A 72,089-nucleotide genomic window follows, 5' to 3' on the forward strand; every position below is an offset into this window, starting at 1 on the left:
ATTAAAAGAAGAGTTAGGCTCTCTGGATTAGTGCCTACAAGACACTCATGCACCCAATGGAAGGCCATGGTGTATGTGCAGAAAGACTTAGCCCAGATCTACAATACAGACTTGTATCGTATAACTACATCGCTCTGGGGTCTGAAAAATCCACACCCCGAGTGGCGTAGTTATACCAACCTAACCCCCCATGTAGACAGCACTATGTCAGCTTGAGAGCTTCTCCTGCCAACACAGCTACCACCTCCTGGGGAGGTGGATTAACTACACCGATGACAGAAACTCTCCTGTCAGCATATTAGTGTCTTCACTAAAGAGCTACAGTGGCCCGGCTGCATCAGTGTAGCTGCACCACTGTAGTGCTGTACATGAAAACGAGCCCTTGGTAAGGGGCTTGCCAGACTTACTGGCTTCACATGAGCTTGGAAGCCTCAGGGGACATGCTGTGCCCGTTGAACCTGAGCTACATCCATGCACTAGAAGTTCACAACCAACCCTTAGAAGAACTCTGAGAATGATCTTTAGCTATGCGGCTGCTGTCCAACTCTGTCAAGGGGATTGCTTACTTTTGCAAAATGCTTAGTGTACAGCTTGGCCTTCATAACCAAGGAAGTGTGACACACTCTAGTAAGCTGAAGCCTGTGATATGTGTGTGCAAGACCAGAGTGTGCTGCACTACGAGAAGCATGTATTTATGTGCTAACAGTTTCTAAAGTGCTAATGGATTAATAGGATGGGAAGGGTTAGCTGGACATGTACCAAGGGGCTACATATTGTGGAGGAGGGTGGTTGAAGGGGATGAAGAAGGAGGGAGACACACCAGTTTTCTCGCGTTTGTATAAAGTTACTGTAAAAAACATGGAATAAAACTGTCAAGATTTTAGGACACGTCTTTAATTTCTCTCCCTGCCCTGTCAGCAGCGCCACACTCCAAACATTTCAAAGCATGATCATAATCCCCATTTCACTGTAATAAAGTATATGGTATAGACTAGGAACCACTTAGGAATCACATAGCATCCTTCACTATTAGTGGCCTCAATGATTCTCCAAAAAACCTCTTTCAATATAAAACAAAAATAAAAAATACATGAACACTCGAAGTAATTACCTGACCAAAAAATACTTGTTAACACAGAACTAAGATTGCTCGGTGATGTCTCATGGCCTACCAGAATGTTGTGTTCAGCAAAAATCAAACCTCTGAAAACCAGGAAATAAAGAGTTAAGGTAATTAAAATTTAAACTTCTGAAAATCAGAAAATGCAGAGTTAAAATATATACCATTGCAGCCCTTCATTCTGCCCTCACTGCGGAGGGACAAACTTCCCAACATTAGTTTGCATCATTCTTACCCTAATATTTCTGTTCCCAAGCAGTTTGCACTTGCTGGCCAAAGTCACTGGAAATTTGTATCCAGTTTTTAGCAACAATTATACTAGTTGCTTGTTATTTTCACAAACCTCAGCAGAATACCATCTTGTCCTTGACTATTTTTGAATATACCAAGAACAAAAGCTGACACACCATTTTAAATGTATTTCACTGTAGAAGATGATAGGAAGCTTATTTTATCATAAGTATAGATCCTCCTTGAAATACATAATATTGGCTAAATATTTTTGAGTAGCAATAGTAACTGCAGAAGGGTATTATAGGCCTGATTTTCAAATTGCACCTTTTATGGATAAAATTTTGCCTCCTCAATGTACAGTAGCATAGATACAATTCACTGTTGAGTGCAAGATTATGTCTGCAAAAATAGAGGTGGCTTTGAAAATCTGGCTACATATATATCACTGCTCCTAAATGTCCTTCATTTGGTAGATAAAACCTGTAATTTCAGCTGACAACAGACTAGCCTGAAGTAGTTCAAAACCTGCACACTAGTCATGTATCGAAGAGGTGGCATCTTCTTTTTCAACCTAATAGTTGTGCTCCTTTTGTGTGTCCTGAATTATAAAAGGTAGAGCAGGCCAGAGAACCACAATTTGTTTCATGACAACTTTTCTTTCATTCCACACTGGAACAAAACCAAAACCTTTCAAATGTTTTTGGGGAAAGGAATGATGTCAAAATGTCTGTTTTCAGACTGAAAATCAGGCTTTTGATTCATCTCTCTCTCTCTCTCTCTCTCTCTCTCTCTCTTAGAGTGACTGCAGAGTCCACCCTGAACCTCAGAAACCTTCCTATTGAAAATCTTTGTCAAAATAGTTTCCACCAAATGTTTTTGATGAAACAACATCTTTCTGGAGAAAAATGTTTCATGGAAAATGTGCTGACCAGCTTTAATAAGCAGTCCTACTCACTATTTTGTGGCTGACTTGCAAAAGCAGCAGATCTGTTTATCGTAGGTATCGTCACTGCAGTATTGGAGGTCCTTGTGATCTTTAATGTTTTGAGCCTCACAATATCCCAGGAAGTAATATCATCCCCATTTTGTAGATTGGCATCTGAGGAGAGAGACTAAGGGATTTGTGTACGTTCACAAACCAAGTCTGGGGTAAGAAATTGAACCCAGGGCTCCCAAATCCTACACTGGTGTCTTAATCACTGGACTAACCTGGCTCTCTCCTTCAACCTAGATCAGCTGGGTCTCATGCTGGAAAGAAAGGGGAGTGACTTGACATGCTCCCCACACATGAGAAATCCAGGGGTGCAGATGGAGTGTGGGAGGGCTGAGTCCACCGGGTGCACCATCTGTTGTCCAACTGCACAAAAAGACAGCATCTATTTCCCCACTTCCTGTATTGAATGTTTTTATTACTTTAAAGACATGCAATAAGAAACCTGATTGTTGTGTTCTTGTACTCTCATTCCCTATTGCCCCTCTTTATTTCTTGCTCTCTCTTGTTTTGTCATGTTGTCTGCAAGCACCTTAGGGCAGGGAATGAGTCTCCTTTATTTACATGTGAGGCACTTAGCCTCCTGGGGGCATGATATGAGTAATAACCTAAGGTTTAAAGAGAGAGAGAGAGAAAATGAGACACAAAGACCATATTTGGAGGAATGGAGAAAAGACCACAATTTCTCTCCCCTCAGGAGGAGAGAGTAATGTCATTGTATAGCAAAGGATCGCTGATTATACATATCAAGAAATGAAAACAATATCTTCTCAAACTGTTTGTATGGCTTGAACCTTACATATGTTACCCTGTCCAGAGCTGTTAGTCCACATAGTTACTTGCACCAGCCTCTTACGTGTAGGGATGTTGATACTTTCCAGCAGTCCCGGCTTCCAGAGTAGAGGCTGAGTGTAAAAGAGAGAGAAGCAAATAGAATGTGGCGGCCAGGAACAGAGATTACAATAGGCACTACACCAGGGAACACTAACACTGCATGGAAAGAGTTCCAACGGAGCAAATCGGATTCTTTAGACATGGTTCTACTCTCAAAAGTGACTCTGTAAAAATGGCATTGTGAGGATCTTGTCTACCTACCTTGCCTCTAGCCCCATCATTTTAGGACCTGAGCACCTCCCAAACTTTTGTAAGTAGAGTAACAAACTACCTCTTTGTCTTTTACTTCCATGGGAGAAACAGCTTAATTAGTTCACAAGCTTTCTGATTGTTTACATCTTTTGTATTTGAGGCCAAGTCGGTGTGATTTGTGTGTATGTGAAGAACTTACTGAGGGAAAGTTAAGTCTCAAATGTGATTTGCATTTAGCCCTGAACTGGTGAGATTAGCCATCGTTCTCTTCTGTGGAGGAAGTGAATCGTATAGTCTAGGTCCAGCTCTTATGAAGGTTGCGTTTCTTGAATATAAAATTTCACTATTCCAGTGAAACATCATTGTTGGAGAAAGTCATGATCCTGGAGGCAGTGGCAAGCTCTCAGGTGGCTATGATCAGTCCCAGGGATTGAAGATCATGGCCGAGACCTTGAACTGGACTCTACATTCAGTGGAGAGTCAGTGAAGAGAGTGGAACACCAGAGTGATGGATTCCTGGTGGCCTGTGTTGCTAAGCTGCTGGTGTATTGCATTTTGTACTAGTTGGAATTTGTCAGAGAGTTTGGCTTCATTGATAAATATAGCAACTTGCAACAGCATAGCCAGGAGATCACAAAGATGTAAATTACTGTGACCAGGACTGAGTCTAATAGGTTCGGGTGCTATCTACCAGCCAGACACATATGGAAACAGGGGATTTTGTTACCAACAGTATTGAGTGTTCAAAAGGACCCCAAGGCTATGGACCATTTTAATGGCACAAGGGCAGATGTTTTAATAGTGGTGGATGTTATAGAGGATGCAAGTTTGATAAAGTACTTCCCTCCTCATAAGGTCCAGCTAATTTGGTTAGGCAATGGGACAGTTGAAAAGTCACTGTTCATGTAAAGGAGATGTACAGCTGAAGGTTGTCCATGTATTGCTGGCACTTCAGTTCCTGTTTTCTCACCAGTTCTACCAATGGCTTCCTGTGAAAGCTGAATGTTCTGGGGGAGAGGATTGAGCCTTGTGGTACTCTATCGGTGAGGACTTTGAAAATGGAGAGCTGCTTCACATAACAATGCCCTAGATGTGGTCTGGGAGGAAGGATCTGACCCATGCCAGGGCATTTCTCTTTACATCTGCAGGGAACTTTTCACCTCTTAAGGGTTAGCAATATGCCTGTGGGAGACTATGTGCTTACAGATATACATGCCAGATTGGAAGTGTCAGATCATACAAGGGGTAAGTTTTAAATGAAAATGGAATTCTAATATCTATTTTTACTACAGGATGCCTTAATAATTTGAGTTTTGCTACTGTTTGGGAATAATTTTTAAATTAATCTATGTGATGTTGTTGGGAAAACTGAAGTTAATTCACACACCAAGAACATCCTTCATCACTTCTTGCTTCTTGTCAGAAAAATAATTCTCCTTCTCTGGAAACATATGCCAGACATTTCCCTGCTGGCCTAGCTTTCCATTGCCTTGGAACATCAAAATGCTGAACTTGCAGTCTGTAGACAGAAGTTTCTTCCCAGAAAACATGAAAGTCATCTTGAGGTTTTTTAAAAAATAAATTCTGCACTTGTAATATAATATGCACCCTTCCCCTTTCCTTTCCTTTCCTTTCTTGATATAATCGTCTCTAAAAAGATTTGGATACACTTTCTTGGCATCAGAAATGCAGCTGTGATGTGTTCATGGTTCAGCTGGGCCACTTCAGCCAAAAAAAAAAAAGTGCAAATATGCTTTTAAAAAAACCCTCCTGATACTTTTCTCTTTGGCATTATCTTTGTGTATCTGTGCAAGTTCAGGTGAATGTTCACCAGAAAGTCTGGAAGCAACTGCTTCTGAAAAATATTACAAATACATACTTCCAAAAATATTCATATAAAAAGTTCTCTCAAGGTCATTTTTTGCAAAGCACTTTTTATATTGTTGGCTTAATAGGTCTATCCAAACAGTGATGAATGTTTGCAGATAATCTGAGAATAGGAATAAGACGCAAGGAACAGAAACTGTCTGATGCAATTGTACAGTGCAGAGTGACAACTAATGAATACTCATTTGAGTTTGTGAATAAACCCTACAGTGAGATTTACTCATACAAACCATTTTGTTGAGCAATAGCAGAAAAAAAAGTGATTAATAAGAACAAGTCCAAGACAGGGAGCCCTAGTAAGTGGCACAGGAAGTAAGGGGTGGTGTTAGTGTTGGAGTGGGAGCAAGTAGGAAATTCTGGAATAAAATCATAAGTGAGACAATTTTTGATAGTTTGTGATTCTGTCAAAGCTTCCTAGGCCTGATTTTTCACTACAATACATCAATTTTATCCTGATGTAAATTTCATTGAAGCCAGTGATGCTATAGCAGATTAAAATTGATGTAACATATAATTTCTGCCAAATGTTCCAATATGAAACAGCTGCAGCCCTAGTTATGATGTCTTGAAAATTCTCAAGATATGTTGCACATGCCATTCAAAACAAGTAATTATGAGGTGGCATCTTATTATATCTTTTGACATGAAATCACTCGGAAGTTTTAATAAATAAATAAATAATGCCTATGTTTTATATAGCACTTGTCATCGGTAGATCTCAAAGTGCATTACAATATCATTATGCTCACTTTACAGATAGAAAAAGTGAGGAATGGGGTAGTGAAGTGACTTATTCTAGCACGCGCTGCAGACTAGTAGCAAAGCCAGGAATAGAACTAAGGTCTCCAAGTCTACAGCATAAGCCACTAACTCATACTGCTCTGAACTGAAACTAGCCTATCTGGGATGTGATCTTGTATGTCTCTCAGCTATTGTTAGGTATACAAAATTATCTTCTACATGCTCATCCAAAAGGAAAAGAAGAGAATGGACCACACTGGCAAGGTTTATATAGAAACTTAGCTGGCAGAATCATTGGATTAAGAATGTTTATCCTCTCCAGATATTTCTGTTTACTATATTTAACTGGCATCCCATTCAGGCTCCTTAGACATCAACTTGACTCCTTAGTATTGTAGAACCTCCCATGACTCCAAGATCACTTGATGCACTATAATGGCATCTCTTCAACTGGAGAGAGGAATGCAAAACTGACAGCTTCTGACATTAGGCTCTCTTAATGGACAGTGATACAGCAGGCTGGCCCATGTTGGACCTTGAGACAAAATATTTTCATTTGCTGAGGGTAATTTTGTTAGCTTTGGGAACATATCGCCTCTCAGCTAAAAGTAAGAAACTTCAGTGATAAGGTAACAGAACTTTCACCTCTGGGTTGCTGGTTCAAATTCAGCCTAGATTAGCAGTGGACTAATGGGTGTTTAGTAAGCTATGTAAAATGAGTTAGTGAGATCAGTGCTGTTCCCAGTGGGCAGGTGTCCACATCACCAATAACTGGCACCCTTGATGGCAATCTCAGCAGATGGGACAAATAGGCATAGAAAAGGAACTGCACTTCCCATCTGTAGCATTGTTCCATATTACAGGGAAGTTTACTCTGTGGCTACTTGTGCTGTAGCAATCCAGTGGATAAATAGAATACTTTAGTTCTAGTACTAGGTCCATCAGTCTGGCCTCTTCTTCTACCTAGATACATCATCACACTGTCTGAGTATCTTCCCAGTAGTTTTGAATAGAACCTCATAACTCCTGTGTGAGGCAGAAAAATATTGTGTCCATTTGACTGATGGAGAAATAAAGATTAAGGGTAAAATTTTCAAAAGCACTCAGAGCTGGCCTATTTCTGCTCTCATTAAAGTCAATGATAAAACTACCATTGACTTAAATGGGAATGGAGTTAAACCAAGAGTCAGCACTTGAGGAAATCCCATCTTAATTCCATACACAGGGTCACAAAGGAAGTCAGTGGCAGAGCTAGGAAGTGACCATTTCCTTAACCACAAGACCATCCGGCCCCTCTTCTAGATAATTAAATTCTCACATTTTTACCCCGAAAAGCAGTTGGAAGTGCTTCATTTACCTCAGCCATTTGAACATTTGTCCATTTCCCAGACAAGTTTTCAATCTTTAACTTTTTCATTTAGTAAACTTAGGTGTCACAAGGAGCTTTTGTGGGGGAAGGATGGAATAGTTGAATGAAGTTCAATTTTAGTACATTCCATTTTCAAACCTTACCTTTGCCTGGCCCCGGCCTCCCCACCTTCTATAATGTGGACCATTATTACCCTTAATCCTTTAACTCTCCTTTGAAACAGAGTTGCTTTACTATCTAGAGTCTGTGCAAAGTTCTCATCAAATCTGGTTTGTAAACATTTTTGGGGTACTTGGAGGGCAAAGGGCTTTATATCTGGAAATACATTACAAAACAGTCTAGTTCCTGTAGCTTAATAGAAACTTAGGTCAATGTCCTATAAAGAATTTATTTGTCACTGTCATATTGATAAATAATTTTCACCTAATCCTATGTGAGGTGCTAAACAACCCCTCAACTCTCTCTGACTTTTCTTGCCTGGAATCTAAGTGCTCTGCACCTTACAGGATTGGGTCCTGTTAGAGTTGATGTAAAACAAAAGGATCCTTCATGAATACGTATTTGACATATCCATTGGTGTAAACGTTGTGGTTGGATTTGACCTTGCTTATGTAGAATATTTCAGGTAGTGTGTTGAATAATGAATGGTTTAATCATTCATTGATGGCAGTCAAGAGTGTAATTGCTTGGTTCAGGAAAAAGAGCGAGGATCCTATTTCAGAAGAGTGGTTCTAGAAAGTGTAGAAAATTGGCTCTAGGGAGAAATTTGAAGATGAATAATAATTAATGCAGGTTCTCTTAAAAAAAGAAAAAAAATTGTCCCAATGGTTGCATGATTCTGCGTGTCTTTTTTGCATTTTTACCTCACACATATTGAAATCTTTTTTAAGAACATGTAGTTGGGCTGTCACTCAAAGTCAAGCATACAAGGCCCTGGACATTTTGCAAAATAAAAGTAACAGCTATCAATAACCCTTCCACTTATACCTAAGGGCTCAAGTGGCTTATGTTATCGGCTTATTAAGTTCAAAGGCATCTATTGTCTTCACTAATTAATCCAACTTGGTGTTGAGCTAGATGAACCTGCAAAGACAGTTAACCTCTTCTGAAGGGTTCGCTTGCAAATTTCAAATATATCTTATAAAAATAAACGTAGGATTCATATATTTTCCCACCTTTTCTACCATACTAATAACACAATTTACATGGGACAGTTTTCAATTGACATAGTAGTTTACCCTACCCTGCTGCACTCACTCCTATCATTGTATTTTACCAAGGCTCATATTTGGGTTGTATTGGGAGTTTGGGCCACTTTGAAAAAATGTATGTGTGATAATAGTGAGTGATGAGAGACACCATAGCTCCTGTCAGGCTAGCAGCCAGTTGAGAGGGCACCAGACTGGGCTTCTGAAGACTTGAGATCTATTCCTGCTATTGACCTGCTATGTGGTCTTGAATAAGTCTCTTCACCTTGGCTTCCACTCACAAAGTTGTCTGTCTTCTCTGTTTAGACAGCAAGTTCTTAGGAGAAGGGATGTTCCTTATTATATGTTTCTACAGTGCGTACAACACTGGGGCCCAAGTCTTGTTTGGGGCCTACAGACAGTACAGTAATTCAGTAATGATTCATAAGAACAAAAGAACATAAGAATGGCCATACTGGGTCAGACCAAAGGACTAACTAGCCCAGTATCCTGTCTTCCGACAGTGGCTAATGCCAGGTGCCCCAGAGCGAATGTATAGAACAGGTAATCATCAAGTGATCCATCTCCTGTCACCCATTCCTAGCTTCTGGAAAACAGAGGCTAGGGACACCATCCCTGTCCATCCTGGCTAATAGCCATTGATGGAACTATCCTCCATTAACTTATCTAGTTCTTTTTTGAACCCTTCACAACATCCTCTGGCAATGAGTTCCACAGGTTGATTGTGTTTTATGTGAAAAAAATACTTCCTTTTGTTTGTTTTAAGTCTGCTGCCTATTAATTTAATTTGGTGACCCCTAGTTTTTGTGTTATGAGGAAGAGTAAATAACACTTCCTTATTTACTTTCTCTACACCCAATCATAGGTCTTCAGAAGGCTGCAGGTGCATTTCTTATTTTAGTAGCTGTCAACTCTGTAGTTTCCTTGGATGTTTATGAATTTACTAGAGCTGGTTGAAAAATTGGGGAAGATTTTTGCTTAGTCCTTCCCTTTCCCCAGAAAATTTCTGAATTTGAATGTTTTTGCCCAGTTCTAAAGCATATTTTCTGTTATGGTTATTATTTGTTATGTAATACATACTACTGCGCGTATGTTCATATGTTCTTTATTATTTTGCTACAAAATTCATATTAAGAAAAAACATTTTTAATTGCCTGACTTATTCTCCATTCTTAGGTGTTTTGATTAATGAGTCTTATTTCAAAATGAGTGATGTTTAATTAAATATAACCTCCCTGGTGGCTTCTAGGACAATGCAGTATGAAGAGAGATTAAACTAGTGCCTTATGGACACAAACTGGGATATTATGGAGACATTAAGTCTTCCCGTGTTTAGGGAGATGCAGTGTCTAGTGAGAAAGAGTGCAATGTGTGCAATATACAAATCGGTATAACTGTGCAAGAAATATAGGACAGTACAGCATACAGGAGATTGAATAGGCAACTTGATTCTGGTCTCCAGGTAGAGGGATTTCTTTGTACATGAGATCAAAGGGACAGATTTTGACACCGTTATTCATGCTGAATAGGCAGTGTCCTACTCTGAGTAGTTCCATTTTCTTCACTGGCACTGCTTGCAGAGCATGGTGGCTAAATGAGTGCTTGGCTCTCACATTTGGCTGAAAATTCCCTACTGCTGAATTGTGGGCCCTTAGATTTCCAGTGGTTATTAGCATCATTCATTAGCATATCTGAATATATCCATTTGGGGCATATCCTGACAGCCAGGATATTTGTTTGAGAGTTTTTAAACATTTCACTGAGTATGGAACACTCAGGTCTCTGTTCCCCACTGCTATTCCTCTTTGGTGACCAAGACTGTGTCTGTGCCCTGTACTCAGGTCATTCATTGGCCAGCCCAACTCATATCAAAGGGTAACAAAAGCAGCACAGCAGTTTTACTTTGCTTACTATGTTTTACCTAACCCTGCCTGCCTCTCTACTATGGGATCAGGAGGGTTGACGGCGCCTTCCCTCACTGCTGCTGAGATCCTCAGATATTGGGAGGGTGGCTTTTGTGACCATGAATGGAGGATATACTTTGGGAATATAGCAGACATTCAGTTTCTCTGGGTCTGCAGGCCTGCTATTTAGAATAGTTTGCATGTAGCTGCTGGGAAAGCAGGCCTCAGGCTATGTCTACCCTACAGGTTATGGCAGCATAACTTATGTCGCTCAGGGGTGTGAATAAGCCCTCCTCCCACCAGTGACATAAGTTACACTGACCTAAGCACCAGGATGAACAGTACTACGTCTGTGGGAGAGCTTCTCCCACCAACATAGCTACTGCTGCTCATTGGGTGTGGATTAATTAAGTCGCCGCTGTAAGCTCTCTGTTTGCACCAATAGGTGCATGGAAGAATGTGTAATGTAGGCTTTTCTTTTTCCTCTGCCTCCCACTGCAATCTGTTTCTGGGTCTGGACACAGAATTCAATCCCCATCGCAGGCTCCTCAGTGAAACACAGATAGGAGAGGTTTTGGAGAGTACAAAGAAGTTTAATGATTTATTGGTGCATCTACAGTCTGTGAGCAATATCAGCGTTCCATCCTGGCTGCTGCCTAGCGACAGGTGCTGGGAAAGGGAATGATGTGCTGGCATTGGGGGAGAGGACACAGTCACATTTAGCCTCTCAAAGTTTGTTGATTCTTGCTCTAATCTTGGCTCGATCATATTAGAAGAGATAAACAATTTTTTCCTATGGCCAAACAGTTGAATAGGTGAGCTGGCAAAGCCACACAACCTCCATGTCACAGTGAGTTGTTTCAGAGAGCCATTGTGGGTGTGGAGGACATGCTTTTGAATGATCCAGGAGACACTGATAACTCCTCCCATGTGCTGTACTTGGAATTTTGTGAGCTTTCAGGAGGGTTGTATAGGGATGTCCTCTAAGGCTGATGGGATACTCACCCTTCCGTGTAACAAGAGAATGTATCCATCCAAACCTTTCCCACTAAGTAAGCAGTTACAAATTTAACTAAACAGCCCTTACCATACAGGGACAGGCTGCTGGTCCGAACACACTCCAGTGAATGTCCCTTTAATGTGTAAATGACAAAGCATGATTCATGACATTTACAGACGGTTTTATTCGTTGTTTATCCATCTAGCTTATAGTGAAAAGAAACTGCCCCTTATCTCCTCCCCATTCCTCTTTCACAACATCACTGTAGAAACTGTCAAAAGCATCTCCTATATCTATGTGCTAAAATACAGATGCAAAAGTGGTCCCTCATACTCTAATTCTCATATAGGTAGGTCTTTGTGCTGTTACAATAGCTTGCACGCTATTTACAGGAGTGTCTTGAGTGACCTTGGATATTGGTCCTCATCAATATCTGCAGCACCCCCCAATTTAGCATCAGCTCTGAATTTTATTAACATGCTGTTTGTCTTCTTCCAGATCATTAATGAAGATGTTAAAGAGGATTGATGTTTTGTCCAATCTATAACTTTGGATTCAGAATGAACAGGTTCTTCTCTGTAATTTTTTTTATCAGAGATTACTTACAAGACAGCATCAGAAATGGGTGCTTAACAAAAACAGAGAAGGAAAAATGCGTTGGGTAAGAGCAACTGTGAATTTTTAATTGGTTAAAAAGTATAAAGAAATAGGAAAAACATATGGTTTTCCTCTTTGCATTTCTGTGAGCACAAAACCAAGACAAAAATAGATAGGCAACCATGCATAACAGGACAATTATTCTACCAAAGGGTTCTGTGACAGAGTATGTGATGTTACCAGAACCTGGAGATGGATAAGACAGCGTTGTTATACATGGTCGCTTAGTTATGTTATTTTTTTTTTTACAATATATGCATGTGAATAAGAAAAATGTCCTTCCCTGCTGTTATGGATTTCTGGCTGTGGCACTACTGTGATTTTCAAAAGTACTTCCCAATAATATGTGGAATTATACCTTAGAATTCTTTTTTCTTATGAAAGACAAAGTTTATAACCAATGTAGATTATTTAAAACAACATAGGCTAGTACAATAGTGAATCTATCCATATACCTTCCTTTCCACCTGTTTATAATCTAGGTACTTATCTTGTCCCCATCAAGTGTTAGGACAATTGTGGCCAGCCATTTAAAAAAAAAAAGTGGGGGATAGAGAATAAGACTGAGAATATATTATTGCCCTTATATAAATCCATGGTACGCCCACATCTCAAATACTGCGTACAGATGTGCTCTCCTCATCTCAAAAAAGATATACTGGCATTAGAAAAGGTTCAGAGAAGGGCAACTACAATGATTAGGGGTTTGGAACGGGTCCCATATGAGGAGAGATTAAAGAGGCTAGGACTTTTCAGCCTGGAAAAGAGGAGACTAAGGGGGGATATGATAGAGGTCTATAAAATCATGAGTGAAGTGGAGAAAGTGGATAAGAAAAAGTTATTTACTTATTCCTATAATACAAGAACGAGGGGCCACCAAATGAAATTAATAGGCAGCAGGTTTAAAACAAATACAAGGAAGTTCTTCATGCAGCACACAGTCAACTTGTGGAACTCCTTACCTGAGGAGGTTGTGAAGGCTAGGACTATAAGAGCGTTTAAAAGAGAACTCGATAAATTCATGGTGGTTAAGTACATTAGCCAGGATGAGTAAGGAATGGTGTCCCTAGACTCTGTTTGTCAGAGGGTGGAGATGGATGGCAGGAGAGAGATCACTTGATCATTGCCTGTTAGGTCCACTCCCTCTGGGGCACCTGGCATTGACCACTGTCGGTAGACAGGATACTGGGCTAGATGGACCTTTGGTCTGACCCGGTACGGCTGTTCTTATGTTCACATGAGCACTTACCACACACTTACTCCTCAGTTGGTGTAAATCAGCATAGTTCAGTAGAACTAAGAATTGAAGATCTGTCTCTATTTTTAATATAATGTTACCCACTGGTCTGACATCAGTGTATGTTATGGAAATTTCTTGACAGTCAAGTTTTGTTAATATAGGAATCTAAGACTACCCAAAGTGCTCATCATTGACCTTACTCTCTTTCCACTGAAGTCAATGGGAACTTTACCAGTGACTTCACTGAAAGCAAAGTTAGATCAATGCTGCTGAGTGCTTTTGAAAGTCCCTACCCTGATTTTTTTCCATCTACAGCACGTTTAAATTATATGTATTGATCCTTTCATGCATGTGATGCTTCACAAAGACTCTGAAAAGGAGTATCAACAGGAAAAAGACCACACCCAACCCATAAGCTTATTTAGGGCTAAATTCTGCCTATGCCTTAGACAGTTGTGGAACCATAGAGTGAGGGAACAAGAGGCCCCTTCTTTCTTTGTGTAGCCTGCAGAATTGTTCAGGAGCACAAAAACTGCTCCCTTGGGAATGGAGAGTGCTAGGATGTAGGCAGAACTATGGCTCTACCACTTAGAATCATATCAATTAAACATGAAAAAGCCTAGTTAGGTAATTTAAACCCATCTCCCTCCCTGTGCAAGATTATTCCTTATACTACTTTTCCTAGGGCTTTTTTTTTAGTTTAGAGTGGACGAAATAAAATTATAGCTGTTGTAAATTAGCAGAAACTTTTTTGTCAATCTATGAGAAACTACTCACTGTAAGCAGATTGTCCATATTGTTTTATCTCCTAGTATTTTGTATGGCTTGCATAAGACAACAATGAGGATGAGAAGAAAAGAATGGCAATTTAACTAGACTGATGGATTCTGGTGAGCAGCCCCATTCTTTGTTATAACAACTAACCTGTGATCCTTGAAATTCTGCTTTTTTGTTCCATTTCTGGTGTGACGCTTGATTGTAAAACTCTCTCTCCCTAGGGATAATCTATGAGAACCCCCATCTAACTGAAGCCTGATAAACCTGAAAGTTCAAGATAGGTTGATCAGTGTCAGCTGTTCTTTCCTCATTAACAGCAGAACTGGTTCTTGTAAGAAACTTCCTGTGTCATGAACTTCTTCAATGGTTCCAAAGCAATGTCATTTGACAGGCCTCACTCATGTTCCTTTTCTTACCCTAAAGGTCTCACTGACCTCACTTAAGACACTTGGACATTGTTCCCATCCACTAAGTAGTCCTCAACATTTTGGAAGCTATAGCATTTTTGTCTTGAATATCCCACTTGGATCCCGGCCCTACTCAGAGGTACTGGAACAATTTTTATAGTGGGGGTTCTGAGAGCTGTTGAATCAAACTGTAAACCATATATATAATGGAAACCACTTCAAACCAGGGGATGTGGCAGAACCCCCAACATCCCTGGTTCCAGCACCTATGCCGCCCTTCCCTCCCCGTAATGCCTTGATATGAAAATGCTGCTACTATGACAATGCATTGCTGATTAGACAAGTCACTGTCTTCACTGAAGGTCTCTCAGTTGCCCAGTTACAATTAATTTTCATCTGTAAAAATGAGATTTCTCTGTCTAGATTCCCATTTACAGGGGAAATTAGCACTCTTTGCTGCTACTTAATACTTTTTAGAAACAGAAAAAGATGATCATGTCTTCTGTTTTATTTTCAATGGATTATTTTTATTTTTTTCATTTTTTGGCTGGTATGGTTTTCATTTTGCTGAAGTTTGTTACTGAAGGGCTGCCTTCTGTGTGCTTACTGAATGTGGCAACAAGGACTATGGAATGGCAGGTTAATAGGAATAGTGAGGCTTCTCAGTGGCTTGCTATTTATCATCACAATTGTTGGACTAAGTTAGAATGTGGAGCATGCTGGATCAAAGCATGCAAACGTATCTTGGGATCACTTATCACTTAATAAGTTTTGCCATTCATCTTTTCTCTATTTTCAAATTTCAGGAAACAGATCTTGTGATAAACTTTAAAGGCTTGGTCCTGAGCCCACTGACGTCAAGGGCAAAGCTACCATTTACTTCAATGGAGCAGGATCATGCATTAAGTGAGATGTGCCAAAGCCAGAACATTTTATCCAGAGTTACCCTCCAGTGGTTAGATATTGATAGAAGTTTGGCGGTGTGTGTGCATTTCCCCTGTGTCCGCCCCAGGCCTGTGCAGACAGCTGGCATGGCAGACTCTGAGCAAACCTCCCAATGACCACAAGACCCGTTAAGGGATGAAGGCACCGAGCCAAGTTTATTGTTGACGAAGCACGGTATTATAGTATCCTGCAGACTCTACTGGACCACTAATATATGTATGCCTATAACAATGGACCAACTCAGTGAATGGCAGGACTTTCCATTCCTACCTATGCTAGATAAAGATACTCCCTCTGAGATACATTTTTATACCCCGATACAAACAAGTCAGTACTGCCCTCTGACATGGCCAGTTATTACCCATTACCTTGTACATGTTGGTTCAATTAAAACATTTCTATTAAGAACTGTTATTCTGACCATACCTTTTAGGAGGGATCAGGGTATTCCTCTTATAATTGGGGAATGTTTTTGTACCATTTTTGATTTTGTGATGTTTTGGGACCACTTGATATCGGGATGTGTTTGCGTGAGTACTCTGTGACTAGCACTTCTTAGGAGTGTGTATTTTTGCAATTTCAGCCCTGTTCTAGCCAGATTTTGTGAGCAGGTCTTGACTCATACCAGGCCTCTGATACAAGAGCTTGTGTCTTAGACTCTCTTCCCACTACATTCCCCTGCTTTTTTTCTTTTTATAGGGGTGATATTCACCCATTGTCCTGGAAAAGCATAATGCATGGACTGAAGCTGGCCCAGCTGGCTAAACACTGTTATGTGGCTGCTAGCATGGGCGCCAACTTATATGGGCTCTTGGAGCTAAAGCCCCAGGAATATTCATAATCAGGGGCTCTGCTCCACCAATATTTGGAAATATTAGATTTTTCCCCCTCCCCGGAGTTTCCCTGCTTGAATGTAAAGAGAGCACACAGCATGTCTCTCTCTCTCTCTCCTTTGCTGCTGCTGCCGGTAGCCTAAGGGCTGCAGCATTAACATAAGAGGAATGTGCTAAGCATTAACATAAGAGGAATGTGCTAACGATTGCTGAAGCACTCAGGAGGGGGAAGGGAGTGGAGGGGGCCTCCCCTCCCCTCCCCTCCCGCCCTTACCTGGAGGAGACACAAACGGGCCAGGAGACAGACATCATTCACCTTAGCAGCAGTTGGGACTTCCGTGAGTGTTTGACCCTATGATTTTTTATTATGTTTGAGTGTTTGACCCTATGATTCCCCCCCTGCCCCAGCCCCAGTCCCAGCCCCCCAGTGAGGCACAGCAGGCTGCACAGGGGAGGCAGGAAGCCACATGTGAAGGCAATGCCCCCTCCCCCAGCACCCACCAACCCACCCGCCACAGGAGGGATGGGAGAGGGAGACTTCCTAGACCTGAGCAGCTGGGGCTTGGGTGAATTTTATGACACCCTGCTCCCCCACCCCATAGCCAGCCACCACCCTGCCTACCCCACTTCTGCCCCATGCTGGGCAAGGGGCAGCCCCATCCCCCATCCACAGTGAAGTTATGGTGAGGGGCAACATGGAAGGCCACCTGTGCCCCCCCCCCAGTACCCATCATAGGGGAGGGGAGTGAGCTTTCTGGACCTGAGAGGGGCTCTAGGAGCATGTGCAGAGTGTGTGTGCCATGGGGGGCAGGAGGGGACCCTCCCCTGGAGCTTGCTGCTGCCAGTGGTGGTGATGGGGAGTCCTCTCTGGCCCTAGCCCTGGGGCAGCCTGTCTGCACCCCAAGTTCCTCATCCTCAGCCCTGCCTCACTCCAAAGCCTGCACCCCCAGCACCGAGCACGCTCCTGCACTGTGAACCCCTTATCCCCAGCCCCACCCCAGAACCCTCACCTGAGGGGAAAAACATGCAACTTAAATTTGGTGGTCAGTTTGGAGTATCATTGTATTTAGCACAATATTTGATTATTTTACACCCTTCAAAGTATGTAACTGGTCGTATACAGGTGTTTTCTCTGAATACTGTCTGTGTGCCTCAGTTTCCCCAATGCATTTCTTAAGGCTCTAGATGGTGGGATAAGGGGGTGTGATTGTTGTAAAGCCCTAGAGGGCCAGTGTGATGCTGTCTGCACAGAGAATGGCTGACACCCTGTCTCCAGGCAACTGATGGCCTGGGCCACTCTCCTGCAAGGTGCCAACTGAAGGTGTTGGAGAACAAAGAGATCAGGTGGCCTCCTAATGCTTGGAAAAGAGACAAAGGCCAGAGGAGGGAGTGTCAGTGCCTGTGCAGACTTCCGGGAAGCGCATGGTGTGGAAGGGGATGCTGGGATGCTTTGGAACAACTCCATACAAAGCCAGTCAGGACTCTGGGGGAGCCTCCTCTCTGAGCATACTGTCTCCAGGGCAAGAAGCTTACACCTTCCTGGGTCTGACCTCGGAGCATTCAGCATGCCCTTCCACGCTGTGCACTTTCCGCAGCGAGTCTGCCCAGGCAGGTCCTGGGGCAACCAGAGGTCCCTGCACCCCAACTCCGCAGTCAGATGTGACTCTCAGCCAGGCAGTAAAACAGAAGGTTTATTAGATGACAGGGATACAGTCTAAAACAGAGCTTGTAAGTACAGAAAACAGGACCCCTCAGTCAGGTCCATCTTGGGGGGTGGGGAGCCCAGACCCAAGTTCTGGGCCGCTCCCGATTTCCCAAGCCAGCTCCAAACTGACACTCCCTCATCTGGCCTTTGTGTCTCTTCCGGACAAGGAGGCCACCTGATCTCTTTGTCCCCAACACCGTCAGTTGGCACTTTGCAGGGGAAACTGAGGCACCCACACAGTATTCAGAGAAAACATTAAGAACATTCCCACTTTGTCACAACAGGTGCAACAAAATTTAATACCGTATATTAGGTATTAATAGGCAAGTGCTGCTTCTGACTTTCCACTTTTAATTGACCCTTGTAATCTTGTGATGCTGACACATTGTAGCTTCATTTTATATCAGCTTACAGGGTGAGAGCGGGGGGTGGGGGGAGACACCACCATTTTGGGCCCCAGCAAAAATTATATGAACCTGCCGCCTATGGCTGCTAGAGCTGTTTGGGAATTCTTTGATTAAACTTTTTTTTCTTGGAAAATGTTGATTTGTCAAAACTGAAACTTTTTGCAAAAAAGGGTCTGGTTTTGACAATTTTTTTGACAAAAAAATATGTCAAAAAGTTTCAAACTTCAAAGAAACACTTTTTTATTGCTTGTGTATATGTTAATTTATATTGTGCTGACCACAGCTTTCAAAGTGAAGCATTTAGTTTAGAATATGTCATTCACCAAACAGAATGATGAAGTCACTAGTAGAGTAGATAAAACACTTGCACAGAGCCACTTGGTTTACAATAGTTTACTTGTTTTTGAGCCTGAGGGCTTGGCTACACTTACGGTTTGCAGCGCTGGTAGTTTGCAGCGCTGGTCATCCAGCTGTGTAGGAGCAGCGCTGGTGTGTGGCCACACTCACAGCTACCAGCGCTGGTGTGTGGCCACATTTGCAGCATTTCCAGCGCTGTTGGGAGTGATGCATTATGGGCAGCTATCCCAGCATTCAAGTGGCCGCAACGTGCTTTTCAAAAGAGGGGGGTGGAGTGGGGTCTAGTGTGACAGGGAGCGGGGGGAGAGAGAGAGTGGATTTTTGGAGCCAACACTGTGTGTTAGCTTCCTGACTTGAAAAATCAGAACATTTTTCCGACCCCTTAGTCTTAACTCTTAATTGCAAACAGCCTGCAGGCAACAGGACTCCCCACTGTTTCCCTGCCTGCCTCTATTTGATTGTTTACAGCCAGGTACAGATGATCACAGCAAACAGGAGCTTTGGGTATGGCTACACTGGCGATTTGCAGCGCTGGAAAGCCTCTACCAGCGCTGCAATTAGTAAGTGGCCACACCTGCAGGGCACTTCCAGCGCTGCAACTCCCTGGCTGCAGCGCTGGCCGTATACCTCACTCGGCATGGGGAATAAGGATTCCAGCGCTGGTGCTGCAGCGCTGGTCATCAAGTGTGGCCACACACCAGCGCTGTGATTGGCCTCCAGGGTATAAGGTGTATCCCAGAATGCTTTTATAAATTACTCTCTTTGTTTTGTTATGCAACCTCTCTTTGTTTTGTTGTGAACGAGCTCCGATCGGAGCTCCTGTTTGCTGTGATCATCTGTACCTGGCTGTAAACAATCAAATGAGAGGCAGGGAGAGTGAATGAAACAGAACCGATCGGAGCTCCGAACAGAGCTCCTGTTTGCTGTGATCATCTGTACCTGGCTGTAAACAATCAAATGAGAGGCAGGGAGAGTGAATGAAACAGAACCGATCGGAGCTCCGAACAGAGCTCCTGTTTGCTGTGATCATCTGTACCTGGCTGTAAACAATCAAATGAGAGGCAGGGAGAGTGAATGAAACAGAACCGATCGGAGCTCCGTTGAACTGCTAATCTAAAACAAACACTGATCACAGCAAACACCACAGGGAGTGAGTGAAACGGGGGGGAGTCCGTGTTGGAGGGAGGCTGTATGCAATTAAGAGTTAAGACTAAGGGCTCATGAACATTTTGTGATTTTTCCAATCCAGGAAGCTAACACACAACAGTGTTGGCTCCAAAAATCCACTCTATCTTCCCCGCTCCCTGTCACAGTACACCACCCTCCACCCCCCTCTTTTGAAAAGCACGTTGTTGCACTTGAATGCTGGGATAGCTGCCCATAATGCAGCACTCCCAACAGCACTGCTAATACTGCAAATGTGGCCACACACCAGCGCTGGTAGCTGTGAGTGTGGCCACACACCAGCGCTGCTCCTACACAGCTGGATGACCAGCGCTGCAAACTACCAGCGCTGCAAACCGTAAGTGTAGCCATACCCTCCGTTTGTTTTTTAGATAGCAGCAGCGGCAACGGAGGAGCTCCACAGAGCTCGTTCACAACAGGGAGGAGGATCTCATTTGATTGTTCACAGATTGATCACAGCAAACAGGAGCTGATAAACAGCTCCGGTAGAAACGGAGCTCCGGAGGTTCACAACAAAACAAAGAGAGGCTGCATAACAAAACAAAGGGAGTAATTTAGTTAAAAGCATTCTGGGATATCTCCTTATTCCCTGGAGGCCAATAAAAGCGCTGGTGTGTGTCCACACTTGATGAGCAGCGCTGGATCACCAGCGCTGCAATCGCTACACCCCAACCCGGCCAGGTGTACAGCCAGCGCTGCAGCCAGGGAGTTGCAGCGCTGGATGTGCCTTGCAGGTGTGGACGGTTACTAATTGCAGCGCTGGAAAGCCTCTACCAGCGCTGCAACTTGCAAGTGTAGCCAAGCCCTGAATGAAATGATATCATCCTTATTTATCAGAACGTTTGGGAGAAAATGAAAGATTTGATAATTACTTTGACCACCATGCTTACTTTAAATAGATTGTATACATTTTGTGCTAAATAAAATAGATGAAACTAGTATAAGTTAGTTGCAATTCTCTCTGTAGATTCCTCTAGACGTTGGAGTCTCCACCTCATTATCTGGCATTAATGAATTCATGACACAAGGTTCAGTTAAGGGGAACAGTGAAGAAATAACTGCACAAACTAAAACACTGATGAAATAATCTTCTGAAGAAAAAGGTTACATGATTCACCATATCACTAAAGAGACAGGAATAATTAGTTATATGGATCATAGCTCCTGCTGAGAAATATCAGAATATCAAGCACATGCACACACATCTCTGCAGTGAGCAGAATTGGGAGATTTCCCAGCACCTGATTAAATAGTAGGGTGACAAAATACTTTGGAATATCCAGAACAGGTAAATTAGAAGAGACTATATGCAAAACAATGTGGGAACATGTGTAAAATTTTGAAGGCAAATATATTCTCTTTCTTCTTTCACCACCCACTGAACTATTAGACTAGTGTGAAGGTGGGAATGATGCCACCCTCAATTTCAGAGGCTAGGTGGATGAGGGAACATCTTGCATGGAACTCAAAAGTTTCTCTCTCTCTCATCAACAGAAGTTGGTCCAGTAAAAGTTATCATCTCACCCACCTTGTCTCACTAATATCCTGACACCAACATGGCTGCAAGAACACTGCCTACCCTAAATTTCAGTCATGCTCAGTGAATAATATGCATTAGGAGTATGGTCTTCTATTTTATAGGCATTAGCAATGCAAGTGGCCCCATTAAGGCTTCATTAGTCTCGTGTGGTTTCAACAGTTTGTTTAAAATATTTCTTTGCAATTTCCTCTCACAAACATCCGACACCGTTAGACACCGGATCCGAAAGGAAGATGGCATATCCAGCCAAACACAATAGAAATCCCAGCCTAAGTTTAGGAGAGATGGTTGATTTTAACTAAACGTCTCATCAAGGATGCTATTACATTTCACAGAAAACAATCAGCTTTCCTTTGTAAGCAAGTGAGAAAGTAAATGGATCACATTTTTACAATAGCCATATAATCATTGCAGCAGAAAGTAGCCATTTCATTATCACACATGAGCCTTTTGAAAAACCAGTAAATGGCTCATTATCAAGTTATGTAGCACTTACGTGGGTTTGCATGAGACTAGACAAATGCTTCAAACATTAGCAGAGGCCATACTTTTCTTATTCATTAAATTCCTCTTCACCTATGCTCTAATGGTAAGCCCTCATCCCTGTGCATAGACCAAAAAGATAGTCTGCCAAATAAAATTTAATTTTAACCTCTTTCCTTCCAGGCTCCATCCATGTCCATTATTTTCATGGCATAGGAAATAGAGAAGAGAAAACATCTGTTCAGAGGGTGGTGGAAGGATTGCTTAAGCATTATAAATTATGCATTCACAGACCCTCAAGTGGCTAAACAACATTTGCATATATTTATTTTGTATTTGCTCAAACAAAGGGTGTGTGCTTGTGCAGGGAGAGGGGGTATGGTGGAGGGTGTTGTGAAATGTTTCAGAATAAGGCAACCTTAGTATGTACTTGCTTTATTTTGTACACAGGATTGCAATCCAGCTACTTTACTTCAGCTAAAAGATAATGAAGGTTGGCTACAGAATGCTTACAATGGTAATTTTCCCACCAAGTGTTTGTTTTCATAATAGCCCATGATGAACTGTGGAGCAATGAGGAAAGGTCAGTAGGAAGGAAAGTTCATGATGAAGCAGAGAATTAATCAGGTTTATCAAAACTCTATGCAGTATATTTCCCTTGAGTTGCTGCTTCTTCCTTTCTGGTTTGGAATAACAGCGTGGCAACATTTCGTATTTAAAAGAAAACACAAAAAGAACCCAGAATTTATGATACATTCATATGCTTCAATTTGATGCACCTTGCAGGGAAAATTCACCCCTTCATTTCCTCATGAGCCATATTCTCATAGCTCTGTATCACTTATTTTATACAGTGGCCACCATCAGAAAGTTACCTTTTGCCCACAGCTAGCACGGTATTCCTCTGTACTTAAAATGTGGGAAATTGGCAGCTCAGATACCACAGAGTGGTTTCTTTGGGTAAATGGTAGTGACTCTGGCCTGATTTAATTCGAGAGCACCTTGTATCTTTTTCTTTCTAATTTATATTCAGCTCTTGTACGCAGTTTGTTTAGAAGCACTACATAATTTAGTGTAGGTAAGAAGACGCCATACTGGGTTTATACAGGCTAAAGCTCTCACTGGTGCGTGGCTTTTTTTACAGGAGAAAAGAAAGAGTAGGGAAGATAAGATGGGTAGATAGAGACGATAAGATGGGTAGATAGTCATGTACTTTCAGCCATTCATTTCATCTCTCTCATCGTAAATATGTTGTTTTCCTCATGACATCTGCAAACTGGCATTACCACTTGATGGCAAGTGAGCCGACATCTCTAAAAATAAAACACTTTTACAAATTGTTTAGCAATGACTGCGTGCAGCCATCAGGCAAAGGCAATGACGAGGATGACAGGATTTCAATATGGAATGTGCGAGTCTTAAAATAATCTGTGGATTGACTAGAAAGAAAGGCTTGATTAAATTTTTTTGATAGCCTCTGAGGCAAAAAAAGAACCAGAAGCCTGTATATCTATATTTATTACTGGAAGCCTCTGTTCATTTTCTCTGGCTACTGTAATAGAGGGGGAATGTTGGCTCCTCTTGGGACCTGAAAGCCTCAGCCTGGAATATACTGTCATTGTTCTGCTCTTCAGTGTGTATCTCTGTTTTTAAGGGAGAATGGGTAAAATGAGCTCAACCTTTGCCCAACTGTAAAAATGAGACTTACAAACTATTTTTTTCTTCCTTTGCTGGAACTAGAAGTGCTGAAATACTGCAAGAGAGGCAATTCTCTTAATACTTCTGAAGTACTGACCCAGCAATCCCATGAGAGCCTCTGTTCACGAGGTGTGGTGTCTGATTCCAGAACAAAGAGAACTGAGTACATTCAGGTAAGTGTCTACATTTTTAGCATTCATATCTAAATTAAAGCAAACTCGTTGAGGTTCACCCATCACGAATTCTCAGCACACCTCATGTAACAGGGTATCACATGCTGTGCTCTGTAATGTCTGAGAGTAGTGCATTTTGTTATTTCATTTCCATGTCCAGCAACTTGATTCCAAAGATGGACAAAAAATGGAGCCTCAAATCTGAACCTATTTAAAATCTTGGCTGGGGATGGGATGACTGACGCTTCCTGGGGGTACCCAGGGCTGTGAGGCATCTCCCTACCGTCTGCCTTTAGTGTGAGGAAGTGCCTGCCAGAGGTCAGTTCCGCAACTCCACCGACACAAGCACTCCCCTCTAGGCTTCACAGGCCCCACTTTCTCTTTACAGGTTAATGATAGGAACACACCAAGCCTGGAGTCCTCAGAATGTCCTCCTGAAGTGCCCAGCCCCGGAACCACTGGACACTCACAGAATCCCAGATGCTCTGCTCTCAAAGGAGCAGTGCTCCCTAGATGACCAGTTATGCTGTAGGGCACAGCTCCACCTAACACACAATACTTAGATACATTCATAGTAAACAGAAGAAATTTGTTTAACAGAGAGCAGAGATTCAAGTGGTAGCAAGTAGAAGTACTTGAAACAAAAGCTCACCTATAAATTAAAATTATAACATGCAGTCTAGAACCTAGACTTACTTAGCTAGACACCCCTTGTCTAATAATCTTTAGCTCACTCCAAAGTCTCTCCAGAATTCTTCAGCCAAGCCTGGCTATGATCCTTTTTCCATGGGGAAAAAAAAACATGCTGTAAACTTGCTTCTTAGGTGAAAGATTTAGAGTCCCTTTACCTGTGGTCACAGTCCAGAAATCCATTTTCTTCACTTTTAAACAGGACTCCTTCCTGCTGGTTTACCTTTCCCTGTAAATTCCCTCCCATAAAGATTTTACCATCTTTTCATTAACATTGGGTTCAGACTGTAAATGTGTATCCATTATGAATCATACAATATTCAGTTTATATATAGCCAGATAGTCAGATAAACATCTCTTGTCTGAAACCCCTCTCCCCGCTAGTTTATCCCCTTCTGGTGAGCAGCCCTAATTCACAGACCCGAAGAACATATTTTTCAGTATATATCTAACATACATATTACCTATACATACATTTCACAATGATTAGGATGACCCAGGCTTTCAGTGTGTGACACAGGCTTTCAGTAGAAACCTTGCATTACAACCTTTGGCCAGCTAGTATGAAGATACCAGACTCAGGAGATCCCTATAACCTTCATGCACCCTTGTGTCCTCTGCCAGTTGGCAGCAAGAGGTCACAGAGATAGAGAGATGGAAAATGAGATCTGAATCCCTAGATCTGAACCTGAGCCCATGCTTTCCAGATACAGAGCTGGAGCAGGGTCTATTTCAGAGTTGCAGTGTGGATTAGGGTGGCCGCCTGAGATACAGAAAAACAGGCCATGGCCCCCCTCCCTCTATCCTGACCCTCCTCTTCCTCTCTCAGGAGCCCTCATCCCTCCACTTGCAGCCTCAATCGCCTCAGACACCCTCATGCAGGAAGTGGTGTGGGTGAGGGGCTGGGGGAGGCTCAAGGCCTCTTTACACTTATCTTTCCCACCCTGCACTGTGCTCTCTGGCTCAGGAAGAAGGTGGCTCTGGACCTGTCAAGCATCCAGCAGGGAAGGTGGCCCCACAATAACCACCTCACCTGTCCCCTTCTTCCTACTGGGATGGTGGCTAGAAAGTTTGGATTACCCTGCAGCATGCTGGGAAGGAGGTGAATATAGCCAAGTCTTCCAAGGAAGGCCCAGCTCTTAAAGGATCAGGACCCATGACAAGTCTCTGCTGAGCATTTCCTCTACTCCCCCTTCACCCTCAGGGTGGGGGGCCAGGGAGAGGACAAACAACCTCCCCCTTCCCCACCACTGGCACATTACAAATTTTAACTAGCAAGGCCATCTGGGTTGGTTCAAAACCCTAGTTTTGACATGTGAAAATCTTGTGAGAATGGTTGCTCTTACAAGAGTTTGTCATTGGGGGCCAAAATCTCATGAGAAAACTTGCAAGATTTCAACACCATCAGAATTCATTCTCAAACCAAAACCTTGTCCTGATTCAGCCTGGTGGTGCATTTCACTGTAAAATGTTTTGTCTTTCTTTTTATGTATTGAAATTTTAAAACTGTAAAGACTATCTGTAGAGACAGGCAACCGTTTTGTTTTCAATACAGTGCAGACTGTCAGAGAAGACTTGTTTTCTCGGTCTTGGATGCTTCACTATTTATTTTTTCTTGTTTTCTTAGTCTCAAAGTAAAAACAAACAAACAAAAAAAACCCCATTCTGACCAAAAATGTTTGTTCTTTCCAAAATAAGAAGAATCCAAGAGATTTTTAAAGAGATTTTTAATTTTTTACAAAAATTGGAAAATTTATTCAAGAACAGTTTCACAAAAAATGTGTCACATTTTCCAGCCACATCTGTTGTAAAGATAACAGAGTTCAGAAAAAAACAAAAGCTCTCCTACCCAAAAAAAGCAAAACAAAAAAAAAACAACCAAAAAACAAAACCAAACAAACAACCCAGCAGTGACATATCCTCTGTGATAAAAGATAAAATAGCTACTTAAAGAAATAGATTATGAACCTGTTACAGTTAATGAAAAAAAGAAAATATGTACAAAAACAAAATATTTGCTTAGAGCCACTGCACCCAGCCTCAGCCTAATTTGGGTCCAGACCTGGATATTAAAAAAACCCCAACCAACAGATTTTCCATCCTTCAAAAATGTAGAGATTTCATTTTTTTGGTTACAAATTTGGATGAAAAGGCAACATTCTGAATGTTGTTAAATGAAATTCTGAATATGTTTGTTTGAAACAGTTGAAACGTTTCATTTTGAATTTGATCATTCACAAAACTAAATAAATATAATGTAAATTTTTTTGGGGGGGAAAAACAAAAACAAACAAACAAGAAACAACCCAGGTGGGCTGAAGTGGAGCCACAAGCCTGAAAGCCCTGGCTGAGCTGGGAGCCTCAGAGCTTGAGAAGTGGCACTCCCAGGGCTTTCAGGCTCCTGGCTGCCCATCAGTCTTCCAGACAGGCTGTTAAGGACCCAGAGCTTCCTGAGCTTTCAGGCTAGCTAGCAGCCTATCCGGTAGGCTGCCTTAGAGCTGGGGAGACCATGGAAGCTGAGGACTGAAACTGAGATAATTCTTATCAGTTTCACTGCTGCCCAGGACTAAATAGCATCAGGGTCCAGAAACTGATCAGACTTGTAAATTTGACTAGAGTCTGGTCAGTTTCACAGCTGCTATTCAATTGTGGGCAGCAGTGAAACTAACAAGAATGATGTTAATTTTAGTAAGCAGCTTCCAGGGCTTCCAGGTCCCCTGCTTCTTGGTCAACCAGGAATCCAAGGGACATGTGTGGTAGTTCCATTCTGTGAAAAATTGAGGTTTTGACTTTTCATCCTTATTTGAGATGTTAGTTTTAGTCAATTTTAGAAAATTATATTTTCTGTCCAGCTCTAATATCCACAAAAACCTTGATGAAATGGTGAGTGGGGCCACCTCCAGTCATTCTGGAGCTTTATGGTGCTCATGTGTTGCTTCACAGAGTAACTACACAAACAGTGGTTCTTTCTATCTTTTTATATGAAGCTAGGCACTACTTCCCAAGGTCCTTTACAAATTACATACATAGAGAGCTCACTTTATCCACCACTGAAATGCAGTCACCTTGAAGAAGAAACACAGCGACTGTTTAGCATCGAAGAGCAAAACTACACAATAGAAGTGAGCAGTGTTCTATCTAATTGAAAGTTCAGGGAAAAATGTAGAAGCAGATGCCCTATTTAGAAATTGGCCAGGACCCTACTTTTGTATAAAATGTCACGGAATTGTCAATGACCAAAGTGGTCAGGATCTCAGGTTTACATCTCCGTCGTCAACACACAGCAGCACTACCAGAAACAGAAAGCCCATTTCATCATGCTGAGGCTTTGTTTCGGTACTGAGCCAGAAGGAAGATTGCCACCTACTGGCTCAGCAACAACACTTCCTGCAACACTGAGTTTTCCTTGGAGGCATGCCAGCTAGTTATTCACCCTGCCCACCTGACCCTAGTCTGCCGATAAGCTTACGGTTTTGAAGGGCATGGCTGATTGGCTTATTTCCCCTTTTTCCTTCTGTTCACTTTCTCCTCCTTGATTTATGGAGGTCTCCAACACCTTTTTACAGGTCCTTCTCTAACTTTACTGATCAGGGATTTCTCCATGTCCAATTAGCCTAGTTAATGTAGCAGCCTGGAACCAGATAATTAAGAGAATGAAAACAGACAGAATGACCTTGGTTCAGAGGCCTCCATGGGTAATTTATAAAACTTTTAAGACTCCAAGAAAAATGTGTTTCGTGCTATTTTACCCCTTGTTCACCAGAAAACAAGGCGATATTATAACTTCAAGGCCTTTCTAAAATCAAGAGACTCTCTTTTTTAAAATGTCCCCTAAATATTGTACATTTCTAGAACAAAACGCATTTTAAAGTTCCAAAATGAGTGGTTACTTTCACTGTATTTTATTTTAGAGCATATTTTTCATTATCACTGGATAGCAATCTATCAGGTCTTGTCTGTTAGCCAAAAATGCTGTGAGCATCATGGCATATCCAGGATAACAGAAATCATAAAGAGCATAACATTTCATGAGATTTGAAGCCTCATTCCATTGCATGGGCTTGCAGGTTTTCATTCTGAAGGGGGAAAACTAAAGGGGGAGGGGCTGATGTAAAAATGTTGCAATTTTGGTAGCCTTTGGCTGGCTGGTTCAAGCAGCTTACGTAATGGAGTTTTTATGAGAGTAGCACAGAAGAAAAGCTTGGTCTAGGGAGGTGCTGCTGAGTATCTGCTGAGCAGATGTAACTCTGTCTTCACTGGAAGTTATGGATGCTCTGCACTCTTCAGGATCGGCTCATAGTTAGATGGAACTATGTTTTCAGAAACAGAAAAGTATTGAAGTTGAGAGATACCAGAGTCTGAGAAAACTGCTTAGAGTGACATTGGCTGGGGTACAGACAAAGGAGTGAAATCATTCAATTTCACTGTCGAAGAGCATTTCTAGAGTGGCTGAATTTGTTCAGTTTAAGGGTGAGGCAAATAGGATATTCATTCACTGTCTTTTCCTACTCGTCCCTAGCCCTGACTTGCGAGGTGCTTGCTTACAAGTTCTAAGTTAGCCAATGTAATAAATAAAAATAGATTGACCTTGTTTTAGTTGAGTTTTCTCATTAGGGGACATGTGATTGCAGGGCCAGGCAATAGTTCTAGTTTCCTGTGTAAGCTCACTAAGTGTAAACCCACAAAATACAGCTGGTGAAAATATTCTTTGGGGGTAAGGGGGCTGAATAAAACTGTGAGGCCGTGCTCTCCAGTGTGTATGTCAAAAGTGAATATGAGATGATGAGGGTAAAGGAGTGAGGGGGCCCTGAAGGGGGTTCCTGGGTCAGCCCTGGGGACTGGAGCAATTGAAGAAGGGAGGGGGGCTTGTGCAGCCAGGAGTTCGGGACATTTGGTCTGATCTATACAGTAGATGGACTTGGGTGTTGGGGGCAGCAGAAGGGCTCTGGGTGGTGGGGTAAGGGGTGGTGGAGTGGCAGGGGGTGAGGAACATTGGAGACTAGAAGTTTTTAAAAGGTGCATTTATTGGGGAATGGAGCTCCTTGGGGGAATGGTGAGCAATAGCAGGGGAAGGTTTGGGGGTGGGGACATGGGGCTTTGGGGATTGGAGGAAGGGTTTTGGCAGGATGATGTTTAAAACTTTTGGGCGGTATTTATTTGGGGGAGCTGTGCAATGGTGATGGGTTTATTTGGAGTGATGGAGGTTGGTGGGGAGGTGGGATGGAATGGGGACTGTGGCAGGAGGAGGTTTTCTGAGGCTTGGGTTTATCTGGGGGTTGGGAGTGGGTCGGTGTGTGTTTATTTGGGGATGAAGTAGCAGGTGGTTGGATAGATTTAAGCAGGGACTAGGTGGAAGGTTGGGGGTTATTTTGGGGTTAGATGAGGGCTGTGGGAGGCAGGTTGAGAAGAGGTTGGTGGGAGCTATGGGCAGGGCAGGTTGGGTGGCTATGGTGGAGGATTCTACCTCCCTCATTGGCTCCAGCTCTGCTTTCAGGCATTGGGGAGCAACAGTCTCACTCCAGTGACTAGAGACGGGTCTAGCTCTCTGGGTGTTGGCTGCATTCAGGACAGACTTTGCCTGCAGCACCATGTGAACTCTTTCACTGCCTTCCAGCAGGCCCCAGGGACTCTCTGTTCGTCCTGATACTTGGCAGCCAGGCTGCTCAGCCCCCATCTGGTCCTGGTGCCACCAGAGGCAGGCAGCAGGGTGGCTCGGAGTCAGATTTGGAAGGGCTGAGCCCCTCCTAGCCGTAGCTACCAGCCATCTATGAGCTCATATTCCGTTTACTGTCTTCCAGAGGTGAAGAGACCACCTTTGCTTATATGAACAAAATGATGATTTACGTTTGTCACCCCATCTTTATGTGGAAATTTAAAGTATTTTTTAAACTTCTTTAGAGGCCTGATTTAAATTTTTTCTTAATAGGTTAATTTAAAAGACAGATACAAAATAAGTAATAGAAACAAAAATGCTCAGTGTAGATCATTCTGTCCAGATACACAGACCTAATATTTCTGGTTAAAAACAAAACAAAACAAGGAATGACTATTCTTGCTCAAGGTGCCTCCATGGTATTTTTGATTTGCATTTTAAGTACCTCCAGTTGCTAGAAAGAGTGGATTATTCTCTCTCTTTCTGAGTCTGTGTGTCCATTTATCTACAGCTATTGTAATTTTTTAACTAGGTGCCAAATATAGTAATTAAGATGCACAGAGTTGTTAATATTGAACATCACAGTGAACCCTTCTTTTCACCTAATTTCTTTGCTTGCTGGTTTATTGTTTCTGTGTATGGATGGTTTCTTTCCTTATTCATTGTAGATAGGTGTGACAGCATCCCTGGGGTGTAGCCTGGAACTGTGGGACTGTTGTGCCCCCTTGACTCTCCAGCGTGGGCTGTCTCTCACAATGCTTTGCTAGTGACAAGCTGCAAACCCCTCCAGGCACTGTTATCACTCAGCACAACCCCATGTGGAGCCCCACATCTGGCTAGATTGCATGAATGCTCCCAGAGCCACTCACAGATCACAAAAAGAAAGGCACCAGTCAAATCCCCCCCCAGCTCCCAGCCTTGTACCTGAGGAATATACCAAGTTTATTAATTGGTTCATCACTTCATCAATGGAAAGTGGATATACAGCAGCCTTTGTATACCTGAACAGATTTACCAAACACTTCAGGAAAACTCACTGGTAAAGAGAAACAGTAAAACAAGTTTATTGACTACAAAAGATAGATTTTAAGTGATTATAAGTGATAGGCAAAAAGTCAGAGTTATTTACCAAAAGAAAAGAAAATATAAGCACGCAGTCTAAGCTCTCAACCCTATTAGACTCGGTAACATCTAGACTAAGCAGTTTTTCTCAGCCCACTGGATATTGCAGTTCACGGTACACAGGTTTCACCCTTGAAACCTGGGCCAGTCTCCTCTGTTGGAGTCTTCAGTCTTTTGAAGTTCCTTGTTGCTTGCAGCATAGGTGGGGGAAGGGGAAAAGGAAAAGCTTGGGGCCCTTGTGTTCTGTTTTATACCCTTAGTCCATGTGTTTGGAGAACATAAATCGAGGCATGTCGGGTGGGCATTGCTGAGTCATCAGGCAAGATTGAGAAATTCCCCTCGTGTGGCCTTGTGCAAGTGAGTCCTGGAATTGTAACTCCCTTGCAAGACGATGGCTGTTGATGGCTGTTCGACACCTGTCCAGGTGTGGGTTAGCTCCCTTGTCCTTGTCTAATATCTGGGCAATTCCCCAACTCAGAGCATATTTTAATGACAACCATACAACACAATCTCATAACTTCATATGCACTAATGATATCCATACGTAGATAAAACAATGAGTTTCTTCAGATCATAACCTTTCCTATGATACCTCACACGGCATGCTTTACATGCAATAACACAGTTATATACAAATGAGGTATATGGGGGTTACAGGGCATACCCCTGGGGTGTATAGTATCACAGAAGAAGGTTGGTGTAAAAGGGTGGTTCTTCCAAGGAGGTCTGCAAATGGAGAAATATAGGCTCCATCTTATCTCCACAGCAAAAGCTTATAATAGTCATTGCCTCATCTCTGGCTCTTCCCCCTGGGTATTGTTAGCTATGCGGAGTTACACCCACTTCCACGAGGAATGAATTTGGGGCAATGCCAAGAAAAGTGCCTAACCTACAAAAACAATACCCGTCATGTTTATTCCCTTCATTCCTCAGAGGCTCCACAACATAGATAGGATTGGAAATATGCCTTGGAAGTAAACACTATTTAAGCTACTCAAATAAAAGTTTGATATAGCATTCCCTAGATTTGTAAGTCTGGTAACTAGTGGCAATGCAGTCTCAGAGCAGGGATTTCCAAAGAACCTTTCTCTAATGGGAATGTGTGTTTCAAGAGAGCACAGATTACCATTAAAATAGTGACGTTCACTGCCCCCAAATAATCACAATTTCTCCTCTCACCTCTGGGAAGTGTTTCCTTCTTGATCTGTCAAAGTCCAAATTTGTTGACTTCCAGCACACTTTCCAAAATCTGTGTACATAAGCATTTAAGGAGGTAGAAATGCATGGTGAGAGTCTCAGATCTTTTGCATCAAACATGACTTTAGTAGAGGGAATAACTGTATTACCAGGCAATGGTAATGCTAACTACTTGCAAACAGTAAAATTTCAACATCTTACTTGCAGCCACTGTTTAAGGGCCCACTTAAAACATAGTGACACACTTTAAAAGTTTGCCCTAAAGCCACTGCTGTTTCTAAATCTTCGCTACAGCTTTCATTTTTCCCCCCTGCAGGCTGACTCTTCTTCCTTTATTGTGTGTCTCCTTCTCTCCATGCAGTTTTTGCTAGTTTTGAAATAAACCCGCTAATTTACTCTCAATCTGTCTGCTATTAGCACTTAATTATTAGACTACTTCAAAATTAACTCATTCCAGCATTTTGAGGATTTACTAGATAGTGCTTACTTAACTCTTTCCTTACACACTTGTTATATATGCTAAAGTCCTCAGAGGCTCTCTTTATAATTCTTATTCTTTTGTAATGCTAATTGATGCTAGTGGATGTTCCCTAAATGCCAAGCTATTTTCAATTCATCCGCAACAAATTCACCAGGATAAAGATGCACCAGCGTAAGTGTATATATTTGGATTCCTCACACATTTCTATTCTGTAGACATAAGGGAACTCTAGAGAAACAAGGTCGGTGAGGTAATATGTTTTATTGAACCAACTAAAACAAAATATATTACCTCACCCACCTTGTCTCTCTAATATGCTGGGACCAACTCCGCTACAACTACTCTGCATAGTCAGATGACTAAATTTACGCTTATCAGTCAGTGTCTTTTGTAGAGACTGAGCCGAACCAAAACTCCTGCTCCAAGTACTCTGAACCTTTGGCTTCAGAAAATATCTGGATATGAAATTTGTGGCTAGGACCCACATATAGTTTCAAAGCTATAATCAGCGGACCAGGCTACTAGAAAAATGGGCCAAATTTCTGAAAGGAATAACAGGTGGATTTTTGTTTGTTTTAAATGATTTTTGTACAGTTCCTAGTGTTATAAATTCTATGTAACTAAATGTATAAGCACTTGATCCTGGAGAAATGTTCATTGATAGTTGGGTACAGACAGTGCTTTTAAGAAGCTGAGCATAACACCAGAAAATGGAACTAGTAGAATTTTTTCAATATTTGTTTTCCTTGCTGAAATATGGGGTTTCATTGAAATAAATGGTTTTCCCAAATGTAGGTTAACACATTTTGTTGATTTTTAAGCAGGAAAGTTCAAAGTGAAGTTTGTGTGTTTTTTAAATTGACATTTAGAAATGAAACCTCAGTGACAAAAATGTTGACATTTCAAAATGTCAGTGTTTCACATAAAAAGTTTAATTTTGCTGAAAAAGGTTAAAGATTTTTGGAGTTTTTCATTGCACAATTTTTTTCAACATTTTAACTTTTTTTGTCCCATTTCAAGATGAAAACAAACATTGAAATATTGGAATTTTTGTAGGATGGCGATTACGTTTTCTGAACTGTTCTCTAGTAATTTTTTTCTCTTCCTGTGCCTCTCAGACTGGAATAATATCTCAGATATTGAGCTGCTTTCTGCAAGTTGTACCCACAGAAATACAAAACTTTCCATGGGTTCAAAACCATTATACCTTATTGAACTTCTTGCATAGGGTGACCAGACAGCAAGTGTGAAAAATCGGGACGGGGGTGGGGGGTGATAGGAGCCTACATAAGAAAAAGACTCCAAAATCGGGACTGTCCCTATAAAATCGGGACATCTGGTCACCCTATCCTTGCACCTTCTTGTCTATCCTTGGATGGCATGAGATTATTTTTGGAAGCTGTCAACAATATTTATTTGAGCTTCTGGAGGTGTTTATGTTGAGCAACCTAAGACTCCCCTATCTGTCCATCCCCCCTTTGCATGATTTGAATTATATCTTTTCCTGGCTGCTATTGTTAAGGCTGCAAAATAGTCTCCAATAGGCTTCCTGTTAGGTTGACCCCAAACCAAACAAATCAAAGCACTTAACAAAGCAACCTTGTTAGGGTTGCTGACAAGGGTTTACCTAATAATAGTAATATTAACGTTTGCATTTACTGCAACTTCAACTTGAATTTTACATTAACATAAGACAAATCATACCCTCCCACAGAAGTACCTACTGTGGTATAGCAACTGATCTAGGAAACCATGTGATATTTATCTTTTGTAATTTGTAAACTGTCCCTCCCAGGGAGAGGAATGTTTGAGCCAGGCCATAGAGGAGACAGGGGATATGGCCACCCAATCCATATCTCTGGAATCCCTGGCCTGGCAGTGGGTTGTACTCTGCTTATACTTTCTTTAGCCCACTTTTCCCCTACAGGAACTGTGCTGCCATTGGCCATGCCTGCACAAAGCCCTTTTCTCTCGCTGGTGTGAGGGTGTGGAACCTAAGCTAAATCCAGATGTATTCTGGGGTATATACTGCCATTTGAGGAGATACACACCACCATGCTACCCTCAAAGTGAATGGAACCCAATTGCCACATTTCCCCCCTTGGAAGATTTTCTCCTCCCTGAACCATGCCCTTTTGTTTCCCTCAAGAGAGATTCACTATAATAGGGGCCCATCTGTCCTTAAAACTGGAGGGTATGGCCGAGGGCATAGTTTTAAAACAATGTCACTGACCCTACTAATGGAAAATGATAATAAAATAATAATAGGAGATATACCTATCTACTAGAAGTGGAAGGGACCTTGAGTCCAGCCCCCTGCCTTCACTAACAGGGCTAAGTACTGATTTTTGTCCCACATCCCTATGTGGCCCCCTCAAGGGTTGAACTCACAACCTTGCATTTAGCAGGTCAATGCTCAAACCACTGAGCTATCCCTCCTCCCTTTTCCTTTACTGATTGCTATGATCTCCTAACAGGTTACAGCATTCAATAGTTGATCAACTGACAATACATTTCTGAATTTTGCTCTACACCTAATGTTTTGCCACCTCGTGCCAAATAGAGGGCATCTATTTTATCTGCTATGGTGTAGATCTTTTATTCTTTGTTGAAGCTGTTCCTACCGAGACCGTCTCAGCCTATAATTACTCTGTTCTAAGCAGCAAATGTGGTAGCTAAAATAGAACAGAATCAATATTATTAATTTATGAAAATTAACTCCTGACAGCTCCACAGTTACTCTCTCTGGATTGGCATAAGAATGGAATGGGGTACATTCATCTAACAGTACACTAAATTTTCAATATAAGATATTTGTACCTAGATGGAGTGACTCCAGAGGGGATAAAACACGTTCTCCTTATGGGAAGGAAACAAAAGCATTTTTTCTTATTAATATACTTATGAAAAAGAACGCAGTTCAAATATTTTCCCTTATGTGTGTGAAGAGATGGAGCCACAGCCGTCAGCCAAAAATCAAGGCTTGGGGCATTAAGTCTGTGCTGAAAACTCAGAGTTTACATTAAAATGTTTGACATAATGTTGGCACAGTGTGAAGTGCCCAGTTGACGCAAGGCAGTAAGCTTAGAAATTCTCAGGAAGGGCTCACCCAAAGGCTATAGATACTATGAGAGAAGCCTTAGTTCTATTGATTGATTCAACCAAGCCTCAAGGTGGAATTTACTAACAACCCAATATTTTACTACTAGAGCTGGGCAGAGAATGATCATTCCATTTCATGGAGGATTTGGTTATTTCATAATCTGGTTTCATTCTAATTCAGAACAAAACCCCAACATTTCAAAATTCTCCATGAAAGGAAATGCAGACCCAGCCCTGGGTCTCTGTTTATGGGACTGGGGTGGTTGTAGTTGGGCTGCAGTCTGCCCACCAGGGGCGGGAGTCGCCAGGCCAGAGTTAGAGGAATTGCAGGCCAGGTTCTGTAAATAAGAGCATGGGCGGCAGGTATAATAGGCTGCCACTGCACCCCTGGTTGCGTGGTTTTGAGGGGAAGTTTTTGTTTTATTATGCTCCATGCAGGTTTTAGGGCGGCTGAGGAGGCTATATGCTATTCACCTTCCTGGGTTCATCAGTAATCTCTCTGGACTCCAGAGAGATTACTGATGAACCTAGGAAACTGAGTAGGAAATACTGTCTCCTCAGCTGCCACAGAACCTGCATGGGGCATATCATAAACTTCTTTGGACCAGAGTGAGAGGCTTTTTCCCACAGCGGCTTGGGGGTGGAGGAGGGGAGGAGCGACATGGCTGCAGCTGGCTCAGGTCTCCTCTGGGCAGGTGTGGGGGGAGGCTTAGGGCTTCAACAAGCCTGGGATTCCTCCGGCTGAGGGGGGAACACGTGGCTCCAGCCATGGGGGAGGGGCAAGGGGTCTTGGGGTGTGCAGGTGGATGGGGCAGAGCCTCCCCTACAGGGAGCTCCCCCGCTGCCCATGAATAAGAGTCAGAGACAGAATCAGACGGGGTCAGAGACTGGAGATCAGAGGCAGTAGCATGTTAGAACTGAGAGGCAGGAATGAGGTTCGAAGTCAGACTGGAGTCAGAGTCCAGGAGACAAGGCAAAGTCTGGCATTGTCAGGGAGCTCTACTACGAAGTCCAGGGTGATTGAAGTCCAAGGCTTAGATGGAGGGGCTTAGCATGTGGCGTCTTAGTGCATGCACAGAAGTCGCATGAGTCAACTTAGTCTTGGACCTTGGCTCACATATGAGGCCACCAGAAGAAATGGGAAGCCATGCAGAAGGTCTTGAGGCAGCCAAAGTGGCCTGCCAATGGAGTGTCATGGCAGAGATGAAGTGCTTCTAGCCAGGGACGCTCTGGTGGAACATATGTGCTCCCGGGGGGACGGATTCTTCCTAAAAGTGAGGGGCCACAGAGTGCCCCCTCTGTGGCCCCGCCCCTGTCCCTTCTTGTCCCCCCGAGTCCCTGCCCCCCGGCCAAGCTGGAAGGTGGATCCCAGGCCCCTCCACTTGCCCGGGGCGTGGGGGGGGGATGAGGGGGCAGAGAGCAGCCCCCATGGTAGGTGGAGGGTCTGCAGCTCCCCATAGCTGCCTGCGTGGTTCTTACCCTGACCCAGCTCCGGCTTCTGGCCTGGCCTGGGGGCAGCCCAGAAGAGCTGCAGCCAGGCCATAGTAAGATGGTGCCAATCACTGAAGGCCAATGTAATTGCAAGTAGTTCCTATTTCAATATTTCATAATTACATTCAGCCGGGGTGAGATTTCAGGAAAAGTAGGTGCAGAGCTGCAGTGCTTGCTGTGGGCCATACCTCTGGGAGAGGATTGCCCCTATGACTACATTGGAGGCATCAGCTTCCACTATGAGTTCTTGAGACAGATCTGGGTGTGCTTGAATGTGGGCAGTGGTGAAAGCAGTCTCGAGTTGTTCAAAAGTAAGGTGAGCTCTGGATGTCCAAACAAATTTGGTTGTCTTGCAGAGGAGGTTGGTCATAGGGGTATTTGTACTGAATAGCCTGGAATGAATCACTGGTAAAAGCTGGCAAATACCATCAAGTGCTGTGACTCCTGGAGGGACCTGGGCACAATCCAGCGACAGATGGCCTCCATCTTCTGGGGCTCCATTTTAACACCCTCAGAGGAGAGGATGTAGTCCAGGAATTCTGTAGAGGACTGGTCAAAGGTGCATTTTTTCAACATCGTGAACAGGTCATGTTTTTATAGTCTTTCCAGGGTGGAATGAATGAGGTAACAGTGCTCTTTAAGAGTGTCTGAGAATACAAGTATGTCATCAAGACAGATGACTACACACTTGTCCAGGATGTCTCTAAATACATCATTCACCAAGTGTTGAAAGGTCATAGAGGCATTGGTCAGATTGAAGGGCATTACTAAATATTTAAAGTGCCCATAGTGGGTTTGAAATGCAGTCTTCCATTCATTCCCTGCCCAGATGCGCACTAGGTTGTAAGCTCCTCAGAGGTCCAGTTCGGTGAAGATTCTGGCAGACTGCACATGATCTAGTAACTGCAGGATCAGAGGTAGAGGATACCCATTCCAGATCGTTACCTGGTTTAGGGCCTGATAGTCTATGCAAAGGCATAGAATTACATTCTTTTTCTTGACAAATAGGACTGGAGCCCCTACTGCCTAGGTTTTCCTGGATGTATTCACAAAGGGTTGCCAGTTCAGGTTTGGACATCACATAGATCTGTCCATAAGGAATGCTCACCCTGGGTTGCAGATCTATGGGGCAGTCTATGGTGTGGTAGCAGGGTGCCCCACTTCTCCTCCTTCTGCTCATGCAGCTGGTTGTCAAAGTGGAGTGAGAGGTCAGTAAATGCTTCCAAGCAGGTTGGGGTCTCCACATGGGCTAGTTTGTTTTTTACTTCCTCACTAAGCCCATGCTGAAAATGATGCAGTTGTTCCACTTGACATCAGCTGCAAGTTGCTGGAACTGGGCAGCATATGAGGCTGTGAACAAAGATATAATGGAACTATTTCTGAGTATACAGAGTTGGTAATACAAAATTTGTTTTTTTAAACTAATAATGTTATAGAACAGGGATCAGCAACCTTTGGCCCGTGGCCCGCCAGGGTAAGCAGGCCGGTTTGTTTACGCGTCCGCAGGTTTGGCTGATTGCGGCTCCCATTGGCCATGGTTCGCTGCTCCAGGCCAATGGAGGTGGCGGGAAGCTGCGGCCAGCACATCCCTCGGAGCACACTGCTTCCCGTTGCCCCCATTGGCCTGGAGTGGCGAACTGCAGCCAGTGGGAGCTGCGATTGGCCAAATCTGTGGACGCGGCAGGTAAACAAACCAGCCCGGCCCACCAGGGTGCTTATCCTGGCGGGCCACGGGTCAAAGATTGCCGATCCCTGTTCTATAACATTATTAGTTTAAAAAAACAGATTTTGTATTACCAGTATAGAAATATGTATATGTAAGTGGGGAATGGTCCCGCTATTGTGGGGAACTTTCCTGGCATCTGCACTACCCCGGTGAAGTGGGCTAGTGGAAGGATCTGAGTCCTCGCTTCCACTTCCTTTACCCAGAGGCTTCCCTGCCCGTGAGGACTCCCCTTGCACTCTCCTGTCTGGCAGAGTCCTCGTAATCCCGACAAGGCTGGGCCCAGGATTCCTGGGGGGGCTCGATCCCCAACCTTGCTGTGGTCACCAAGGTCAGGGGCTAGGGTGTCCCCACTCCAGGGTACTCTCTCTGCACTGGATGCTTTCCTGACCCACTGATCATTACATACGATTTAAAGCAATACAGTTTATTTAATTAACAATTAGTTTTAAAAGGAATAAGGAAAAATGGGAAAGGTTGAAGGAAACACATCACCCTGCTCTGTGGCAGGGAACATCACAAACAGTGTCTCTGGAATGTTAGGGCAGTTCACAGTCTGTTTCTTGTAGGTCCCAGGCACCTTCTCAGGCCCTGGCTGTGCTGCAGCGATGCTGTGGGTCGGACACTTGCTCTGGCAGTGGCCACATGCTTTCGGTGGCAGGACCCTTCTTCTCAGCATCACCCCTGCCCTGTCAGGGTTACGATCCTCCTCCAAGTCTGGCCTGCAGAGCCTCTTGGCTGAGGCATCTCCCTGTGCTGGGCCCACTGCCCAAGATCCTTCTCCAGACTGCTCCACTCTGCCTCAGCATGGCTGCTGCTGCTGCTCTCCCTCCAGCTCCTTGGGCTGCTTCTCTGGCCCCGGTTGCTACAGCTCTGCTCCCAGGACAGGTCTGCTCTGCAGGCTGCTTCTGTGACCCTGCTCCCAGCTCTGACCTGCTTCCTGGGCTGCTTTTCTGGCCCCTCTGCTCTGGTTGCTGCAGCTCTCTTCCCAGGGCAGGTCTGCTCTCTCTGGGCTGTGCTCTGGCTTTGGGGCTGCAGCTCTGCTCCCAGCAGCTTAGCTTGGGCCCCTGCTCTCTCCTTAGCAAAGCCCCACTCTGTCTGACCCAGCCAATTCCAGCTCACAGGGAGGACGGGACCCCCCTTGCCTCCTGAATCCATGATTAACCTGCCCATCCTGTCAATCAGGCTGACCTGGAGCTTTGGCCTCTCCCCATTGCCCTGGGGACTATCAGTCTCAGGGTCCTCATTTCCCATTGACCCTTCCCCTTTTGGTACTGGGAGCTAGCCAACCAAAACACCCTGAATGTTAGTAAGGAGATAACAGTCCCCTTACATATAGCAAAGATTTGTTTGTTTGTTAAATTCATAGCATAAACTAGATTATCACTTTTAGAACTGGTTGTAAATGAAAAAAAAATCAGCAAACATTTTCACTGAAAATTGTTTCTATTTTTCAGCAAAATTAAAATACTGAAATGTTAGAAACATCTCCTCTCTGTCCCCCCTCCCCCGCCCAGACAAACAGGGAACTCAAGAAAGACCCTACTCTAGCTAAGGCTGAAAAGGAAATGATTTCTCCAACATGTCATGCCATTGATACCAACACATATGCTGCTCATAGCTACAGCAAAACCATTCTCCCTTGCCTGAAGAGAAATTGGACTTTTCTCATTTGCCCACATATCTGTTACAACACATCCCTTAAAAAAATGTCAGTAGAAATGCTGAGAATATTCTCTCCTTTCCACTCTTTAGTTTTTCCAGTCTACTTACTTTTTCATTTGTTGTTCTTTTAATTAAGAAAGGGATTCTTCTTCTCTTGTCTGTTATCTCTTTGAAAGAACAATTTATTTCCAAACTATATATTTATTTGCCTATTTATTTCTGTGGTGCGAATCGCTTTTTCATATGGTTATCTCTAAAATGATGAGAGCATTTGCATGCAGTCTCTGAATATATTTATTATGACACAATCTCAAGAGACAAAATATGGAGATTACTATATTCTCCTCTTGGATTTGTGATGTGTTCCCAGTTCCAACCCTCTACCACATCCAGCATCAACTCTCAGGTTCCAATGATACAACTTCCATCAGATACATATTCTTAAAACTACATAAGTTGTCATCTGAAAGTCCCTGGCAATTTCCAGGAGAAAATAATAACTGTTAAGTAACATCTGTTTTAACACCTTATTTCAGTATTGTGACAACAAAGCTTTGCCTAAATTGAGCCTGTTATTGCTGTAACTGACAATAACTGAAGGAAATATCATGCTGTATAAACTGGCTTTTGGCTGGTTTTGTAGTGCTGTAAGAATTGTAAAATTGCACTGTATTGTATGACCTCATTTTCTGATTTGCTCTTAATAGGTGATAATCAAAGTAGAATTTAGTTTACTAGGTGGGTGGAGTTGGGAGTCATGTACCTTGGACTCCATCAAATGCTAATTAATTTGGGTTTTACTTTAGGAAAACTCAGACTTCTCCTAAAATTTTTCAAAGTTACTAAGCCTTTGGTTAACTTGGATTCCACTAATAGTCTCTGTGGTTTATCCCTCACTACATACTGTTCCAGCGCCACAAATCAGTGTTGGGCATTGATATGAAAGGGGAAAGGAAGAAGGGGGAGGGCTAGCCCAGTGGTTTGAGCATTAGCCTCCTAAACCCAGGGTTGTGAGTTCAATCCTTGAGGGGGCCACTTAGGGATCTGGGGCAAAAATCAGTACTTGGTCTTGCTAGTGAAGGCAGGGGGCTGGCCTCCATGACCTTTTCAAAGCCCCTTCCAGTTCTAAGAGACAGGTGTATCTCCAATTATTGAAGAGGCTCTGGCCCAAGGTTTCCCCTCTCCTCTATATAAACACCTAGCAAATGAATTGTTGTAACAGAATCACATTTTTCCCCTGGATTCAAGGATGTTGCTCTTGCAAGTTATTATTAAAGATGATACTCGCTAACAGATATTTCAGTACATTATTTCATGTTGTACAATTCTTTGTATCACAAAGCAAAGGGAGTCAGAAAAGGTCCCAATGGTGTGTGAATGGACTTCAGAATTCTCACAGTGTGCCCCCAATGAATTTACAATTGGAGATACATAACAAGACTTTTGAAATATATGGACTCCCTAGTTGCATTAATATAAAATGTATGATTCCTTTCATATGCCCCATGGCCCTTATCCATCAAACACTTAAGCATGTACTTGTTTATACATATGCATAATTCCATTAAAGTAGATGGGGCTACTCATGTGTGTAAAGCTATGCATGTCTGAAGAACTGGAGCCCTATAAGTCTGTTCTAAATAGACTAATAGGCATTTTAGAGATAGACTTTGATGGGCTTTGGATGAGGCTATAAGACCCTGATCCAGTCAATCGTTTAAGCATGTACTTAACTTAAGCATATGAGTGGCCACTGAAGCTAGAGTTAAGCATATGGTTACCTGCTTCTTTGGATCAGGGCTTAAAACAGTAAGATTGAAGTCCTACTAGATATTTCAGACATCACATATATTCCTTGTACAACTTTTTAAATATAGAAGTGTTTATATATATATAAACACTTCTATATTTAAAAAGTATATATATATATATATATATACACACATACAAATTAACGAGTATATATATATATATATAAAATTTGATAGCATCCAGCCACCTCACTAGCCCATGTTGCCCTTTCAGAGGCTTCCAACTCTATGTGCAGTTACATGGGGGCCCCATAGGCTCCATCCAGCTTGTGCTTTGCCTGAAAAATATTACTTCAAGGCAATCAGCCTCCCATCAATACCCTATGCCATACTCAGTCTATCTTCCTTTAAAAAAAAAAGTGCACAGAAGATTCCTATTCCACTTATGGGCAACAAAAATATTAAGAAAAGCAACTGTGCACTTAATGCTCATGGAAAAAAACTGCATTTCAAAGCTCATCATTTGATTCTTGGCTGCTGTATTTTTTTTTTTTATTTATTTTACTCATCACCTCCAAACAAGAAAGTTTATTTACATTGTGGGTAGCAAAATGTCTATCTGGAAAAAATGTGAGGCCATTTTTAAGTTATGGACTGAAAAAAAAGTACCACAACCATAAAAGCCATTCTTTTTGGTTTACTATAACTCTGGGGGGAAAAACACGAACTGAAATCTTGTCGGCTATTGTTTCAACTTGAAGTGAATTGGTACAGATGCTCAGAAGATATAGAAGCTCAAAAAGGTATAGAGGCTCAAAATAGGTTTTATAATGGAAAAACTGGCAGACCCTTGACTTTAGCAGTGCAAACAGACTGTTCTAAGGAAAGGAGAGAAGAGGCATTCGAAAGACCCATTGGAAAGCAGCTTTTGTTCCTTTGAAAGCATAGCAACTGTGGAGGGTTTTCGTCTTTATTTCCCCTGCTGGATGATATCTAACTGGCTGATTAATTAATTACACCTGGTAGCCAATTAACTACTATGAGAATGGCTCTGAAAGAGAATCTAGTTCAAAAAGATATTGGGGAAATGCAATAGGTGAATTGTAAAGTGTATGAGAAATGTTGAGAAAGTAAAAATCAATTCTCTCTGATACGTTTCCTTTGAGCATAAGTAGGCATTTCATGACCTACAAGTGCAGTCTTACTAATTGCAATGATTAAAAAAATTGAAAAGTTTTAAGTTGCTACCCAGCAGACAGAAAAATTAAATTAAAGTTGTAGAATGATTGTGGCTGTTGTCACAACATGGATGTGTTTTTAAATCAGGGATCAAGAGAAGTATTAGATCCAAGCAAATAATTCACAATGAATAATTTGTCCAACAAATTTAGTCTCTTTTTCTGCTTAAGTCATGATTTGTGATTTTCTCAAGTGTGGTCTTTATTCAGAATTATTTTGTGATACTTTTGTGACTTCTTTAACTCTATGGATTGATCCCAAACAGCTTTCTCTGAGTATTTAGTATGCATTCTGTGCTGGCCAATTTTGATTAGTTAGGTACGTTATGTGCAGGGGCGGCTCCAGGCCCCAGCACGCCAAGCGTGTGCTTGGGGCGGCATGCCGCGGGGGGCGCTCTGCTGGTTGCCGGGAGGGCGACAGGTGGCTCTGGTGGACCTCCCACAGGCGTGCCTGCAGGAGGTCCACCGGAGCTACGGGACCAGCGGACCCTCCGCAGGCACGTCTGCGGGATGTCCACCGGAGCCACGGGACCAGCGACCGGCAGAGCGCCCGCCGCTGCGTGCTGCCGTGCTTGGGGCGGTGAAATGGCTAGAGCTACCCCTGGTTATGTGGTGGTATTATTTCTGTTTCCTGATTGGATAAGGGCACAATCACTTCTAGTCTGATAGTCACAGGTTCACATCTAAAATTTGCTTCCATTCAAATATTCAGCCATGCAACTCTACAGGTGGCTTTTTGTGTATGTTTGTGCCAGTTAAACTCAGTTGCACAAATGTCTGACCACATCAGGCTCTTTCTCAAGTCCCTAGCACTGGCTCCCACTCAGTTTTAGATGCTAGTTTAAGACCTTAGTCCTAATCTTCAAAACAGTTATTGGATCAAGTTGCAGCTACAATAAAGACTGAATTTCAATCTATGATGTATTGAGGCAGCTGCGCTCCTTTGTGACAATGCAGATCACAAAACCGAGGATGAAATGCACAAGAACTGGGCACAAAGCATTCTTGGACAAAGGGATTCAGCTCTGGCATGAACTTCCAGAAAACACTGGGCACATCCAGAATCTGACCATTGTTAAGGAACACTACAAAACCTTCTTCTTTTTGATAGATTGGCTCAAATTCCCACCCCTTTGCCTTGGAGTGAAGACCCCACCCCCCATCTACAACTTTTGAGGAGGCAGGAATTTATCCACAAGTGACTTCAATGTACAGATATCTCCTACACTTTTATCACCATGGATAGTCCCACACTGTAATCGAAAGGTGTGATTACAGCTTGAGCAGACACATCCAAGCGATCTTTAATCTAGCTATCTTGGGTCCCAGAGCAGTGAAGCTGCAGCAGTGTATACTGCAGAATGGGCTGTACAAGTCTGCCTGGAACCATGCGTAATTACCTGTGGGACTAGCTCATGCTGAAACATGTGCTGTCATGTGTCAGTGCTCATGGATCCACACAAGCTAGATTGATCTAAATGACCAAGGTTGTTCACTGGCATTAGGGTTCTCATGTTAAGAACCTGGAGTTGATTACATTGTTGAAAGGCACAGCTAATGCCACAATGATTACAATATAGACATAGCCCATGTGTCTATTAACTGTGCCTGTCAACAATATAAAACCCCAGATACTTAACACAAAGAACTCTAACACAAAGGAACAACGGGTCCAAACTGCCCCTTCACGCTTGGTCATTTAGTTCAACGTTAGGCACCTACTTCCCTTTGGGATTCATGATTCATGTGGTGCAAGGTGGCCACGCATTTGTGTTGTTCCTTGGATAAAGCAAGAGAACTACAAGCAAATCCCTGTGCCTATCTCCCGGCACTGTGATGAAGCTGCTTTTGGGCTTGCAGTGTCCCATCAGCAGTAGTGACTTTCCCCTGACTGTGATTTATGGCCCATGGGCTTCTCCTCAGTGGCAGGCCCATCTTCCAATGAGAGGAGAGCTGGCAGTGGTATGCAAGGGGAGAGATTTCTTGCCAACTCTCTAATCAATTGGCACTCTGAAGGGTAGAGAGCCCACTGGGGCTATATAGCAGTGTTTGCCCATCTTGAGTTTCAGGTAAAGACTCTGGTGGATAAGAATCCCCAGAGACTACTCTAAGAGAAAAGTTGGGTCCTTAAGGTACATTCTGATCTATATAGTCTGTTGTATTATATAGGTCTGTATAGTACGTAATCTAATTTTTACCTTCTTTCAATAGCTCTGGATAGCTGCCTTTTTAGATATCTTTTACTTAAAATGATGTACTTCTTCAGATTCATATAAAATAGCTTGTAATAGTTGCACAACAGATATAATTCATTTTGAGTACCCATAACTACAGTATGAATGTGAAATGTTCCCTCATGCAGGGATTACAATATTGTTGAGAAGAGTCTTGTTATCGTCTCTTAATACAAAGTGCTGCTTTGGGTAGTAGTTAGGAACTCCTAGAGGACACAGCTATAGTGTTCTCCTAGTGCTTCTAGTTATCAGCAAAAAACATCTGGGGAGTTATTTCCCTGATCCATTTCTCTGAGCTGAAAAAAGGTTGTATAGAATGTTTAACTAGAAAAAGATCAGATGACGTTAAATGAACCAGGCAGCAGCAACTTTCATTGATCGTTCAAAATTCTTTTGCTCAGCTCTGCTTCCAAAACAATGAAGCTTCACACCCCAATTCCAGATATGATATGCTCACACAATACTGTGGTAATAGTTGCCATTACTATTAGTTACTTAGTCTTTAAAAATTAAAAATCAGCTGATCATAAGAAAGAGACCTCTGGGCAGAGAGAATTTGAAAATTGAAACTATAGCATGGGCTACTATATATTTTCAACCAATATATATTTATGTTTATAACTCTTGCTATTATTTTGAGCATCAGAAAATAAAGTTTGCTGACTCACTGATATTTCATTTCAATAATAGAATCATAGGACTGGAAGGGACCTTGAGAGGCCATCTAGTCTAGTCCCCTGAACTCATGGTAGGACTAAGTATTACCTTAGACCATCCCTGACAGGTGTTTGTCTAACCTGCTCTTAAAAATCTCCAATGATGTAAGAGATTCCACAACCTCTCTAGACAATTTATTCCAGTGATTAAGCACCTTGACAGTTAGGGTGGACATTTTTCCTAATGTCCAACCTAAACTGCCCTTGCTATAATTTAAGCCCATTGCTTCTTGTCCTATCCTCAGAGGTTAAGGAGAACAATTTTTCTCCCTCCTCCTTGTAAAAACCTTTTATGTACTTGAAAACTGTTATCATGTCCCTCCTCAGTCTTCTCTTCTCCAGACTACACAAAACCATCTTTTTCACTCTTTCCTCCTAGGGCATGTTTTCTAGATAGTTAATCATTTTTGTTGCTCTCCTTTGGACTTTCTCGAATTTGTCCACATCTTTCCTGAAACATGGTGCCCAGAACTGGACACTCCAGTTGAGGCCTAATAAGTGCAGAATAGAGCAGAAGAATTACTTCTCATGTCTTGCTTGCAACACTCCTGCTAATATATCCCAAAATGATGTTTGGGTTTGGGTTTTTTTTTGTTTGTTTGGTTTTTGCAACAGTGTTACTGAGTGTTATGCAGCATATAAATTCCTTTATTTATTTATTTTCCTATCCTAAATAAGCAATAACACGCATTAGAACACAGGAATGGCCATGCTGGCTCAGACTCAGAGATCTGTCTAGTTCATTATCTTATTTCTGACAGTGGTCAGTACCAGATGCTTTAGAGCAGGGGTCTCAAACTCAAATGACCCCGAGGGCCGCATGAGGACTAGTGCATTGGCCCGAGGGCCGCATCACTGACACGCCCCCTTGCTGCCCCTGGCCCCACCCCCAATCCACCCCTTCCATGAGGCCCCGCCCCTGCCCTGTCTCTTCTCCACCTCCTCCCCTAAGCGCGCGCAGTTTTAATAAATATATACACTCAGTAATGCACCTCACTCAAAGGACAAAACACGCACTTAGATTTACTGCCTAAGGCTCTGGGAGGGAGTTTGGGTGGGGGAGGGGGTCTGGATGCAGGCTCTGTGCTCGATGCAGGCTCCAGGCTGCGGCAGGGGGTGGGGGTGCAGGCTTTGGGATGGAGTTTGGGGATAGGAGGGAGTGCAGGGGTGAGGGCTGTGGGGCTGAGGGCGAGGGGTACATGATGCAGGAGGGGGCTCAGGGCTAGGGAAGAGGGTTGGGCTGTGGGGTGAGGGCTGTGGATGAGGGGTTCATGATGCGAGGGGGCTCAGGGCTAGGGAAGAGGGTTGGGCTGTGGGGTGAGGGCTGTGGATGAGGGGTTCATGATGCGAGGGGGCTCAGGGCTAGGGAAGAGGTTTGGAGTGTGGGGTGAGGGCTGTGGATGAGGGGTTCATGATGTGGGGGCGCTCAGGGCTGGGGCAGAGGATTAGGGTGCGGGGGGATGAGGGGTTCATGATGTGGGGGCGCTCAGGGCTGGGGCAGAGGATTAGGGTGTGGGGGGATGAGGGCTCTGGCTGGGGCTGAGGATTAGGGTGCAGGGGGATGAGGGGTTCATGATGGGGGGGTGCTCAGGGCTGGGGCTGAGGATTAGGGTGCGGGGGAATGAGGGCTCTGGCTGGGGCTGAGGGTTTGGGGTTGGAGAGGCTCAGGGTAAGGGAAGCCTGCCTTGCCAGTACTGGCGGAGGGCAGGCACTAGGACCCTGCACCCTAATCCTCAACCCCAGCCAGAGCCCTCATCCCCCCGCACCCTAATCCTCTGCCCCAGCCCTGAGCGCTTCCCTTCCCCCCCCCCCAGCCCGGCCCCGGCGGGTCCCGCTTTCCCCCCCCCCTTACCCGAGCGCGTCTCCGGCGGTCCCGCTCAGAGCCGCGTGGTGAGGGGGCGGGGCTGGAAGCTCCACGCCGAGCGCAGCGCTCAGCCCAGAGCTCCCAGCCCCGCCCCCTCCCCACGCGGCTCGGATCGGGGCGGGGCTCAGGCGCTCGGACGGAGACTCGGCGCTCTATGCGCCGAGGCTCCAGGAGAGGGGCGGAGGCGGGAGCCTCCGCTTTTCTCTTGGGGGCCCCTGCGGAGCTCCCCTGGGGAGCTCCGCGGGCCGCAGGGAAGAGCTCCGCGGGCCGCATGCGGCCCGCGGGCCGCATGTTTGAGACCCCTGCTTTAGAGGAAGGTGCAAGAAGCTCTTCAGCAGACCGTTATGAAATATCCTGCACACAGAGAAAGTTTCTTCTTTTCCACCATGAGTTATAAGCATGAGGGTTTATATTCCTCCTAAAAAAATAATTCTCTCTAATGTAACTGATGTTCCATAGGGTCACCTACATAACTAGGTGGGTAGCTCCTTTGAGTCTCCATCAAACACAGCCAGCCACTTCCCCAACTTCCCCCACGGCGAGAGGAGATGAACAGCTGTCCTAAACTCTCCCACCAAAAAGAGTAGCCAACCGGCATCCTGGATGGCCTCCTGAATGTGACTCCAGTGTATGCAAAATGTATCCAAGACAAGTCGATAATAAAACAAATGGTAACTTCCTCCAGGGACAACAGCAGATAAATTGCCCTAGGATAAAAATAGTTCATTGTATTGTGTAAACTGATAGAACTACTTTAGCCTTGAGCAATATTACATTGCTTTTGCCCCCAAACAAGTACCCATTTATATAATAGTTTATCTTCCTCATTTTTACATTTGGTCTTTGCTCTTGCACTGCACTATGTATTTTTGCCTGAGTGATGAAGTAAAAAGCCACCATTTATTTAAATGTTTTCCAGGTGGATGTAATGTTGTGAAAGGAGCTGGCCTGACAGCACTGGAGATTGAAGCCACAGAGCAGGTACTGCCCAGTTCTCAGCAATGCAGGCCTCCTGACATTGTCCCACCCACGTGCCTCAACAACCAACCCAGAGACGTGATAATCTCTAGAAGTCAGATGCTAGTTCAGTTAGTCTCCTTTCTAAATTAATGACCAACTGGTGCCAGCTGTGCTCTTTTTTGTGTGATGAGAACAATCATTGACGTAACTTAGGACCAGACTGTGCACTAGAACCCAACAGGCACACTGAAGGGGCTGCAGCGTAGATGGAGTTATGACTTGATCAAAATTCTTCCTTTGGTCTCCCATCTAGCTCTGTTGCTTGGTGCAGAGAGGGTAAGGAGATAAGCCACCCTCCTTTTCATACCCCTTTCAGACATCTAGCATTTGTATAGGTACTGCTATAGAGCAAGGACTATGCTCCCCAAGTGGGAACCTGACTCTTTCTTGCATGGGAATGCAATGAAGAGAAGAGGGAACTTCTTGTGCTCTCCACAACTCCTCTGTGCACCAGAGCAAGGGCTGGCTGGAATCTGTCTCCTACTTGTTACATAACAATGGACAAACTAGAGGTATTCTCCTCTTCCTGGGCTAGAGCAAAGTTCATCATTTGGCACCTGTATTCCCAATGCCTATTTGTTCTTTTACAAATTATTTTCCTTTTCCTTTGAAGGGCCTTGTAACACTGTGGGCAGAACATCAGAATTTAGCTGGAGTGAAGAGTGATGTTAAACCTGTTCTTTCAATAGAAGCATTTCCATTGACTCTATTAGTTTCAAAACTGAAGAGAAAAAAAAAGTGATGAAAAGCAAAGTGATGCACTGAGCTGACTTTAATACACTGTAGGTTTCCATGGATTTTACTACTCTTCTTTATAGATTTTTTTTTTTACTTTGAAACCTGCAAAGGCTTGACTTCAAATATATTTACCATGGCCCCTCTGCTGACCCTGAGTAGGTTAATCTGATGATGCATATTGTATAATGTGATTACAGAAGGTAAAACCAGGCGAATAAGGTACAGTATCTGGAGTTCTTTAGCAGCTTTGATATGTCTCTCTCAATTTTCTGTCTTGCTTTAAAAAAAAATGGTGCCAGCAGTGCCGATAGTACTCGATTAACACTGCCATGTTACTCTAGGCAGACATCGACTGTACCTGTCTTGTTTCTCACAGTCATGCCCCTTTGGTCTTTTTAGAGTTATGAATACTTGAGACACTCCTACAAATGACTGTGCTGATTAAAAAAGCTTGATCATATCATCTTTTAGTTTTTAAATGTGCTGTCAAACAATAGAATCAGAAATATGGGGCTGTGGCAGTTATTTCATATTAATGCTCTGAGTTCAAACAAAGTGTCAAGATGACTAAATACAAGGGATTTTCAGAATGCTTTAATGTTGCCTCATTTCAAATCACTTCATAAGCAGCTTGGTAATGAGCTCAATAAATTCTGTTGGAAAAAAAAATACACTAGCTACAAAAAAAAAAAAGGGATGTTATTTTATAATTAGCCCTCTGGGCTTGTGGGAAGGAGTCTTATTTCCTGTTTGAAATCCACTTTGTTAGTGCTGTGATGTGTAGATGGCTAAATGAATATGAAATATTGTAATTAAGCACATCACAAGCTGTTTATCTTATCAGCAGTGTTTTTCTTTAAAGGCTGGCTTGTTGACCACCGGTGTATGATCCCCATTTTTCTGTGCCTTGCCAGCTGTAATAGACAGAGGAATCCCAAACACTGTAGGGGGTGGAGATAGAGAAAGAAGACAACAAACAAATACAATATGAAACCTAGTAGTGGCTTTCTTTTACATGGAGCAGGTATTCTTTTCATTAGCTCTGAGCTGTATATTCACTAAGCAAAATGAGTTTACAAAATCTCCCCTGGGCTTGATGAAAGAATGTGATACATATAGGTCTGGGTCTGACTGTATGGTGCCTCGTAGGGTATCCTGCTGAGCAGATTGTTTTTGTTCATGACAGAGGCAGAAAACCAATCTGACTGTTGGAAAAATGAGAACTGGTTTATTATTGATTGGGAGTCGAGTGACTGGGCTTCTCTCAAATCTCCACTATTATTCTAAAGATTTGGTAGTATGATAATCTTTTGACCTCCTAGATTTCTTACTTTAGTTCAGTCATGTAGGATAGCTGTAGCCTGTGACAAACTCATATAGTATGCTTTGCACTAGGACTAGCTTGTCTGGGCACCCTTAACATTATTCACAGATTAACTGTTGAAAAGTTTGCCTTAAGGCCAAATCCTGCTCACCTGAGTCAGTGAAGTAGCTGTGTTGACTTTAGTGGGACTTCTTGTGTGAGTAAGGTGTGCAGAATTGGGCCCTATCGTTGCAAACATTGTAAACTGTGTGTCTGTGCATAGTGATTATATAAATGAGAAATTCACAGCATTTTCTAGTATTTAACTTAATTTCCCACAGCCATCTCAATAGCCTCTCTCCTAACCTCTTCTATAAAAGAAGTGCAACAACTGAAATCTCTTCACATTTCAGCCTTAGGACAAAATAAAACCATCTTCATATTATATTCTTCTTCTTCCTTCTGGCACAGACCAACACAGAAAAATGTGCTTGTCTGGGCACCCTTAACATTATTCACAGATTAACAGAGTTTAAAGCCAGAAGGGACCATTACATCATGCAGTCTAGCCTCCTGATATCACACAACATGCAGTTTTAGCCTTTTGCACCTGTAGTGAGCCCAATGACTTGTGTTTGACTAAAGCATATCTTCTAGGAAGGCATTCAATCTTGATTTAAAGACATCAAGAGATGGAGAACCTGCCACTTCTCTTGGCAGTTTGTTCCAATGGTTAGCCACTCTCACTGTTAAAAATGTGTGCCTAATCTCACATTTGAATTTGTCTGGCTTCAACATCCAGCCATTGGTTCTTGTTCTGCCTGTCTCAGATTAAATAGTTCTTTAGCACACAGTATTTTCTCCCCTTGAAGATAATTTCACATTATAATCAAGTCACGTCTCAATCTTCTTTATGATTAACAAATCAGATTGAGCTATTTAACCCTCACGATGGGACATTTTTTCCAGCCCGCTAATCATTTGGGTGTCTCTTTTCTGCACCCTCTCCAAATGAAAATAACAGTGTGAACAAAACAAAACCAGCAGCAAGCCCCTAAATAAAACTTCACTCCCAACACAACAAAACAGGTGGAATTTCTTTCATTGACAAAATTCTCTCCCATAAACATTGATATAAGGAGGCCCTACCCTTTTTAGATACCCGGGCAATAGGATAGGCCTTGCAAATAGGCACCAAAGATCAACAGTCTATTTCACAACTCAGGGCCCCTTGTGGGGAATACTCCATCATCAAATTAATTTTATTAATTAAAAGTCCCACTCTCTGTTACACCAAGGGGACTCCAACGCTGAGCTGAACAAAACTGAGGCAGTATTTATTGAACATAATTGTATTTGCTTTTGAAGATTTTTGATCACTAGCAGAATTTCTATTTGCTTTACCACAAAAGACTTAACTACATAATCAAATCACCCTTTCATAAAAATAAACTTTTTCCATTGGAACACACAATAGGATTTGCCATACTCTAACAGAACATTGGTCGATCAAATACAGTATCTGGACTGAATTGAGTCACTGGATTTATGGTTTATTAGAGCAATCTATAATCCATTTAAACTCTGCACACCAAGATTGTTTCTCCCTTTCCCCCTTGTAACTGGAGAGGTGTTAATGGGCCACTTCACCTTGAATATGTTCTGCCTTCTATTTAGCTGTGACACTCTGGGCATGGCTACACTTGCAGATATAAAGCGCTGTGAGTTAAACCAGCCCTCGGAGAGTGCAGTAGGGAAAGCGCTGCAGTGTGTTCACACTGTCAGTTGCAAGCGCACTGGCATGGCCACATTTGCAGCACTTGCAGCAGCATTGGGAGTGGTGAATTATGGACAGCTATTCCCCAGAGCACCTCTTCCCATTCTGGCGCTGTGGCTTGTGGGAAGGGGGCGGGAAGGGGGGAAAGGGCATTCTGGGTCCTATCCCAATGCCCCGTGATGTATCGCTTCGCATCCCAGCAATCCCTGTGCTTCCATCCACATTTGGAGCCACCTTTCAACGTTTATTGTACTGCGTGTTCTGTCTTCCCTTTCGGTCTACAGTAATGGATCCCGAAGTGCTGAGGAATATGCTGATGGGTCTTGCCAGCACGTCCCGAATGGCAGTCAAGTTACTTCTTAAGCTACAAACTGACAGTGAGGAGTCCGACGATGATGTAGACTTGCATAACGCATATGACATATAACAAGATTGCTTGTGGCATTAACGGACATGTTCACCACAGTGGAATGCTGCTTTTTGACTCAGGAAACAAGCACTGAGTGGTGGGATCACATCGTCATGCAAGTCTGGGATAACGAGCAGAGGCTGCAGAACTTTTGGATGAGAAAAGCCACTTTCATGGGACTGTGTGAGGCACTCGCCCCAACCCTGCAGCGTAAGGCCATGAGATTGAGAGCTGCCCTGCCGGTGGAGAAGCGGGTGGCTATTGCAGTCTGGAAGCTGGCAACTCCAGACAGCTACCGATCAGTCGCTAACCAGTTTGGAGTGGAAAAGTTGACCATTGGAATTATGTTGATGCGAGTTTGCAGGGCCATTAATGGCATCCTGCTCAGAAGAACCGTGACTCTGGGGAACGTGCAGGGACATTGTGGCTGGCTTTGCACAAATGGGTTTCCCTAACTGTGGAGGGGTGATAGATGGGACGCATATTCCAATTCTGGCACCAGCTCACCTAGCCTCCAAGTACATTAAACTTAAGGGGTATTTTTCTATGGTTCTCCAGGCGCTTGTGGATCACCATGGGCATTTCATTGACATTAACACAGGCTGGTCCAGAAAGGTGCATGATGCATGCATCTTTCGGAACACAGGCCTGCTCAGGAAGCTTCAAGCTGGGACTTTCTTCCCGGACCAGAAGATCACCATAGGGGAAGTCAAAATGCCCATTCTGATCCTTTGAGACCCCGCTTACCCTTTAATGCTGTGGCTCATGAAACCCTACACAGGGAGCCTTGACAGCAGCAAGGAGCAGTTCAACAACAGGCTGAGTAGGTGCAGAATGACTGTGGAGTGTGCTTTTGGCTGTTTAAAGGGCCGCTGGCACTATCTGTATGGGAAGCTGGACCTGGCCGATGACAACATCCCTGCAGTTATATCCGCGTGCTGAACCCTCCATAACATTTGCAAAGGGAAGGGTGAAAGATTCACTCAGGCATGGACCTCGGAGATTCAACACCTGGAGGCTGAATTTGAACAGCCAGAGAGCAGGGCTATTAGAGGGGCTCAGCAAGCGGCTGCAAGGATTAGGGATGCCTTGAGGGAGCAATTTGAGGCTGAAAGCCACCAGTAATGTCTGGTGCCCTGCACGGGACTGAAGTGCAGTGGTTCCAATGATAGTAGGAATCTGTGTTTGCTACGCTGACTTGCAGTGCCTGTTGCTTTCCTGGTCTAAGGTATCTTTTACTTAATGCAATAATAAAGAATGTTTTCAAAGCCAAAAAATCCATTTATTGAAAAGAAACACAACTGCTTGGGAAACAGAAAGGACAAAGCGGTGAGGTGGGGAACAGTACAATCACAGATTTGCATATGTCCTATTATCATACTCAGCCTTCCTGTCTGGAGTGCTGTGCAATGAGTGCTGCACTTCTATCTGGCTAAAATGCATAGTGATGGAGGTTGGGTGTAGTGGATAAGGGTCATAGTTTTCAGGGCTGGGTGGTGAAGCTACAGGTGTTGGAGGCAGCTGGTGGTGATAAGAACCCAGATGTTGGGGAAAGTGGGTTGGAGGTGACATGGGGGCACAAGGGAAAGAGTTTTGGGACAAGGGCTGCGGGAGGGGGGAGGGGAAGGGAGCGGGTGTGGAAGTGCTCCACCTGCATTGCTACAAGTGCCTGTATCGAGTCTGCTTGGTGGTCCATGATGCTTATCAGCTGCTCCATGATGCTTATCAGCCACTCCGTGCTTTTGGTGCAGGCAACCTGCATTCTGCTGGTGGACCCTCCTTTCACTCTCCCGCTACTCCTGCGCTTTTTGATTTTCATTAAGGGAGTGCTGCATTACTTCAGCAGCATGTCCTCTTTGCTTCTACGTGGCCGCTTCCTAATTCTTTGGAGTCTTTCGGCCGTTGATCACAAGGATGGCTGAGATCTCAAGGTTGCATCTGTAAAGCCAAAATGCATCACTTAACAGAGGCAGCACTGTTCACACCAGACAGAGCAATGATTCGCCTGTACTTAAAGACAAGCATAGTCTACACAATAGCAGAAATTGCCTATCCCCAAATGAGCGCACATAACCCACAGGAGCCCCAAAATGGTGAGTAAGCACAGGGGCAAGGGGGACTGATTGTTTCACGCCCTCTGGGATTCTGTGTCTTGGGGAGAGCCAACAGATGCAGGGGGCCCCTATACAGTAATTCCTCACTTAACATTGTAGTTATGTTCTTGAAAAATGCAACTTGAAGCAAAACGATGTTAAACGAATCCAGTTTTCCCATAAGAATTAATGTAAATGGGGGGGTAGGTTCCAGGGAAATTTTTATAACTATAAAAGTTTTAAACAAGCAATTTGATACCGTACACAGGAATGGTGATCGTGAAGCTTCGTTAAGGTGGTAAAGTCAGAGGGTAGAAGAGGGTGGGATATTTCCCAGGGAATGCCTTGCTGCTAAATGATGAACTAGCATTTGGCTGAGCCCTCAAGGGTTAACACATTGTTGTTAATGTAGCCTCATGCTCTACAAGGCAGCACGAATGGAGGGAGGGGAGACAGCATGGCAGACAGAGACAGAAACACACACCCTGTATGTGGGAGAGAGAGATGTGCATTTCCCCTTTAAATAAGCTGACCCCACTCTAAGTACATTGCCTTTAAAATAATCAGGAAGTTGAGACAGCAGCTGTGGCCAGCAAGCTCTCTCCATCCAGAGCCCTGTCCTGTCCCCATCCTGCTCTATATGGAGAAGGCGTAAGCGGGGGACAGGAGTAGGGGGGAGGGGGATACTTTGACATTAGCCTCTCTCTTTCTCCCTCCCCTGCACAGCAAGCAGGAAGCTCCCAGGAACAGCTCCAAGGCAGAGGGCAGTAGCAGCACATGGCAGTGTGGGGGAGGGACAGCTGAACTGCCGGCAACTGATAGCCTGCTGAGTGGCTGCCGCACAGGGAACTTAGGGGAGCGGGGAGCTAATAGGAGGCTGCCGGTCCACCCTGGTTCCAAGCCCCCACCAGCTAGCTCCAACGGGCTGCTCTTCCTGCAAGCAGGGGACAAAGCAGGCAGCTGCCAAACAACGTTGTAAAGGAGCATTGAGCAACTTTAAATGAGCATGTTCCCTAATTGATCAGCAACAAAACAACGAAACAACGTTAACCGGGAAGACTTTAAGTGAGGAGTTATTGTACTGAACACTGTCCCCACATTTTCCACAGGAGTTCGTCCTGGAAGATATCTCACTGCTGAGGGTGACCTGGGAAGTAAGGGAGGGTCTTCTACTACAATGCGGCTTCTGCCCTGGCCCATATGCAGCTTGCCTGTGTGCAGCATTGGTCCCCGTACCCCTCAGAGTACAGTGCGGACATGTTAGCCTTACTGGGACAAGGAGCAAAGTAGATGTGCCAAGGAACCTGCACAAGCGGATCGCTCAGTTTCTGCACGAGACCTCTGAAAAGATCACTGAGCCGATTACTGTGATGTGAGAGAGCACATCAACGCCCTATTCCGCATCTAGGCATGCATGCAGCCCTAACCCTCCTCGTCCCAAGAGCCTGCACCAAACAACTTCCTTCCCAAAATAAAAGCCACTTACTGGGCACCTCCTCTGGTGTTTGTTCTTCCCCAAGCACTGGCCGCTGAGACTGGCTACCTTCCTCCTAGCTTGAAAACAGCTTCTGGCTGCATGCATCTAGGGATGCCGGGGTGTCTCCCTCCTCCTCAGCACCCTTGATCCCACAATCCTCCTCCTCCTGCCTTGTTGAACTGGGCTCTGAAGTGTCCATGGTGGTCTTTGGTGTGGAGGAGGGGTCGCCCCCAAGTATTGCATCCAGCTCTTTGTAGAAACGGCAGGTCACGGGGACAGCACTGGAGCGGCGGTTTGCCTTGCGCGCTTTGTGGTAGGCATTCCACAGTTCCTTCACTTTAACCCTGCGCTGCAGTGCATCCCAGTCATGGCCCCTTTCCATCATGTTCCTTAATATCTGCCCGAAGGTATCATAATTCCTATTGGAGCGTAGCTGGGACTGGACAGCTTCCTCCCAGCAAACACTGATAAGGTCCAGCACCTCGCCATTGCTCCATATTGGGGATCACCTGGTTCATGGAGGCATGGTCACCTGGAAAGAATCACTGAGAGCATGCCACACCTTGCTGACCAAAGAGGAAGGGGATTTTCAAAATTCTCAGAGAATTTAAAAGGCGGGTCTGATGGTTGGTCACCTGAGGGCAGGGCGGTAGAGTTCAAAGTGATGACCAGAGTGGCTAGAACAGGCATTGTGAGACACTTCTGGAGGCATTAATAGACCAGGGCATCCACACTAGCGCCCCAGCACTCCAGCCGGGGCACATCAAGTGTTATGCTTCTCGTCAAGGTGGATTACCAGGAGCGCTCCAGCCATGGAGTCTGGGCACTTTACGTGCCTTGCCAGTGTGGACAAGTCATGAGTTAGGGGGCCCAGGGCTGCTTTAATGCACTCTAACTTGCACGTGTAGCCATGCCATCTGAGTACATTTCCCAGACCTGAAGAAGAGCTCTGTGTAAGGTCCAAAGCTTATCCCTCTCACCAACAGAAGTTGGTCCAATAAAAGACATTACCTTAACCTCACCCACCTTGTTTTTCTATCTGGCCTCTGGCAGTTTCATTAACTGATTCTTCAGAGAAGAGCCAAACCTACCATAACGCACTTAGCCAACTGTGTAATTCTGCACATTGTGAGAAAAAAAAATCCTTCCTGACTGCAGGTGATCAGTTTATGCCCTGAAGCATGAGATTAAATTGTACTCTTGTCTTAGCTTTTATAACTACAAATGTTATTACTTGTCATAAAATTACCCAACCCTTTAAACTCCAGTCACACAATATTTTGATGATGACTTTCTGTGGTAGTAAATTCCAGTAGTTGATTATAAGCTATGTGAAGTAGCATTTCTTTTATTGCTTGTATATTCACTTGCCATTAGTTTAATCGATTGACCTCCCCCACAGTCTGATATTATAGTACAAGGTAAAAAGAAAGGGCTGAACAGTTTTCACAGTTTCCATCAACATTTTGAACATCTCAGATACCCTCTTTTTTACCAGGCTAAATTATCCTAGCTTTTTGCAGTCTCTTTTTATTATATATACAGATATATATATATACATACACACACAAAGTTGCACCTTGCCTCAAATTATATTTGTTGCCTTTCTGTGGATCTTTTCAGTCCCAGTTCTGGGTCATATTCTCTTTTATGACTGCATTGCAGAGGGGTGGGCATGGGCATCAGACAGCTGGTTATGACTCTCTGATACTCAAAACTAGCTCCAGTTCTGCCACCATTTAGAGATGCAGATAGTCAATTTTAAGTTGTGCCACGTAGAAAGGGCCTTAGTGAACCCTATCCGAGTGAAGGATAATAGGGTAGCATAGAAGAACTCCACCCAGTCCCGTCCTGCAATATGCCCTTGTGACATTATCTGATTAAAATATGACCATATAGATCATTACTGCAACCACTGTTATATATTTGCAGCAAATATTGTACAAAGGTTGTTGAGTGAGGTGTCTATGAAAAGGTTATGATTCGCTGGTTCTGATTATGCTATCTGTATGCATGTATCATTTTTGTATGTGAAGTTGTAAGTATTGGCTCTATACTTGGATTTCAAATGTTTGCTCCTGGGGTAACTTCCACGAAGTAATTAGCCAGCACATCTTGGAGGGACTATTCAAATTGAGTGGCCCATCAAAAGAACATTTAACTGACAATGGACCATGGAGGATGCCTATCTACACTTAATGAAATTTACTGCTGTGACTAGGCGAAATACATGGACATTTGACTTGCCCATGTGACTCCAAACTCCATCTTGTTGCTGTGATTTTCTACAGTAAGAACAATGGGATGCCCTCCACATGGCAAAAGCTATAAAAGGCTCTGAAAACACCTCCATTTTGTCTTCAATCCTGCCATTAGTGGATGTAATTGATTCCTTTAACCAATTTTAACTCTCACTGAAGAGTCTGGCCATGTATCATTTTAAAGCTAAAGGGGACAAAACTGCAGTTATCCAAATGAGGCCATACCATTATTCAGTACTGTGTGACACAATACTCTATTGTACCCCTTTTATAATGTACTCTCCAATTAACTATTTCATTTAATGCTGCACTCTGGACAAATAGCCCCACTGAGCTATCCTATGAATCATTTTGTTTCTCAGAGGACTTGTACATTCAGAGCTCATCAGCACATACGGGTTGCTTAGACTATGTCTGTCAATGTGCATTAACTTACATTTATTCATTCTCTTTTTCACTTCCCTTATCTTGCTCAGTGTGTTTGAGCCCATCTAGAGTTTCGTACAAAACTTAACATCAACTTATTTGCACAATCACTCATACACTAGCAACTGGGTATTTAGTCTTACAGGGACAGTGCCTTGGACGTGGCTGATATCCCCTTCTAACTAGAGTGGAAGATCCATAGGTGGAGGAAACTCTATTTACAGATTGCAAGCGGGCATTACATGTAAAGTTTAGAAATAAGGAATAAGGTGCAGATCCTCCAGGCATGGAATGTGAATAAAAAAAAGTCACTGAATAAAACAGTACTGTTGCCCTTGCAGGTCAGACTGTGTTCATGACATTTAAATCATGCTCAGTTATACACCTGACCTTGTGCCCTGGGGTGATAGTTTTCCAATTCTAGTATTGAGCACAAATGGCAGAACAGAACACTGTAATCAATTACAAAATACTCTATAAGAACAAGCACACTGCCAACATGTCCAAACCACAATTATTGAGTCATCTTGCCACCAGTAGTCATTACTGCAAAACACCACCACCCATTAGTTGGGGATTAGGTCCTGCTTTGAGCAGGGGGTTAGGCTAGATGACCTCCTGAGGTCCCTTCCCTTCTATGATTCTATGGTAACCAATTCTGCCACCTTTACTCACGAGAGCTACCTTACTCTATAAATAGTGCCACTGAAATCAATGTGGCTACTCATGGAGTAAGGTATTAATCAAGATTCATAAGACTGGCAGAATCTAGCCCCGGGAAATTTATATTGGCTCCCCTTGCAAAGAACCCAAACAATTTACTTTTAAAAAACTGATCAATTTCAAACAGCAAAATACCAGCCTGCCAGTTCTTGAAAATCAATAATGAACTCTCTGCTCCATAAGAGAAACAACCCAGAGCCACATCTTCAGCTGGTGCTTCAAAGATATTTTATACAAATATTTTACCAAACGGATTAGTTTTATTTTACAACATGATGCTCATTAACCTTGGGCACTTGCTGAGCCAACTGGAGGAAACAAATTCCACAGGCATAGGCCCTCCTTGAGAATGCTCTGTCCGTGGCATGAAAAGTTTAATTCCAAGTACCAACAGTGAGCATATCTCAGTGGTTTGTCTCAGGACATGGAAAAAAGGAAAGAAGCAATCTCTCAGCTAAATGGGTCCCAGACGATTTATTGCTACACAGAGCACAACCAGCATCCTGACTCTCACTCAGATGCAAATAGGTAGCCAATCAAGAGTGAAGATCACTAGCGTTATTTGTTTATGATAGTTCATCCACACTAGGGGTGGATTTTTGTATTCTGCCATAGCTGACGGTTCTGGATATTTCTTTGGGCACACCTAGGTGCGGTGTGTTGTATTAAATTACCCTGAAGATTACAAAGACCTAGATTACTATGGTAGGACCTACCTCAGAGAGACGTATTTACAGCTTCTGAGTCACTGTTTCTGTTGAAGCATCCAGGAACCGTGATGCATCCAATATGATATACAAACTTAATCATATTGGAAAGGACAGATATACACCTCCAACACAAGATTTACTTATTACCCTTGCTCATTCCTTTAGGTTCTTTCCTTTACCTATCAGCATCACGATTGTTTTGTCTGATTGAGCTTGAGCTAATTCACTTCCATTCAGTTTATTTTCCCACATCTGTCAAGCACTGCAAAGCATGGAAATTGCTGCATGTGAGTTTAATAAAAAGCAGATGTAGGCTTGAGTGTTATTTGTATATTGATAACACTAAACAGTAAAATATCTCATTGTTTCCTCCAGAGGCCATCTATTTGTCTACTGCATCTGTCTATTATCAGTGTAGGTACTTATATGGACCCCATCCCCATAGTCACAAATTAAAAACAAGGCAGGTGACAAATTGGCAGTCTGTAGAGCTCACACATGAGTACCCTCAGGGATGAAGATCAAGTGCACCTTACCACTGAGAGGAAAGGACGATCTATGGAAGTGCTTCCTCAATCACTTCTTCAAGACTCCCCAGACAGTCAACAAAACTACATGGTTGATGGTATCAATGGGTGTTGACAGGTCTAACAAAATCAGCTGGGTCTCTTTAACTGTGTTCTTCACAAGAGTGAAATTATAAACCATAGATTACAACTCATTCTCCATACTATACTCTGGCATATAGTGCAGTGGAATGGGAATTATAATTTGAAGAGAAAAAGCTATCCTGTCCTGACTTGCCTGTTTTGTTTCTTCTGATCCAAAATTTGTTTCTTTTGTATCTTGAATCCTTGTTCCCATAAAAAGTCTCTTTGTCCTTTGTAAAAGCTGAATTTAATTAGTTAGATTTATAAAAGTGTCCATCCAGCACTCTTACTTTTGTTTCCCTGGGACTTCACTAAAGGCAAGGATTTCTTGGTTTCTGTCCACAGGCTCAGCTACCACATTCTAATATCTTTTCAAACAAATTTCCTCTTTTGAACTTGGCAATGATAAAATTTGTTTAGATTCCAAGTCTCTTCACATTCCAAGGACAGAGACAGATGTTTATCCTAGCAACAGTGTCTTTCCTGTGGCAAATCTCTGAAAGATTCATAGAAGAGGTATTTTCTTAATGAAGAACGTGAATATCTTATTCTTGGAGATTCTCATTTCTTTTTGCTCACCACAGCAAGCAAATGCCACTGTTGAAGCATGTGATGAAAAAAGATGTCAGAGCAGTACCAGGGAGCTAGCCATAAAATACCTTCTAAGGGGGCTCTCAATCTTCATGTCAACTTAGTCTTTAGGGAAGAAATTTTCTCTCAGAATAATTAGAATCAATGATCTTTTGCTAGGGATGTAACTTCAGCACCATTGTTTTCCTTTGGGATTGGAACAATATTGCACTTAGATTGTTAAAATTTTGTAAAATGTCATTATCTGACAGTTTAGCCATCTGCCCTCATCCAGATGTTCCAATTCTCCTAGAATGATCAGTCACTGAATGAAGAGTATAAAGAAAAAATAGTCTTCAGAATCCATTTATTGTAAAGGAATTTCTGTTTTGATTTCTTTGCTATATCTGCCTTGTTTTTGTGAATGTTGTGGGTGTTTATTAATTGCTTGAATATTTTGTCAAAAATTCCATCAGGAACAATCTTTTCTGTTTATTCAGGTCAGAGCTTGCAGGTTCTGAGCCTTAATTCTGCTTCTCCTATAGAGGTTCTGCTGTCCTGTTTCCATGTTGGATGAATGCTTCTTTTTAGACTTGGTCCCAAACAATATATCTATCTATATCTATATACTAAAAGAAGCTGAATTCTTTTAAGGCTGTCTTTTAAAAGGATTTAGAATATTACTTCTTCCTTAAAGCATCCTCAGCTTTTACTACATCAAGAAAACATCAGACTGTTCCTTGGAAATGTGATTGTTCTTATTCAAAATGATATACTGCCTCTTAGAGTCCATATAGTTGATACCTTACTCTTTTCCAACATTGCTGTGGATCTGAACCATTTATTTACTAACAAAGGAATTTTGCATTTAGAAATTGTATAAAGAACTTGCCCAGTGCCCTTTCTCCATTTGGCTAAACCTCTCACGAAGGAAGGAAGTCCCTGAAGTGGTCAAGGATATCTGGCCTTGAGATGTAGCAGAGGTGCTACCTAGGCAACAGAAGGGAAGCAAAAGCCATACACAGCTTTGATGTGAGGACCTATTTCTTCTGTTCAGACTCAGAGTTTCTTATTCACTTCAGACCTTCTGTCTCCAAGCTAAGCATAGCCACCTTCAGTGCAAGGCCGGATGGTGACTTTGCATGGAAGGTTCCACCAGGATTTAGAGTTATATGCCACTGCATAATTGCCTCAGAGATGCAGATGGCAGCTCAAGAGGTACTACAAGTGGTTTGGGGTGTGAAAAATGTATCCAACAATTTTAGCCACAAACTGAGAAAGGAAAGGAGGGAATTAATTTAAAGAACATACAGTATCTAGGTTTTTTTCCATTCTGTACTTAACTGAAGCTATTATTTGTGAAAGTGGGAGAGGGCTGAACTCCTGAAGAGGCATAACATCTAGACGTAAATGGGATTATCTATCTCTCTACGTACTTGCAACTTGCATGGTTCTCATCACTGCAGTATCTGAGTAGCTCCCAAAGTATTTATAAATAAAACTGGCTGAGTGTTTCTTCCTTCCCAGACTGTAGAAGAAATAACTTGAATCATATATAATTGTTTGCTTATTTATGATTGTGTGTGAGTGAATGGGTCTGTTGTCTGTGTGTATAATCATTGGATTCCCCCCTCTAGAATCCAGGATTGACCTGTCCTGAACTGCCACCAGGATGAGTTGAAAAAAGCCCAGTAATGTTGGATAGCAGATATATTGATGAAGGAGAAAGATTCAAGTACATTTTCCACCAGCAAAATTAACTGAGATACAGATGGGGTGAGAATTCACTTGGCAAAATTTAGTCAGTGGACATCATGGTGCTCTTCCAAACAAAGAGAGAGAGATAGTAAAACTAAACTATTAGACAGAGGAGGTTACCACTAGAGGGAGAGGCACTCTGAACATGGCCTCCAAGGAAATAAATAAAAAACAGATGTATTTTTGATCCATTTCTGGCAAATCATTAAATTAACATAACAGCACATTAAAAAGATAAGTTTTAGTTATGAACAAGAGACTTGGCTGGTTGCCCACATGGAAATGCACTGGGACCCACTGACCATGTACTATCTATTTCTGTGTCTGATTCCCAGAGAACTGAATTATAGTTCATTTTTACAACTTTTAGCCTGCTTTTGTTTGCTAAAGCATGCTGATGTGAATTGCCTTGCAGACTCGTAGTAAATGCTCACCTTTAGAGAAATCTCAAAATCATAAACCCAATGATTTTTCTGTAAGTAGGATGAACGCATAGCTCTTTTTGGCTCCTTCTGTGTCCCTTTCCATTCTGACACTGTAACTTTCCCCTAAATAGGCAGATCTAGGAAATGAGTGGAGTAAAGAGTAAGATTTCTAGGGTTGCTGAGGGAAAAAGGAGGCACAGGTACAGAATGTATCTCTGCACCGTATAACCTAAGGAACCTGTTTTCAGAGTTGCTGTGTTCTAGGTTTCATGGTGGCTAGAGAGGTTAACTCTTAACACTCTGGGTGTGGGATGACAGAAGGCCAAAAAGTGAAATTGAACAGCTCTATTACAGTTCTCAATGTGGAAATTAGAAATCCTCAGTAATACACATTAGGGTTCATTCCTGTAAACATGCTTGCACTTGACTTTATGCATGTAAGTAGCCCCACTGAACACAGTAAAGTTAAACAGATGCATGGATGTTTGCAGGATCAGGGCTCAGGTGACCTCAGAACAATGTATATTATAAAGCACAAGGATAAAGGAAAAGAAATAACATTATAACAAAAATAAAACTCTTACCATAAACATCCTTTTCTCTTACTGTGCAGTAGACTACCACTGAGCCAGGACAACTCCAAATCAGCAAGATGAGGCACCTTCTTTTGCAGTGTACAAAGGCCAGAATTCAAGGATTCTGATTGGTTGGACATCCTAAAATGTTTCTTAGCAGGTGTCAAAGCTAATTCCCCACTCTGGCACTTTGAGTGCAGAAGGTAGGGGCCTGCAAGGATTATAAAAATTAATACTGGCCACTCCAGGCCAGTATTAAACTCCCAAAGTTACAGCTTTTCTCTGACCTTGCATTGGTAGATGCTGCCACCACCCAAGTGCAGAACTCCTTTGAGAGCCCAGGGGGCTGGGGCACATGACTTACGAGGAGAGGCTGAGGGAACTGGGGTTATTTAGTATGCAGAAGAGAAGAGTGAGGGGGGATTTGATAGCAGCCTTCAACTACCTGAAAGGGGGTTCCAAAGAAGATGGAAGTAGGCTGTTCTCAGTGGTGGCAGATGACAGAACAAGAAGCAATGGTATCACGTTGCAGTGGGGGAGGTCTAGGTTGGCTATTACGAAACACTATTTCACTAGGAGGGTTGTGAAGCAATGGACTGGGTTACCTAGGGAGGTGGTGGAAGCTCCATCCTTAGAGGTTTTTAAGGACCAGCTTATCAAAGCCTTGGATGGGATGATTTAGTTGGTGCTGGTCCTGCTTTGAGCAGGGGACTGGACTAGATGACCTCCTGAGGTCTCTTCCAACCCTAATATTACATGAGTCTATGATTCTATGACTTGGGAATTCCTTCCTATGGGGTACCCTCAAGCCCTTTAACACCCCCCCTCAACTCCCCGGGGAAGAGCTGAGAAGAAAAAAAAATCAGCTGTTGCCACCAGCTAATTAAACAACATGTGCACAAACCTTTTAAGACCCAGAAACCCACTTCTGTTCTTAAAAAAGGCAAATTTTATTAATTAAAAAAAAAGAAAGAAAATACATCTGGGAACTCAGGCTATTGCTAGATAGTACAAGAGCAACTACAAGGATTAAGCATCAATAATAGCTTTCTTGATGTCCAGCTTAAAGGTTACAAGCAAAACCAAAGCACCTGAGGTTAGCACAGAGGAATCCACAAGCCATAACAAAATAATAAAAAGGATAAGCCTAATCGCGTCTTCCTAGATGTTTCCTGATCTACTTTCATATGAGTTTTAAATGAGTTGTTTCTAGGTATGATACTGATGATTTTTCATACCTGGCTCAAGCTTCTTACAGCATAGCTGCTGCCCTGTCTGCCTCTCGTCGGGAGAACAACAGACAGCCAAAAGGGGAGGTTTTTTCAATTTTAAAAGTTCTAGCCTTCCCATTGGCTCTTTTGGCCAGGTGCCCATTCACTTCCTTTTACCTAGGCATAGCAGTGTGACGTTTTAACACTTTACAGGTAGAGCAATTAGAGAACAGCTACTAAGAGGGATTTTATAGCTACTGGCTGGCTGGGTGTCCATAAAAGGGAGATTCCCCCTCCTCCTCCCCTTCATTTATCACACAGGGAATAGATTTCAGAAAAAAAAATGTATTATCTTTCTGTGGTGGGCTTACGGCCCTCAGCTACGATATTTCTTGGTGGATCCTTTACATTTCCTGGCACTAGCTACACTAGCTGTCCAAGTCTTTTAAAATAAAAATTACTTTAAACTCAAACATTGATAGCAAAAGTCCTTCCTCCCAGCATTCCTTTTGGAGGGAGTGGTTCCAGAAGGGACATTCAGCTCACCCGTTTTCCTTCCAGGGGGTCAAGACTTAACTGACAGAGAAGTCTCTTCTTCTACTCCTTCCCTCAGGGCTTTGTCTTGATTCCTCAGAGTGCTGATTGGGAGAGATGAGAGCCTTGCCACTACAAGGCTTCTAGCCCTTAGAGAAACAGTTGTTTCTTCTCATTGACACTCAGTTTTACCCTGGAGTCACTTTGTCTCTCCCCATGTTTGCCCTTGCTGTGCCCAGGGCTTTTGTGTGTGTGTGGCTACTTGGGGTATCCTAGATCCCATTCTTCCTTTTTAACTTAAAGGACCAGATAGCCTGTTACACCTTCCCTTAGGGGAATACTCACAGTTGCTCAGTAGGGCTTGCTTTGAGGTTTCAAGACTAACTGGAAGGAAGTACCCTCAGCATTAGCTGAAAGGCTGTGAAATATGCATGTTTTACTTGACCCTCAGAGAACCTGAAATGAAAACTGCTCTGATACTAACAACACCCCAGTTGTTCCCTGCTTCCTGCCTTTTTCTCTCCTGTTCTCTCCTTTTCTCTCTTTTTTTTTAAATAGCCCATTTTTTAAATCTCTTCTGATTAAAGATCAAGTAAACAGACCTTTCCTAAAGGGGACTCTGGGGCTTAAATAGAGACTCTGAAGACTGACACACTTCATCGTCCTATGTCCAGTGGCCACAACTTAACACTCCTCCTGTTTTCCCCCAAACATTCTCTGTATTGTAGCAGCAGATTGGACCCCTATGGGGGCATGCAGTAGCAGAAGACTCCTTGTATTTGCTTGACTCATTCTGCCTCCCCACATGAAGGATTCTTGGGTCATTCCAAAGCCTTTGAGGCCAAATCATACTTATAGTCTATAGATCACCAGAGCATTTTACAAAACATGGTGGAGTCCCTGCCCCAGGGAGGTTACAGTGTTAAGATCAGAACAGGAGGTGATGCCAACAGAGAAGAGAAGAAGGTAGCATGGGATAAAGATAAAAACAATATAAAGGGGTGTGATGGGGTGTGCATACCGCACATTGGGCAGGAAAGGGTTAATCTCACACTATGGTGGCGGAAATCCCACCACTTAGACCAGACTGGGCATGCTCCAGAGGCTGCACTAGTGAAAAGGAATGTTGACTGTCACGTAAAAAGGACTCTTGGTGGGGGCTCCAGCCTGGGAGCTGCTTCAACCCCTGGCTATGGAGATCAGAATGCCGGAGGCACAGACTGGAGACTGGTTGCCCAAAGCCAGTCAACTGAAGTAAGAGCCAAGGAGGTCAGAGACCCTGACGACAAACAGACTCTGGCTTCAGGACACACAGTAGGAAGTGGCCCAGGGGGGCGTAGTGAGTGATACCTCGCACCTGAAGAAGGTCAGCGTGTTGAAGTAGGATCCCTGCTGACTGAGTGGTGACCCCACACTCTGCTGACAGGGCCCTGGGCCGGGACCCGGTGGAGATAGAGGAGCCAGGGCCCCCTACTACTCCTGCTGCCACTGCCCTTTGGTGCCGGTCCCTTCTTTGACTCCGGCCACTAGACCACATAGCCCTGACCCCAAGGGCAGTGATAATGACTCTGGCCACTAGGCCACATAGCCTCAACCCCAAGGGCAGCTGTGTTGAATCTGACCACTGTGCCTTTTCGTGGTGAGGCCCGAAACAGTTGGGTAGACTGTGATCACAGTGTCAGCACACTCATTGCCCATGGCAACAGAGGACAGGATATGCACCGCCACAAGGGGCAGACACATGGGAGGTTAACCTGCATGTCTTGAGAACTACATTGCTGATGTTTTCATTTTCATTATAAAACAGATACACATATATTGTTAAGATATGAAAAGCTTCCTTGAAGAAATGGGTTATGAGAAGAGAATTAAAGGAGAGGGTAGCCTTATATATCCACGAGGGTGACCAGACAACAAGTGTGAAAAATCAGGACAGTGGTTGGGTGGTAATAGGAGCCTATATAGGAAAAAGACCCAAAAATCGGGACTGTCCCTATAAAATCAGGACAACTGGTCACCCTATCCACAGAAAGAGGGACGGGCAGCATGATTTGAGGCATAATGTCTGGTCATGGGAAACAATGATCGCTAGCAAATTGATAAGTCTAACATTAGAATGTCCCTTGTTTACAGAATGTCCCCTGTAGCACGTTCACATGCTGCTTAGTGACCTAGCAAGTTATAGCAGCTTATTATTTAGGAACATCTATGCTAGACACAATTTCTTCTTCACACTATTAATCCCCTTCTGCTAAACAAAACTATGGATTCATCTGATTTACCCCAGTGCTACGCCTTATCCCCAAGGGATTTCCTGAAACAGTAGGACAGTAAAGCAGTCTCTTGTACTCCATTCTCTTTCTCTGTGTGTGTCTCTCTGTTTCTTGGCTTCACCTTGCACTGTCTCCCACTGCAGCACTGGTACTTCCAGCAGCAGGCTCCTTATTGTCAAATGCAATTTCTTCCTTCCAGCTGACTTTTTCCTCACTCACTCCATTGCAGGTCATCATTAGCAGAGATTTCCTCTTTGTTGCAATTCCTTTATGCTGCCTTTAGTTTCTGATAAAGAGAGCTAGGCTGTGGAGGTGGGATGAGATTAAATTAAAAATGCCAAAATATTTGATACAATCAACTTTTCAATGATTATGGAAAAGGAGAGACAGTGATTAATTCTCAAGCAAAACTCTGCTGGAAATGTCCATACGTACTTCTAGCAAAACTTTTGCAATTTTTAGTTAGCATTCATCTTTTTCTGTCCTCAAATAACCTTTTGTTTCTGGCTATCAACGTGAGATTTGGTGTGACGTCTCCTAGGCAGTCCTTTGCTACTGCAGATTTTTGAGGTCACAGCTTTGCAATTTCATAAAAAAGTGTCCCCATCTCTACCACTGCAATCTGCTTCTATTGAACAAAACATTAGATCAGGGATATAGGGTGAAATGCACTGATATAGGATTCAGATGGCACACAAGCACAGTTCTCAGCACTACAGGGAGAAACATATTCATTAATTACATGAACAGATTTTAATCTGATTGCTAATGAAGTGGCGGCTTCATTTAATAAAGAATTTAATGTGTAGTGAATGCATAGTTCTGCTACAAGCTGCATTAAACAGGTGAAGAGCTCCACATGATAAGTCAGCTGTACCATACCTCTATACACAGTGGGGAATGTGTCCTCATAAATTAAGCCAGTTTTGCTGAAGAATAGTGCTGGTATAGAAGCCTTTCTATTTGTAAACTGTTTTCTCTTTCAAGGAAAAAATCTTAATGTATGTAGTAATTTCATAGAATATTAGGGTTGGAAGGGACCTCAGGAGGTCATCTAGTCCAACCCCCTGCTCAAAGCAGGACCAATCCCCAAATGGCCCCCTCAAGAATTGAACTCACAACCCTGGGTTTAGCAGGCCAATGCTCAAATCACTAAGCTACTTATTTATTTTTTTAAAGAGCAGTTGTTGGATGATGTACAGGGTTGAAAATATGCAAGATAGCACCTTTGTTTTTCACACAAACACTCCCATTTCCTGTACTTGATGTAGGAATTTAGGAAGGAGAATCTGTCCCTTTATGTCCACACATGTTAATTATTTGCAGCCAGTTTTGTCAATGTATTTCTGCTTGTTGGACTCATGGCTTTGTAGGCCGAACCCTCTGCATGCCTGTGCCCCCTCAAGTATAAAAGAAAAGAAAGAAAAAAAAACTTCCTGGCTTTCAAGCAGCCAAAAGAAAAAATGTGTCCTTTTAAAATTCTGAGGTCTGTGCTTCTGGTTCAAAATGACCCCACCGCTCTGCCACCATGTCAAGGCTGATTCCCCATTCTGGCACTTCGAGTGCAGAAGGTGGGGGCCCTCAAGGATTCTAAAAATTTATACTGGCCACTCCAGGCTTGTATTAAACTCCCAAGATTACAGCTTCTCTCTGACCTTGGATGGGTAGATGCTGCCACCACCCAAATGCAAACCCCTTCGAACCCAGGAAGGCGCACTTGGAAATTCCTTCCGATGGGGTACCCACAAGCCCTTTCACCCCCCACCTCTCCCCAGGAAGAGCTGAGAAAGAAAAACAAAGGAAATCAGCTGTTGCCACCAGCTAATTAAACAACATATGCACAAACCTCTTAGAACACAAAAAATCCAATCCTGTTTTTAAAAAAGGTAAATTTTATTAAAAACAAAAAGAAAGAAAATACATCTGGAACTTAGGATTTTGCTAGATTTTAAAAGAGCAATTCCAAAAATTAAGCACCCAAAATAGCTTTCTTGGGAGTTCAGCTTAAAGGTTACAAGCCAACAAAAGCATCTGGGGTTAGCACAGAGGAGTCCACTAGACATAAGAAACAGAAATAAACCTAATCACATCTTTCTAAACATTCCTGATCTACTTACATATTTGGGTTGTTAAAAGTAGTTCTAGATATGATCTGATGATTTCCATATCTGGCTCAAAGCTTCTCACAGCATAACTACTCCCTGTTCCCCTCTTTCCCGGAGAACAACAGAGACAAAGGGGAAGGTTTTTTTGTTTTTTTTTTTATTTTAAAAATTTCTAGC

The 72,089-nt window shown here is 43.2% G+C and overlaps 1 long non-coding RNA gene across 3 annotated transcripts; it reads left to right on the top strand.

Moving 5' to 3' along the window:
* The first annotated feature begins 12,044 nt into the window (after positions 1-12,044).
* On the top strand, positions 12,045-54,849 carry LOC123367237. Of its 3 annotated transcripts, none has more exons than XR_006578371.1 (6): positions 12,045-12,201; positions 14,250-14,327; positions 22,527-22,593; positions 23,817-23,947; positions 49,794-49,855; positions 53,997-54,849. It is a non-coding gene; the product is annotated as an uncharacterized LOC123367237 (long non-coding RNA). The 3 variants fall into 3 exon arrangements; XR_006578370.1 differs by lacking the exon at positions 53,997-54,849 and adding an exon at positions 50,508-51,257; XR_006578372.1 differs by lacking the exons at positions 49,794-49,855; positions 53,997-54,849 and adding an exon at positions 24,336-25,623.
* Positions 54,850-72,089: the final 17,240 nt, after the last annotated feature.

The sequence above is a fragment of the Mauremys mutica genome, chromosome 3, assembly GCF_020497125.1.
Source record: "Mauremys mutica isolate MM-2020 ecotype Southern chromosome 3, ASM2049712v1, whole genome shotgun sequence".
Lineage (NCBI taxonomy): Eukaryota > Metazoa > Chordata > Testudines > Geoemydidae > Mauremys > Mauremys mutica.